Source organism: Pterocles gutturalis, unplaced genomic scaffold (genome assembly GCF_000699245.1).
Source record: "Pterocles gutturalis isolate BGI_N339 unplaced genomic scaffold, ASM69924v1 scaffold26657, whole genome shotgun sequence".
Classification (NCBI taxonomy): domain Eukaryota; kingdom Metazoa; phylum Chordata; class Aves; order Pterocliformes; family Pteroclidae; genus Pterocles; species Pterocles gutturalis.
Genome location: NW_010116270.1, coordinates 1 through 62,145, shown reverse-complemented (window position 1 = coordinate 62,145; position 62,145 = coordinate 1). Strand labels below are relative to the sequence as shown.

The 62,145-nt window shown below is 38.8% G+C and overlaps 2 protein-coding genes across 2 annotated transcripts; one reads left to right on the top strand and one right to left on the bottom strand.

Moving 5' to 3' along the window:
* Positions 1-4,606: 4,606 nt before the first annotated feature.
* PLCG2 (phospholipase C, gamma 2 (phosphatidylinositol-specific)) lies at positions 4,607-52,471 on the top strand. The gene is given in 33 exon segments (XM_010075462.1): positions 4,607-4,802; positions 16,140-16,280; positions 18,191-18,284; positions 19,950-19,997; positions 22,627-22,711; positions 23,468-23,551; positions 25,016-25,059; positions 25,893-25,965; positions 26,979-27,042; positions 27,045-27,073; positions 27,248-27,366; positions 28,117-28,202; positions 29,159-29,279; positions 29,659-29,827; positions 31,689-31,793; positions 32,012-32,101; positions 32,651-32,829; positions 33,630-33,830; positions 35,136-35,255; positions 36,556-36,736; positions 37,135-37,203; positions 38,356-38,465; positions 39,269-39,365; positions 40,244-40,310; positions 40,558-40,715; positions 42,526-42,628; positions 43,601-43,810; positions 44,404-44,549; positions 45,555-45,669; positions 46,985-47,152; positions 47,784-47,872; positions 51,088-51,272; positions 52,047-52,471. Coding segments are annotated over 33 exon segments (3,789 nt in total). The 3' UTR covers positions 52,090-52,471.
* A 6,916-nt stretch (positions 52,472-59,387) lies between these two features.
* On the bottom strand, positions 59,388-61,797 carry SDR42E1 (short chain dehydrogenase/reductase family 42E, member 1). The gene is made up of 2 exons (XM_010075460.1): positions 61,695-61,797; positions 59,388-60,563 (listed from the first exon to the last, which is right to left on the bottom strand). Exons 1-2 carry the CDS (start codon positions 61,760-61,762, stop codon positions 59,462-59,464), a joined length of 1,170 nt encoding a protein of 389 aa, XP_010073762.1. The 5' UTR covers positions 61,763-61,797; the 3' UTR covers positions 59,388-59,461.
* Positions 61,798-62,145: the final 348 nt, after the last annotated feature.

Sequence of the window (62,145 nt, the reverse complement as noted above, 5' to 3'; positions counted from 1 at the left end):
CGGGCGGGAGGGCACCTGGCCTGAAAGGGACGAGGAAGAAGGGTTGAGGGGACCCTGGGGGCTCCCTGAGGGGACCCTGCTCCCCAGCACCTTCCCGCCGCAGGCCAGCCCGCCGAAGAAGGAGGAAGGAAACCTTCAGAGTGTCGCCTGACAGCAGCCCCGCGCTCTGCCAGGGCGTGAGGGCCCCGGCCTGGGGCCAGGGTTGGTCCCTGCCGGGCTCTGGCAGGTGGGCAACCGTCTGGCTGCGGTTCCCCTCCCCTGCTTTTCGCCAGACCGCAGCAGCTGTGTTGCGAAGCTCTGCACAAGTAGCCTGGTGTTGGTTGCTGTTAATTATTAATATTGTGGTAATGAACTGGTGTTGTTGGTGGATATCCGTGCTGGCAGTGTTGTGCTAAGGCAGCAGCACTGGGTGAGGGGATGTCCTAAATGCATCCAAAGGCAGAGCCAGGGGAAGAGGGTGCAACCACCCTTTTGCTTCAGTGGAGGCTTCGGTGCCTGCAGCACATGGGAAAAGTTGGAAATTGACTAGAGTCAAACTTTGGATTGCACTTCTTGGTTGACCTTGTGTGCCTGGAAAGCACCTGCTGTGTCCTATGAGTGAAATTATAACAGAGTATGGATTCAGCAATGCTTGTCTGAGATGTTCTTTGCTAGACTGTACCCTTATAGTTCGCCTTCACTACAGTTTTTCCTCTTTCTTTGTTTTATCACAAAGAGAGTTAAGAGTTATAGGCTGATCTTCAGATAAGAAGGGTTTGTTTTTGAAACTCTGAACTATTGAAATGAAATAACATGAAATACACAGGTTTTTGGATAGACTAAGGTGGTTTTATTTCCATGGCTATGTTCACTTGGTTACTTGCAGTCAGTCTTTCTGACATTGTAGCCTAAATTAGTCAGGCTCTTCAATAAAAACCAATATAGAATCTCCTCTTAAACAAACAGTAACAAATGGTCCCATTTCTGCATGTGGACCACCAAAGTTTTGCTCCTGTAGTACCTACAATTAAGGGGAAAGCATCATGTATTGGTGTCTGTGTCTAAACTAGAGTTTATGATGTGTTTCTGTGACTATTAGCTCACTTGTTGAATGATATAAGTGATGCTGGACCTTTCTACTTTAGGCTTCGATAAGTCTTTGGGCGAGGAGCAGTAATGCTTCTATTGCAGGTAAGGGGGTCCTGTAACTCATACCTGGCTGGTTTAGAGGTATCCAGATAATGGGGTAATGACGGTCATTACAGAGTTCTGCTGTGTGAATGGGTAGAAATGTTGTTGATTCAAATAGTTGTGCAGTGAAGGGTGTTAGAAAATTGGGAGACACCTGTGGGTGGGTGTAAGGAGACTCTTGGTATTAAAAGGCTTAGGTCTACTATCAAGGGCTTCCATTAATTCTTTTGGGAGGTATAATGTGTTTTACTGTTAGGAGCGTCTCTGTGATGTTAAACTGGAGCAGGTAGCCAAAACAGGATAGGAACAGTCAGTTAGACTGATCAAATATTACAATATTCTTTCTGTCCTTTACAAACGAAGTAGATATCCTCAGCTACAGTGTTGTTTCGTAGTAAGTTAAAAACTTGCCTTATGACTTAGGATTTAAGTTAGACTAAAACCAGCGTTCGCTCTGTTTTTGGAAGAAAGATCTACTTTGAAAGGGGAAGTCCAGTATATTATATTCAGCGGAAACTGTTTAAGAAGCCACCTCTGAAAGGCAGTTCCTTTGTACTAAGGGACTAATCTCTCAAAAAAATGCTACATTGTCTTTTATTAAATACCTACATTTAGAAACTCCTTTTCATGTTGTTCTAAGTCATATTTCATTTTACAGCTACACCTTGTACTGTAAAACGCAGTACAGATATGTATTTTGTTATAGTCTCCTGAAAAACTGTACTAATTTAAAAGCTTAATTTTTTATTATTGCAGTGAAGTGTTACTAAAATGGTTAAACCTTGTTCCAAATCATGATGTGTTCGTTTTATTACAATTCTTAATAAAAAGAGCAAAGTGCAGAGACAGGGTTTCTTCTTTTTTTGTCAGAAAACCAGACACTGTACAAAGATTTTAATTTAATTTAATTTTTTATTTTTCTTTCCTTTCATTTCTGTTATTACAAGTCATTGTAGAAAGATAAGATGACAATGGCTATCTTGTTAGAGGCTACCCTGTGATAATTTAAATTATTATCTGATTAGTTCCAGGGAGTCAAAAAGGATCAGTTACATTCTGGCTAAAGTCTGCTGATGCTTACTACCCTTAAAGGTTGTCAGCTGCCTCTCAGTTGTAGGATTGGGGTGTATATATATATATATTTTTTTTTTTTCAGTATTATAAGGAAAAGGTACTGCATTTTCTTACTACAATAACAAGCTTATAGATATTAAATACTATATAATCTGTGTAATGCTCTGCAAAACATGGAGTAAGACATGGTTCCTGCTCCAGAGCACATCGGGTTCACTGTGGGCACTGCAGAGGACACCACCCTGCAGGTAAAAAGGGACTGTTGTTTGCTTCTCTGTCAGATTAAAAAAAAAGTGTTTATTGGAGTGGTAGAATTTAAAAAGGGATTGGAAAGATTACACCAGGCAGCTCTAAAGTCAGACAGATTGCACCGAAAGCAGTTAGTGGCACGATGTTGAAAGACAGTTTTGTGGTATTAATGAGAGAGAGCAGAAAAGAGCGCTGCTCCGTGAAGAGCAGGTCAGGAGATAGTGACATGGGGTGAGGGGGAGGAGGGTTGGAAGAAGTTACGAAGGGGAAGCGAGAAGTGGCATGGTCGAATTAGCTGTCAACACGGAAAGTGAGACTGCTTGTGATGGAGAGTAGTGGACTGAGCAGAGAGGAAGAGAACCAGAGGAGATGCTGTGGCTGGTGGCTGCATGTGCCCAGAGATTGTTTAAACCTGTCCCGCTCAGGGATGTGGTTAGGGGGGATGGTTGGGAACTGCGTGGCAGCAGCTTCTGCTGCTGGTGTGAAAATTATACACTTCCTTCTTTGTGCATGGATGCAAGAGCAGGTTCCAGGGCATCCTGTTTGTAAATAATCTCGCTGAGGAGTAATCAAGCTTGTAATTTGCCGTTTGATGCAATGGTGTGTAGTAGACCAAAGCACAGAAACTTGCTAATATTTATGAGAGCTGCTGCGTATTCGTCTCTTGGTTGGCTGTTTTGTGCCGAGATGTGTCCCGAGTGTATGTGCACAAATACCTGCCGCCTGACCGGTGAGTAAGGAAAAGTACACTGTGTAGGAGAAGCACAGCCACAAAGTTTTAAAAGTGCATAAACTGAGACATTTTAGACATAGCCAGACATTTGTTTCAGTATTTGTATTTACTCATATTTTCCCATCATCCGTTTTAAATTCCCATATAGGTGAGAGTGTAAGAGTTTATGCAAGCCGATGTAATTATTTCTTGTGTTACATTGTCATTGGATTGCTAGGCTTCAATCATCACTTCTTAGCTCCTCCTGATGTAGTATCAAGAAGACAGCAACACTGTCTGCCTTTGAGGCTTCTCAGATTTCAGGGTTCTCTTCAGGCAGCAAATTGATGCTTCTTTAGTAATACAGGTCAAGAAGAAGAACAAACCTGCTGGAGTTCACCATGGGGACAGCATTTTTGGTGTCTGAAGATAGCGTTGGGAATATGACAAAAAAAAAATCCTGGGAGAGAGAAGGATTTTGAGTGTGATTCAGATCTGTTGCAAATACCTCTTTTCTCATGCTGATAGCTAGATTGTCAATACTTAGGACAAAATGGATTTCCAGATGTTTTTTTACAGTTGTGGAAATTATCCTCAAGAATGAAAGGTTTAACTTCCACCTTGCATAGAGCTCATGAGGTTTTTAGGGAACCTAATTCTACAAATACCGTAAAACAATGAAGAAATTCCTGTAGGAATGGTGATTTCTGATAAGAGCTACTTCTGTCTCAGTGTCAGTTTCACCAAAGCCTATGGGGAGTTAGGCCCCTTATTGTGATTTTTATGTATTTGGGCTAAATAGACCTTTGGTCTGGAACACTGCGTGCATCTGTGTTAGAAGTCTGAGGAAGCAGTTAGTGGTATAGTGCAGGCAGAAGAGAGGCATTGGTCTTGCTGAGAAATTTAGATCACAATTGCATTGCATGCAATAGCTCCTCCACTCAGCTCTTCATGTTTAATAGATTTTGCAGCAGCGTGTCACCGAAGTGTCACTGGTACTGCCCTCTGTGAAGAATGTTTGTACTTTCAGGATAAAATAGCAAGGATGCTGTTAATGTTAGCCATGTATCTGCCTTGTATTGAGTGGGTAGGGGTGTCTGTTATAATTAGAATCATAGAATCGTAGAATCATTAAGGTTGGAAAAGACCTCAAGGATAATCAAGTCCAACCCAACACCACCTAACTCACTAAACCATGTCCCTAAACACCATATCTACATGTTTCTTGAACACCTCCAGAGATGGTGACTCTACTCCTATTAGGTAGCTTTAACTTACACAAATGTGATTTTAAAAGAAATAAAAATGTTCTTTTAAATATTGAATTTTCTCCCTTTTCTTTCTTTTTTCCTTTCAGGATACTGAAAACCGTAAAAGTTTGATTAAAAAAAATCAACAAACATGCCCAGAAAAAGTATGGATTATAGAGTGCTGCCGGAGTACGAGAAAAGCCAGATCAAAAGGACCTTGGAGTTGGGAACTGTTATGACAGTGTTCAGTCTTAAGAAGAGTAGTCCAGAAAGGAGGACTGTTCAAGTCATAATGGAAACCAGGCAGGTAGCATGGAGCAAGACAGCTGACAAGATTGAAGGTTTCTGTGAGTATTTGCAAAGTGTACCTGGAGTTACTAATAAATTGATGTAATTGCCAAACATGGATTTAATGAGCATTTGTTAAGATAATGAACCTTTTGGCTGAACAGTTTGGTAATTTGTTAAGAATATTCTAAATTGTTGCAAGTAGGTGAAGAATCTTCCAGTTTGGCAACTGCTCTTTACAGAAGCTGAAAACTGAATATTTGCATCTACTGTGGGGTTTGGGTTTCTAAATTGGATAGTGGGGAGAGTTCTTAAGCTTTGGGACACAAAAATAGGCTGCTAATAGATACAGAGGACAGAGACCAACTTTTATACTTTATGTTAATACTTTTCCTTTGGAAATTAAGAAAAAAAGGGGTTTTTTTCCTCTCTCTAACTGCCCTGTATAGTGTTGGGAGTTTTGGATGTCATAGTGCTGCTCTTCTTGCTGGTGAACTGTAAATGTGTGAAGGACACTCAAAACTCCTCTAAGACAGAGTTGCTCATAGTTATTATGAGGACCATTTTCAAGCTTGGCTAATATTATTTTGGAGTTGATTTATGTTAAGCCTCACAATACTCTTATTGACCTGTGCAAGGGAGATGTAGGATTAGCTGTACTAATATAAATGTTTAGACAACCCCATGGCTCCAAAAGTGTCAGCACTGCATATTTTGAATTGCGTTACTCATTAGTTCTACTAGTACTATTCATTCCTGCCCACCTGCAAGAGAGGGGAAGGAGCAGCCCGTCAGTATCTGCTCACACCCTTCCTGAATTGTCCTAATGGTGTTTGTAACCTGTGCATGAACTATCTGTTTTCCTGTAGAGCTGTGCAGCCAAGAGATGTTCAAGTGAGTTCTTGGATGGTATTTTGATTTTCATGAGGCCACGCTAGCTGTTGAGCTTGTCCAAGCTAATCAGACTTGCTGAAGGTGGCAGCTTTTGCTGTGTGTAACGAAACTGATCCTCTTGTACCATCTGCGTTTCTTGGGCTTACTGTGATTCTGCTGTTGTAAGATGTAATTCTTTGTAGAACCAAACAAAGATTAAGTTAAGGGACTGTGGAGTGTCTTTCCTTTATTTTTAGCATGTAAAGTTAGGAGAGACTGGTAAACTAGCACCTTTCAAGAAAAGTTCAATAAAATTTGTCCATATTTTCCATTTTGTGGGAACTCCAAGTTTCCTTCTAGATGAAAGGGGGAAGATTAGCAATGGAAGGAGAGAGGCTGCCTGTCCTGTATTGTTTTTCACGTTTAGTGGAGGCCAGAAAGGTTTTTAGTGCAGCTACTCTTTTAGTCACCTGCTAAGACTGCAGAGTACCTTATGTATGCCTTTCCTATATCAGCTGGGTCCAACATAACCCATTGCCAAGACTGAAAAGGATAGAAGGGAGCAATGCACTTTTGAGAAATGTTTTTATTGTGGATGTTTGGCATGCAGGGTTTCATTAGTGTATTAAAATGAATACCAGCAACATGTGCTCCCTTATGCAGGCCTGCAGAAAGCTATGCAAATAGCTGAAGGAAGTAGGTCTGAGCTAGATGTGACTGTGTTCACCGTGCTTGGGCTTTTTTTAGCTCTAAAGTCACCTGAGGGAAATACTTGTAGATGCTGGCTACAAAATTTTGGAGCTTTTTCTTCTGCCTCTTACTTATTAACGGCATTTCTTTGTATTCTGTGTTGTCCGCATTTTAAACTGTTAAAGATAACCTAAAGTTTGGTAGGTGGGCTATCGAACTGCTTGTGGGGCTCAGAATCTCAGCGCTGTTGTTCCTAAGTTACCTAGGTCATGAGTGCCAAAAAATCGGTTTAACTTCTGGTGACAAATATTTTTCCCTTGAGGACTTGTTTTTTGCTTGTGAGTTGTTGTTTTTTTACCCCCCCGTTGTGCTTTGTATGTTGGGTGGTGTTAATAATACTTCATCAGATGACCCATGCTTTGAAGCCGTTGTGGTTTCTTTTTTTTTCCCTGTTTGTGTTCCTTGATATGCACACTACCTCTGGTTTCAGTGGAGCCCCTGTAATTTATTTCAGTAGGAGAATTTTGCTGTTTCTTGGATGAGAAGTAAGTTTTGGTGAGCATTGTAGAAGTACTGCCCCATGGATAGACAGACCTGGCGAAAGGTTAGTGACTCTGATGCAGAATGCGTGGGGTCTTGGTGAGTGAGGGTTATAAATAGGAATGGTGTTTCTGACTGTGTGGGAAATAACTTTGAGGTGATATTTTCATAGCCTTATATTAAGCAGATAACTTACAAGGCTAGTCTCACCTGTCTGCCCAAATAGTCATCTGGGAGAATGAAAGGCTCCTCCAGAGCAGAGTTTAGTTCCTGCTGTGAATTGCTGTCTGCTGGAGTCTCTTGCTCTGGCCATTGGATACATAAAAAGCATAATAACACCAGCTTCCTAACTCTGAGGCAGTGTGGGGTTTTTGTGCTTGGTTTCTTTCATCTATACAGTTGGCTTAAGTATGGGAGTTCTGTTGCAAAGCGTTGTAAATGTAAAAATGTAATTTGAATGTTGAGAGGAATTTTGAGTGTAAAAGTACAGAAATAAAGGAGCACTTTTTGCAGGGCCACGGGTCTAAAACCCATGGCACTGGTTCTGCAGCTGGTATCAGAAACCATTGCCAGGGAAAATAATCAAATCTCTTAGAAGGTTAGGGTGGACCACAGTCTTCTCCCTCCACTTTTCCTTGCTGCAGCACAGCCTGACTTAGAAGCTGCCTGGTGCTAGGGAAGGCATTTGGCAACTTTGATTATGTAGCAGGGGAAGGTGTGTGGTGGGGGAATGTGTTATTCATTGAGCCTGTCACTTCCTTAGGGTTCTGCTGTGTATTTTTATTTTGTGTTTACCCTTTATAACTGTGCATGGGTTGGCGTGGTGGCCCTTGGGTCACACACACCCTGTTTTGTTTCTTCCCACTTTAAACTGTCATGGGCTGGCCACACAGTGGACGTGTGTTGTACATCCCCATGGTAGCTGGGGGTCATTTCTGCCTCCACATCAGCTACTCTGCTGCGCTGTTGCTTTGCTAGGATACCAAGTGGCCCACAAACAACTGTACTGTCATAGCTGAGATAGCAGTGGAGGGAACTACCGGCCGGTGGTGAAAGGCAGAGGGGAAAGAAGGGGCGGCCAAGAGTGAGAAATGCTCGTCAGTACTCTGCTAACAGACACGTCTGTGTGAGTTGGCACCTGGGGTTTGCTGACTGAGAGAAAATTTCAATACTACCAAATAAGGCCTCCCAAATTTCCTCATGTTGTGGTACACACATTTATATACACGTGAATGAATTAGGGCCCAAAGAGGTTATGGTATTTAAGCTTGTAGAGAAAGTCGGTGTCAAGGTGTAAATCCCCAGGAGGCTGATCCATAATGGATATTGCATTCTTTATCGGATGTGAAGTGCTTTAAGGACAATTATTAAGGGAAAGTCTGTGGTAAATAGAGTTTGATTAGTCACTGGAAAATACACGACTTTCTGCATGCTCTGCCACGAATCGTTGTGTTAAGTGATGATTCACAGCCAGGAGAATTAATTCTCCGAGAAATCTGTGGTGCCTTCCTTGAATGCGCCGGTGTGTGTAATGCAAGAATGCGTGTTTCAAGGCAGATTGTGTTGAGGATATAGGATGATTTATCTTTTTTGATTACCTAGGGTTTTTTTTTCATGTAAAGAGATGACCTTCTTTTGTAAAATTATTTAAACCATGTTTTAATCCCTTAATCTTTGGAAAAGAAAGGTCACCTGTCTTTTTTGATGTTCTTGATTTATTGTGAATACTCAAGAAGAAAAAATTCAGTGACCATTTAGTTGTGCAAGCAGGCAGCAAGAAGTAGGTTTAAAGCATTGAAGAGCCGTGTTTAGAAAAAGGTCATATAATATGTCAGCTGTTAAAATGCCCATTCTGTATGTAGACATATCTACATGTGCATAGGTAAGGTTAAGGCATAGGTAAGGTTAAAAGAGGAAAGTGAATAGATGTGTTAATTTATTCTGAAAACTTCATGTTTCTCAAAGGTTGAAATACCTGAGTTTGGGAATGGCAGAGATGCAGACCTCTTGTCAATGTAATTGCAGAATTACAAAGCAGAGGAGTAAAGGCTACTTAAATGGAGGCTTTTGATGCTAATTATATGCCTCAGTATAACACACAGTAACCATTTCTTTTTTTCTTCAGTCCAGACCTTTATTAATGCAGTAGGACTGTCTTACACCTATTTTCATTTTTAATAGAAAGCTATGATGGACAATGCATGACATTTTATTTTAGGATTAACACAGGCTGATAATTTCACATTGTCTCTCTTCTCCTGTTTTTTCTGTAATATTTTTCCAGAGTTTGTAGAACAAAATGACTGTGGCCTACTTTTTTAATACATTTGCCATCTCAAATTCACTTAGTGTTACTGATCTTTCATCTAACCTATGAAAAAGAATTATTAAAGATTATTAAGATCACTTGAGATTTTCTTCCTGCTCAAAAATGAGATTTTACAGAATTTGTCTGCTAGAATATGATTTCTAAAAAAACCCCATAAAAACAAGTTGGATTTTCATGTTTCACAAGTATATTAAGAAAGGGAGTGAATGGAAACAAAGAACAAACTTAGTAAATTCATGTTATATGTAGAAGTAGAACCTGTGGGAGCTGCTCTGTTTTTTCTTGTTCTGCAAGATTGCACTGTGTTTGTTTTCAGACTGTATTACATTGCCAGGCAGAAATCACTAGCTTCTGCAAAATGTTGCACCTGGATACTTAATGATCAAAGCTCACCGAAGATGCAGTGCATCTATAGTATAGTCATGTAGGTAACAGGACCAGATCAGACCTCATGCAATTTACAGGGTGATGTGAACCTAGGTGAGGGCTTGTAGCTTGGGTTTTTTTTGTCTGTTTGTTTGGGGTTTTCTTGTTTGTTTGTTTTGGGTTTTTTTTTTTCCCCCCATAGGTTAAACAGCTAAGTCATGTAATTAGTAGAATTGTTAATGCCAATGTGAACTTCCTCTGTGGTGGAAAACTAATTTCTTTCCCTTCCTTTGGAGAAGATGTTGTAAACATTTACAGCATCTGTACCTTTCTGGGAGAAGTGCTGAGTATCTCTACAGATTCTGCTGAGGAGTGTGAAATGAGTGCTTCTTTTGGCTTGAATGTTAGGCTTGACCTTCCTAGTTCCTAGTAGTGATTTTTTTTTTTTTAATTTTTTTTTTTTTTTTTTTACTGCTATCAGAATTTCTTTCTCTCTGGATTTCCTTACTGTTTCAGACATGAAGTAATAAGTACACTTAATGCACATTGAAAACCCCAAGTCCATATTCTGTAATTTTCTTTCTGTTTCATATTCTGAATACTGTTAAAAAACAGTCTGTCACTGCAAAAGTTAATCCACTTCTTGGTCTTTGTGGAGTATCTTTTCAAAGGAACATTAAAATTCACTTTTTTTTTTCTGCTTTGTAATTGCTGTGTTTTGGCTGTTATGCAGGGATCTTTGTGTAAGTCTTCAGCTGAGTATTTAGAGCTTGGTTTCTGTGGTCACATGAAAAAATGAATGTGTGTAGCCTTTAGCTGTTTTCAAATAATTTTTTTCCCTTTAGCAGCTCATTTTTGCAGTGTTTAATGCTAACTTACAACGACCAGACTTCCTGTCGTGGCCAGTTAGTGAAACGGGGTTGGAATGAGGTTCATAGACATGAGCACCCCTAATGTGATTGATAAAAGTGAGTGCGAGATGCAGATACTCCAGTACACTTTCCCTAAAGTCAGTTTTATTTTTGGTTTGTTGCATGGAGTAGAATGTAAACTTTTATGGGCACGTATGTAAATTTTACCCTATTCTTATCTCATTTTGTGAAGGCGCATTTTAATTTTTAGTGTGAGACCAATAGCCATTTGAGATGTACGGCTCCTGAAATTCAGAGCTCAAACTGGGAAGAGCTGTAATATGTTGTTGCTCTGCTGAGCAGTCCAGTGAGAAGTTATTAATTTAATAGTAATTAGTTGTTATTGTACATGACAGCTCTGTGTGACCTGATTACTTAAAAACCTGTGGGTTTAAAAGGTGCACTTCTCTAAACCTTATGTCAGTCACACAGCTGTAACAGTCCCCAGAGGACCCCTTGGAAAGGTAGTCGTGTGCTTTCTCAGATGCACCACACCATTTCTCATATTTCATCCTTGTAACTGTGCTTTCAGATAATTTTGTGGTTTACCTGTAACACCTTCTTTGGGCCACTGAATGTCTCACTAAATTTCACCATTTGTATGAGCTGAATTACTTTCCATGCCACATCTGTACTGCAGGAGATTTCTGCTTTCAACAGATTTTGTCCATCTCTGAGAGAAGCCTCACCATGTTCCCTTTAGGGTTGCACAGATGCGTGTTTCATTGCTTCTCTGAATAAAACCGGCTGTTAAGGCACACCTTGTATAGTTACTCTTTCATTCTGCAGAAGTAAGAACAAAGCCATTGTCCTCACTAGCCACCGTGAAGTACATTTGCGAAAGGATACTTCTGCAAAGGGCTTTCTTCATTCACTGAGTGCTCATTTGCGCGTAGCCTGTGTTGCAGGGGACAGTTTCTGCCTTTCCAAAATGAAACCTTGTTTGGAATATTTTGTAATGCAAATTGCTGAAAAAAAAAGAAAGTGGATTCTGAAAACTGGTTCTTAAGTGCAGAATGTTGCTATCTATATATACACATGAAAATGTGAATATATTCATATAGAGAATACCCCCCCTCTGTCTCGGCCCACAGCCCTCAGGTGGTCAGAGTCCCTTATTTTCCTCTCCGAGACATTGCCAGTAGTTTCCCTTAAACCTTGTTGAGACTTACTGAAAATACCTGAAGTGAATAATGCTCATGGCCTGATTTCTGACTCTGTAAGCCTCCTTTGAATCTTTGTAGGCTGCTTCTTCTCATCCATTAAGTACATAACTCTCAGATTTGATCCAAGCATCATTTGTGGCCACAGACACTGAAAGACTCCTGGGGACTTCAGGTCTGACTCAGGAGCCTTCTCTTACAAGACTCTCTAGTCCATAATGCCAGTCTCAGTTGAATTTTTAAACTGTTTATCAGGACTTTTCTGCCAAGGATACCTTGCTAGGTTGACACCCTGTAAGGTTTTCTGACTTATCCCATTTGTACACAATCTGTCTGACTTTCCAGCCTAAAATTGCCCTATTTGACCGATACTGATCTATGCAAACACGCCTTCCTCCAGTGAACTTACACGGGCACTTCCAGCTAAGGTAAGGTGTTCTGCTGTTGGCATTGGCTGGTTGTAAGCAGGGTCCATTCCCTAACCCAGTTGTCTGTTTGCGTGCTGAACAGTTTCACTCCCAGCCAGAGGTGGGTGTTGTGTGAGCACAGAGGCAAACAGAGGCAGAACTTCTTTGAGTAGCAGTGCTGGTTCTCTTCTTCTGGAATGAGGAGCACAGTATCGTTGTGTACAACAATGTACAGTTTTTTGCAGTTCTCCTGTTCCCATCATTCCCTACCTGTGCTTACCTTATGTCTTGTCCTCTGCTCAGCTTGCACAGCACCTACGGTAGTGGAATCCAAGTTTCGTTTTGCCGTCTGCCTCTAAGTGTAACTGAAGGAAAAGTAACAGCAGTTCATACCTGTATGTGATCGCTACTGCCAGGTTATTTGAATGGAGATCAGTGGAGATGTCAAGGATCAAAAGTTTATTGTGAAGTTTGTGGCAGTAAAGATCTCTAGCAGGCAACTCTGGAAGGCACTAAGCAATTAATCTGTGCAGTCTTTGGAAAGTAGCTATGTGGTAGTGTAATGATCCATGGAATTCACTGGTTTGCTGAACAATACACAACAGCAGGAGCTGATGTTCTGCAGCTTCAGGCTCTGAGCTCCCTTGAATACTGCCTGTCCAGATCAGAGCCTGAAACAGGATGGTAATTGAAGGTGCCTTGGAGTCGGGTCTTGTTAAAGAGCCACTTGAGGGAGTTGTCAGAATCAATAGGTGACTGATGAGGCTGTCGAGGAGATCCTTGTAACCCGTGGAAATAACCACATAAAAGAATGGATGAAATGTAAACTAGTATTGTAGGGTTTTTAGAGTGGCACTAGACTTCTAAACTATTTGTCTGGGAACATGTTGGGAGTGTCCTCCTTCTCTACAGATTTATGTTTCCTTGGGAGATGGATTAATCTTCTTGCAGTATTTTATGGAAATTGCACCAGCCAAGCGTATTGCATTTGATCTGACACTGCAAGCTGCATATGTCCAGGTCTGTGCTTTTTCAGGTGTATCGGGCACCAGGAATATCTGTCTGTGAAGCTGGGTCAGAACAGGACTCTGCAATTTACACTTGGGACTGAAAAGGAGGAAGATTCCAGGATTTCAAGGCAGTAAGAAGATGGAGTTCCTGAGACGCTGTGCTTGTTGTTCTGGCACAGGAATGAAGTTGCATTTTAATTTTTTCAGTAACAGATTGTGCTATAAAAAGTTCACAGTAACTGCATAACAGCTAAGTTGGTACAGTTGATTTACTAATCTGAGTCTGAAACATGTTGCAGCTTTTCCTGGCCTATTCCATTCTTGGTTCAGTTGGGATCAGCCATTCTGAACTTAGTAGGCACCGTGTGGAGGGTGCTGGGTGACTCCAGCCTACCTGGGGATGCAGCAGAGCTTAGCACGAGACCAAAATTTATGCTTGCTGTGCATGTCTCTTTTCCCCCTCTGATTTTCTACCTTGGATTTTCTTCCAATAATACCGGATAATACATTGTAAACCACACTATAAAATGTCATTAAAATATATGCAGGTAGTTTCTATTAATTTTCTGAAACTATAACATGTATTATATCTTTCTGTAAAAGTCTAAAGGATGTTTAATAAAACTTGTGTTTTGTACGTGTTTCATACATTATTTAAACATAATTATATCTTGCCAGAATTTTGTAGGACATATATAATATGTTGCCTAAAAAGTGCAGGAATGTATAATTTTGAATTTGAGGTGGTTTTATATTAATACATACATTTTATTTTCCAAATTTTGTTCTTTTACTGGACCATTCCTCTGTTTACAGAATGTTTAGCAGTTAGGATGTAGTAATCTCTTTTTCAAAGACCAGTTAGAGTAACAATAATGTGGTTATCAGTGTGAAACCTGTGCATGCGAAAATCCTTATACCTGTATGTGTATATATATATACACACACATTCATACGTTCATTCAAGAGAATGGGATGGTAGGGTTGAAAGGTTGTAATGCAAGGAAAAGAAGTGTAGTGAGTATATGTAACTGAGGGGAGACATTGAGTAAGTTTGTGTGTTTGTTTCAGAGGTCAGGATGAAGTAAGAGCCACTTGAAATGACAACAGCAACGCAGGTTGTGAAATCTGTTTTATCGCTGCTTATAGTTTATATTTCAGAGGGTCTTTGTGGTGTGGTGTTTCATAAGTGTGGATTTATGGGGGTCTGAAATGAAAGGTGTGCTTCTCTTTGAAGTTAAAACTGTGTTTTGAACCAGGGATTTATTGGGTGAAGGGAAAGCAGAAGAGGTGACTGGGGTTGCTCTTGCCCATGATTAGAATGAGCCGGCGTGGTGTACAGTCCAGTACCATTTACTGCAGCCATACAACCTCCTTCCCTCTCCATTTGGGTGCTTTCTTTCTCAGCATCCTGATTCTTCTCTGCCAGTATTAATGTGAATTGGTGGGCTTAGATAATCTTTTTTAGATGGTGGCATTTTGGGATGGATGTTTGGACACTTCACTAGGGATCTGAGTGAGACTTGGGATGGTAAGGGGATCAGAGTCATCAGTAGGAGCTTTTAGTTGCTGTCATTTATGGTCATGTTGTGAATTTATTTTAGGAATTTGCATCTAAATTTAGGGGCCTTGGCCAATCAGATATACAGATTTTAGGAGCTGTTTTCAGGGTTTGAGAGGGTGGCTCTATCTTGAAGCTAGTTATGCTTGGAAAAATAAGTTCAAGAAAGATGCTTATGTCATATGATTAGTTCAGGTTAACCTTTGAGATGCCATTTTCCCAAGGTAAGTTGTTTAATGACTGGGAGAAAGGAACGTCTGGTGGGAAGTTTGGCCTTGGATACTTTGCAAGGAACAAGAAATTCCATGCTGAATTAGTGTTTCATCATCAGGATTTTATTGATGAACTTCCTCGCTTGTTTCTCTTTCCTTTCTGTGTTGGCATCACAGAAACCCATCATTATACAGGCTGACACTTTAACCAGTGGTCAGCTCCCGCTCAGGCAGCAGAATTGCTTTTTCATTATATTATTAACTGTCTTCTGTTACTGATTAAAGTGTTCATTTAAAACAGGGGGTTTATATTGTGGTGTTCTTAAATGCAGGGACAGAAACCCTCAGCTATTTTCCTTGGATCTTGCTAGGTCTGATAAATACATTTCAAGAGCAGCTATGAAATGTTTTCCTTCACTCTTCATCCTGTAGCTCGTAAGTCAAGGCTGTCCAGAAGTGGGATGAGCTATTTATTTGTCTTGTCCACAGGCAGAGCAAAACCACTTCCTCAGTTTTCTTATAAGTATTTTATCTTGAGAGTGCACGTATTTCTGTTTCATTGCTGTCTCACTACTGTTATGCAGGACGTATAGCAAGGGGCTGATAAAAAGAGAGCTGAGACTTGAGAAAATGTGTGCTTGTGCAATGTTCCCATTCTGCTATGCTCTAGCACATACCCGTATTGTGTAGAAAGCAGCAAGTTAAAAAGTGATACAACAGGTTATGTTAAATGACAGAGACCTCTTTGGAGCTGAAGAGGAAAAAGCTCACAAACCTTTTAATTATTAGGCTGGATTTTATCTTTATTTTCTTTATACTTTAAATATTTTTCTTACAAGTGCCAGTGACTAGACTAGCTGGCTAGCTGACAAGATTAGTTGACTATTTAAGATCTGATGTATAATTTTTTATGTGAGTAAAGTAAAAGTTATATCTTTTCTTTTTTGTCTCTGAACAGTTGTCATGGCAATTGGAAATTTCTTGGTTAGAGTAAATGCCATTTGTTTAACCACGTCTTCTGTAACCCAGAGGGGCTATATGTATATGCGTTGTCCATGGATAATCAGTGATAGTGAAATAATAAAAACATGACAAGTTATTTTTCTTCTTTTGGTCCTTCTCTGCTTTTGTCTGTTAGTCAGTAATATAGTCAGTTGTGGATTTGTGGATTGCAAGCTGGTGCAATTTCCATTTCTTGCCCAGTAAACATCTGTAACTTTATATATAGAGATATTTTATATATGTATACATGTTTTGAGTTGTTCATCTTACTGTTTCAGGCTCTGCTGGAATGTTAAGTGCAGTTGTACTGACAGAATGTTTTTTCATTTCAGTGGATCTGATGGAAATAAAAGAAATCCGCCCAGGAAAGAATTCAAAGGATTTTGAGCGTTGCAAAGCAAAGCAAAGAGAAGAACACTGCTTTACTATTTTTTATGGTACTCAGTTTGTCCTCAACACCTTAAGCTTAGCAGGTACTTTTAAAATCTTGGTTTCTTCTTTAAACCTACCTATTGAACAAATCAAATACATTGATGGGACAGTAATGCGAAGAATACTCTGGTTTTGACTTCTGCAGTTCAGGAGTGCACCAGATGTGTGAAATCTGGAGTCAGGCTTTTTACTCAGCTCTTCATGTCTGGGAACTGCTGCATTTGTAATATTTTACTTTCAAATAGTGTATTGTGTGAGTGTAGTTTCCAATTTGCTCAATCATTTCTAGGAAGGTAGACTTTTGCTGGTTAAATAACTCTAGTAAGGTTTTCAACACTGAAGAGCAGAGGTGACATTGTCCTCTTCGAAGGTAGCAAAGAATTTGTTGTCGTCTTCAGTGTGACCAAAATGTCACCTTGAGATTTTTAGTCTGGCTAAAATGATTCTGGAAACAATAGCCATAAAGAGTTAGATGACAGCTGTATCACAGAAACTTTCCTATCACCTATGAGCAATTGCAGACTAATTTGGAAAAATGAAGTTCTAGTCTGGGTTCTGTGTGTGTGTGTCACCTGGTAGCACTAAACCTCTAGTTCTAAAGAAGTACTAGGGGACCATAAATAAAACTGGAAGGTGATAAATTGAAAATTAAAGAGATCCATGTGAAACAGAGGGAAGTGGTATTCTGTATCTGTGGAAAGGTTTGGGGCACTTCTTATTTCAGGTGAGATTATCCAGGGTTGCAAAACCAAAGATTTGGAAATGAAAAGGGATGTAAATTCTTACAAAGCAGGCTGAATGCAATTTCTAACTCTCTTCTAAAAGGTTTGTAATGGATCCTTGGTTTAGAATCATACAGGCAATTTATTTTGAGTGGTAGTTCTCTCTGTCCTGTGCAGGAACATACTTGTCCATTTAAATAATTAAATTCATTGAAAAATCTTAATGGCAGAAAAGAGGGGTACTTTGAAAGCATTTTAACACTGACTGTAGGGTTGGTGTTTTTTTTTTTTATTTTTTTTTTAGTTGAGTTAAATGCTTATAGATTGCAGTACTAGAAGACTGGTTTTTTTTTTTTTGCAATCTGATGCACTGGAAATTAAAGACTGCTTATGACTGACCCATTGTTATAGGCTTTTAACTTAAAATAAGTTTTACCATTGTTGGCTGAAGTCTGTGAAAATTTGGAGGTAAGTGGCTGTGCTTAAGTGCAGCTGTGCCAGGTACTTCAGATTGATTTCCTCTAACAGCCCCTCCTTGTCCCTTCTCCATGGCAGTTCTCAAACCAGGCCTCTGCCAATACTTTGAAAACACTCGGTACCGTGAGATATATTGCTGCCATGCTGAACTGCAGAACAACATGATATACCTTTCAATTAAAGGGGAAATCCTTTTCCTTGTTAAAATGCTTTGTTGTGGTTTCTTAAAACAATATGAAGTTATTGTTACTTAAAGGGAATGGTAGCTGTCATAAAGGGCAGAATTGTCTTGGGAAAAGAATTGGTTTGGCAGTGTTCTTTCTGAAATTGTAACTAATTGAAAAATATTTCCATGGGGAGCTGAGGCTGGGCTCTAGCTTCATCCTTGGGGGATAAAGCATTGTTTGAAAGTACGTTTAAATAAAATGTCATCTTCAACTTTTTAGAAAATGTTTTGCTTTCAAGGCAGTTTCATAGTCTTTCTGCTGAGGTATTGAAACTTGCCTACCCCGATAAGCAGACTTCTGAAAGGAGGTATTTTTTGACAGAGCTACCAGAATTAACCCTTCCACCCCCAAATTTATTTTTTATTAGTGCTATTATTAGCAACACAAAGCTATGCAGTGAGATTTATCACAGAGAAAGGTCAATCAGCAGCTTTGTGTACTAGGGTTTATGTAAACATCAGGAGTTATGTCTTGGTTTTACATTGATTTTGTTTTGGTGTTCTCATAGCATATTGTTTTTTCCAGCTGACTCTAATGATGATGCTGATAAATGGTTGTGTGGCTTGAATATCTTGTATCAAGAGGTCATGAGTGCTCCCACACCTGCAATCACAGAGAGGTATGTGGACATATTTTCACTTTGTGAGACTTGATGTTTCTTTGGAATTTAAAGTGGAAAATCTGGAATAAATTTTCAAGGTGCAACAAGTGGTGCCTGCCAGTTACCTTGAGAAAAACTGCTCTCCAGTTAGTGTACGATACAGAAGCTTGTATGGAAATTCTCTGTGTCTGTTTTGCTATATACATGTTCTGGAATCGCACTCTGCTGCGTCCACTAATGTGGACTTGCAGTTTACCTTGTTCTGTGTATCAAAACCAAACCAAACATCTCTTAATGAGATCACAAGAACATCTGGTTTATGTGCTGACTTCTTGGAAAATTCAACTGTCTTGTGCAATCACAGTAGGCTTGTTCTAGTACATCTCCAGGTGTCCTGTGTCTCAGTAATTCCAAGGTGTGCTTTTGCGGTTTCTCCTTTTCATTGGACCCATTGTATGGCAATGTGAGCAGCTGACTCAGAGAGCCAGGCTGAAAACGAATGTTTTGAAGGATTACTTTTTGTCAGCCAGCCATATGATGGTGAAACTGCACCCTTCATGCTTCTGAGGATGTTGCACGTGAAACTGCTCTTGCTCAGAATGCCAGTTTTGTTGACAAGCTTAATGCTGTCTCCGTACCTGATGGCTTTTCATCACTGCTGACGTTTTTGTTTGTGGTCACTGCTGTTACCTGTTGTGAGGATATATGCTGTCCTCGCTTGCTACCTGACCAAACTGTGGCTTTGACATTGATGTTGTCTCCACCTACTTGATGTTCCAGTGGGGGAGAAAGTATTCTTATCTGTTCTTATCTGTCATGTGGTATTGCAGCGAGCTGCTGTACAAAGTGCTACTGGGTTCCAGGCTGTGTTTGTGCAGCAGAGTGATTCCTGTAGAGATGAGGATAAGCTTGATAATGACATGCTGTGTTCATCCTTCAGATCGAAATCTATTTACTATTAATGCTGCTAACAGTATTTTGCTGTGCACCTAAAACTGACATGCACTCTAATGAGGATTTACATTAAAATTCTCTAAACCCCTCTCCCTTCCCCTTGATTTTGAATTTTTATACATCAAACAGATCTTTGAGCAAGCAGCCTCAACTGGCATAAATCATTGACTTGATGGAGTTACTCTAGATTAGCTGAAGTTTTGGCTTGCTTTATTCACTTATATTTTTACAGCTTCTGGTTGCTTGTTCTTTTCTGTTCTGCCTGCTCTCCCCCTTCCTGTGTTGTTTATGTGGCTTTAAAATGCAATATTAAGCAGCAGAAAAGTGTGTTTTTACAAATATGGTTATAAAACTGGCTGAATCCTTAGATGCTGTACTGGAAATGTTTTTGCTTTATTAAAAGAGATATATCTTATCACTTTTAAATATTTCTATTGAATTTCATCTATGGACTTTGATATTTCATTGGCTATGTTTTCTTTATAATTCTGTGGCTTTAAAATGCAATATTAAGCAGCAGAAAAGTGTGTTTTTACAAATATGGTTATAAAACTGGCTGAATCCTTAGATGCTGTACTGGAAATGTTTTTGCTTTATTAAAAGAGATATATCTTATCACTTTTAAATATTTCTATTGAATTTCATCTATGGACTTTGATATTTCATTGGCTATGTTTTCTTTATAATTCTTAGAATAAACCTTTCCCCCCCCCCCCTCTTTTTCACAAGCTGGCTGAGAAAGCAGATCTATTCTGTTGATCAAACTAGAAGAAATAGGTAAGAAGCTCTCTCTTTGTTCAGTTTGGTTTTAGTGAACTTTTGTTGCAGATTCTAACATGGAATGAAAAGAAATAAATAATCCTTCATCCAAGATGTGAAATATGAGACCCCTGAAAACAGCATTTGCTCTTGTTTTAACAGCTTGAGTTTTGCCGAAACACAACATGTTCATAGCACTCGCTCATGTTCATGTGCATGATATAATGAGGAAGTGGATGATGAAAAATAAATAGTTCTGCTTTTAGCCTAGAATTACCCTGCCAGAATGAGGAAAGGGAGTTGTCTTCTTCCACTCTTACTTTAGACATTCAGCTCACCTGGGCAGGTATGTTAGGTTGCTTGTTTTATAGAGGTCTTATAGAGGTCTTTGTCCTTGTATAGCCAAGCTGGATCCCAGCAGCTTGGACTGTGTAAGTTGCTGTGATCTTTCCTGTGCAGCTACCCCACCAGTTCTTCCTTCATTGCTGAAATGTGTTTGCATTGGAGTGACTACACTTTAAAGTAGACAGGCCAGAACCAGCTTTTAAAAGCTTGTTTGGACATTCATAACAATGAAGCTGCATAAGCAGAGTTGCACATGGGCTGCTAAAGATCCAGGGCAAATGTTTAAGTGATTAGCCTTCCCTTGTTTCAGTCCTGATGGGGCCTGAAGGTGGCTAGTATGTGTGGCATCTTGTCTGAAACTAGTCACAGCAGCAGTGTCAGATACATCCAGAGATAGGGTTGTCCCAGCAAGAACGTGAATTCTTTTCTTTTTTTGAGCAGTTGGCCTGGCTGCAGGGGCTTGTCTCTTTGCCACGTATTTGAATAGACCAAACTTAAAGAATGATGTCTGACCTGATGCTTCTCATGTGAAAGAAGTCTCATGGGTTGTAGCTCCCAGTGTTCTGTGTAGCTTCCTGTGTTTGAATTTTAGTAGTTCATTTCAGGTCCATTTGTGATGTCGCTTTGTAGCTTTTGCACAACAAAGGAAACTTCTTTTTTTTTTTTTTTTTTTTTAGTGAATTCAGCTGCATACCTCTCCTTAGAGTTGCCAGAGATCATGCTGCACAGAGAAGAATGTTAACCCCTCCTCTCCCATGTCTATTACTTTACTTACCATGATTTTGTTCCTTATCTGGAACATGCGTTTTATTCTAAGATGTAGTAGAGTGTAGAAAAGTACATGTGTTTCCTCTCATTTAGGCCTTTTCCTAAAAGCAACAAAAAGTGTGGTGTTTCATTGTGTGAATTAGACCATGTTATTGCAGGAAATAACACCATTGTGCAGAGAGCCTGTGGCTCTGTGCAGCTGGCTTCAGCATGAGCCGAGATGCCATTTCAAAATGGTGTTTCCTAAGCTGGCCAGAGTGGTGAAGGGGAAAGAAACGTCATTTACTGGATGTTGGCTTACACCTCCTGATGTATTTTGAAAAACTAGCTCTGCAATGGGGATAAGTTGGCGGGGATCATGAAGCAAAAGCAAATGTTGGGATGGAGAAGCTGTGGCTGACAGTATACGTCTGCTGAAGAGGTTTCATTTGTTGCTTTAGGATGGTTTCATCACTGCGAGGCAGTCTGGTTAGGATCAAGGGGACTTGCACTATGGAGAAGGCAGTTTTTTTGTTCTTTTGATAGATGATTCATGTTTTTAGAAAAATTCAGGAAAGGAGTTTGGACTGAATTTCATTGTGTTTACTGTTGCAGTTTCTAGGGAGGTTAATTGTAAAGGTTAGGCTTCCAGGCAAGTCATGTTTCACTGGTTGAGGTTTTTCCAGTGGCAATGAAGTCCCAGTGCTTTGTTTTGGCTTGCACTTGCCTGGCCAGAGGAAATTGCTTGTGCTTGGTGTTTAGGGTACAAATGGAATGCTTGTTCTTGCTCTTATAAGTAGTGTTTTTTTCCAGAGGTCTGGCGACAAGGCGGAAAGCCAGGAATTTCCTGAGTTCTAATCTGGCTTTGGCATGGACCTTGGATAAGTTCCTTCTTTTTCCCTCTCCACACAATGGAGACAAGAATATCTCACAGGGTAGCTGCTTGCATGGACACTATAGAAGTATTACTTTTGTCTAGGTGCTAGCTGGTTTTCTTGCCTTCAGGTGACTCTGTCCTCACCCTGTGTTTGCAGGGAGTTAATGGTTTATGAATTGCACGGTAGGTCAAGACAGAGTACCTTAGCCTTGTTTTCTTGGATACTGTTGGTATTGCATTAGTGTTTTGTGGGCATTGGCAGTAGGACCTATGGATGTTGTGCCTGTGTTCTCTTTACTCTTACCCGCTTGCTTTTGCTGTCATGGATTCCCCTCGTCTTCCACTCTAGGACTTGTTCCTGTGCCCTCACATGTCCCACTGTAAGGCTGTGTCTTCTTCATTGAGACCTCATATCAGTGCCTACCCAGAGTACCCAGAGTTTGAGATTCTGTCCTAGAACATGTGACCTAATTTCTGTTCTTCGCTATGCAAAGACAAGTTGAACAGCAGGTGACTGAAATGGGGCTACAGGAGACAACTGAGTTGGGCTCTACCCAAAATGTTTCAAGAGTCACATTTTTGTGTTGGTTGGTAGAAAATACATTCTATCTGATTAGATACAGCAGAACTGTGGACTTTTTGCTATCTTTTTTTTTTTATTTCTTCTTTTTTCCCCAGTATCAGTCTTAGAGAGTTGAAAACTGTCCTTCCCCAAGTAAACTTCAAAGTGAACAGCATGAAGTTCTTGAAGGACAAATTTGCGGTAATTACCTGATAACATATCTGTCTGGTATTATCTGATAGGTGTTGTTATTTCTTTTCAGTATATTGCCTATATTTTTGCTTCTTACCATGTACAGTTAAATAAATTATATTGGTTAATTTATCAGCTTGGCTTTGCCTATATCTAAGGCTATAAGAAAATGTAGACATAAACATTCCTTCTTTTCATTGTGTGGTTGACCAAAGCCAACGTTGGGTTTTGAGCTCCGGTGCTGATACTGTGCAAGTGCATAGGAAACTGGTTTACGTTTAAGACAAAATTCAAGTATGAGAAAAATAATTTATTTGCGATATAGTCAAGTAATAACCTCTTCACTCCAACTTGTGCCAATATTAACAACTTCTGAAGGTCGTTTCCATTCCGACAGGAATTTTAAATATCCCCACCTTTTCCTGGTTTCCAGCCCTCCACCCTCGAAGCATACATTCTTGCTTCTGTTACTCCAGCTAACAATGACTAAATGAGGCACTACTTCACCCTCATTAACATAGTGAAAATGGAGTCAGGGTACAAAATGCAAGGCCAAAGATGTGTGCTAGTAGCACTATGTGACAAACCAGGAATCTGTTTACTGGTTTGTAGTCTTAAAAAAATCAATAAATTAGAAAAATCACAAACAAATGAAGTTGGGAGTAGAACAGAATGTGTCAGAGGGTGTCAGTTGGAGTAAGTTGTTTGCTGTGCAAATGCAGTTCAGGGAATTCCAAATTCACTGTGTGCTACTTTCTGTTGTAGGAAATAGGTGCTCACAAGGAAGAGCTTAGTTTTGAACAATTTCATTTATTCTACAAGAAAATCATGTTTGAACAACAGAAATCGGTAAGCTTTCTCATAAGTAGTCTTCACACTGTTAAACTGCTTGTTCAGAATATAGAGTAAATGCTGATTTTTTTTGTTTGTTTCTGTTTGTTACTAAATTTCTTTTTTTCCCCCCATTCTTGTAACAAAAAAAGGGTATAGTACTGTACTTGATGTGTAGATAACATCATCAGCAATTGCCTTAAGAAAATGAATAAGTCATTCAGGTTGCTTCTCGTGTGTTGGTAGCAGAGATACGCACAGAATCGGGTTTTAGGAAGAACTTTTCTTGTGAGTTTGCTTAGGATGTAGAATGTCTTTTCATTAAGCTTGGCTGATCTCTTTACTGTTAAGGGCAAAGTTTTTCCATACTTGTATTAATCTTTTATGGCTAAGAACATTCTGTAAATCGCAGGGATGTATCCTCAGCATCAAATAACTGCTATTGTTCTTGCCATCTCTCATGCTTGGAAATTACTGGTGGTGAGTCCGTTACAAGACATGCATCAGATAGTCCCTGGGAGTCACGAGTGCAGTGGAATTACATTTTAACTCATTTACATGGGCAACTGCCTGACTACTGCTTCTGTGTATTCATTGCATAAATTCATGAACTTGGTGGAAACTCTATACATTTAGTGACTCTGAAAATTAGGAACCCCTTAAAACTGTGTGAAAACACATAATTTGAAATTATTTGCATAAATGTCTTTATTGACAATGTGTTTATTGTTGATTCCACTTGCAGTTGCTAAAATAAAAGCTTCAGTAGTGAAAGTAGTGCTGTTTCTTTTGGCAATAGAGCTTTCTTGTGCTGTTTAAAAGTGATGTGGAAATTACTGTGAAGTAATAAAGAATCTCCATTTACTGACAGGGTTTTAGTTTTGCCCCTGAAAGTCTAGTTAATTCACTTGAGCAGAAAATTGAAGAGTAAAACACAGAATAAGCTCATCTGACTTTCTTAAACTCTTGTTATCGCCCCTTGTGGATCATTTCAAAGAAATTCCTCAGTTTACTCAACAACTGCTTTGGGTCAGTTGATAAGTTTCCTGTGATCTGTAACTATGGTCTCCAAGCTGGAAGCAATTTAGGTTTTATATTCGCATGGATAAATGTAATGGATGATATGTAATTCCAGTTTTTTGGGGATATCAAACAAAAAAGCTCCCCAGAAACTTGACTGATTGTGTGTATAAGGTGCCTTATCAAGAGCAAGATTTTTGCCTGAGAATTGCATGCGTTCACACTGAAATGCCTGAGGTGCAGTTGCCAGCCTTGGCAGTATGTTTTTTCTTTTGCGTTTAATTCAAAATGTGTCTTACTGACTTGTATGCAGCTTCTCTAGAGCAGAAATGCATATATTTCCCCTTCCCAAATCAAGGACATTATTAGGTGGAATTAGATAGAAAATTGCATATTCTTTTATTATTTATCTTTTCCCACTTTTTGTGTTTTTTATTTTTTTTTTTGTTTGTTTGTTTTAAGATTCTTGATGAATTCAAAAAGGATTCCTCTGTATTCATTCTTGGGTGAGACTATTTATTTGTATTATTCTTCCACATTTCCATATTGTTGTAGTGCTGCAGGATTGTTTTTTTAATTACACCACTGTTTTTTGTTCTGATGCTTTAGTAAGTGAAAAGAAACGATACATCTTTTTTGCACTCAGAAAGGTGAATTTATAATGGAAATAAGACCTGAATACAATTTGATAAATGTTTTTTACCTTCTGACTACAAAAATGGTATGGACTTTAACAAGCAAATTTGTTTATCCTCTGATTTTACTAGGAGTTGAACAGAACTATTGAAGGACAATTTGATGGAGAAATTTTAACCTCTCTGGAGAGCGGTGTGGGACACAGGCTTTGCCTAGACTTGAACAGAATGCTGATAGCAATAGTTCCTACACCTTTCACTTGGTGGACTTGAAAATTTAAGTATGATGTGTACAGCATGAAAGGGAGGTGGAAAGGAAAGTGGAAGTGTGGCTCTATGATAATTTAAAAGAACAGTGTCTCCACATGCCTCAACTAAAGTTAACAACAACCCTGTCAAGTGAATGCTGCTCACTTGCTACAAAGCAATGAGCAGAGATTTGGTACTTTTCCCAATGAATCACTGTCAAAAGTACATCAGGAATCCAGGAGGTTTTATTTAAAGGCTCAAAATACAGTAATTAGATAATACAATATTACAAGCCTAATCTAAATGCCATTGAAGATATAAAAAGTTTCTTGGTGGTGAAGATACAAATCCATGTCATTTTCTGCTATAAAAATCTGATGACACTTGCTCTGTTGCTCTGTTATTTCTTTAGCTTTACTTTCCCTTTTTTTTTTTTTTTTTTTTTTTTTTTAAAGAAATACTGACCGTCCGGATGCTTCAGCAGTTCATCTCCATGACTTTCAGAGATTCCTGCTACATGAGCAGCAGGTGGGAAGGTTGCAGAAGCTTTGAGTTTCTTGAGGTTGTCTCACAGAATTCTCTGCTCATTAAAAAGAAATGGGATGTGTCGTAGAATGTGATTGATGTCAGCTGTAATACTAGGCCTTGGAAAGTTTTCTCCTTGTTTGTTTGTCACCATTGAAGTTCACGAGAACTATTATTTTTCATATATATAAAGACTCTGAAGGTGCACCAGAGGAAGAGAGGGACGACAAAGTAAATAAGGTTTTAACAGGTCTCCATTTAGTCACGTACATGAACAGACAAGGTTAGAAATAAACACCGGATGTGTGTCAAAGATGATAGCCTGGCCTAATTACAGCTGTCATCACAGGTACATGTGGGGTAATGCCTTGGCCATGGCCCCATTTTAGCAGGTCTTACATAAAAAGCTGAGCTGACTGCCTTCATTCAAGTCAAAGGTGATTTTCTGTTGAATGGAGCCAGTTCAATGTCCCATACCAGTAAGCAGATAAATATAGAGTCAGAGATTGGAACCATGTCTTCATGGTTTTCTATAATGTTATTTAGCACAGACACCATGGGAAAAAATGTGTGACATTTGCTAGGTGCTGCTAAGCTCCAGGTTTGCAAGTATGATTAAAAAGTGAGACCCCACTTCCTGTAGAAGCTTGCTAGTTTCTTTTTCTCCTTATTTCACTGTGTTAAAAGGACGTTCAGATTGTGTTTAGAAATGAAAGAGTTTATAGTTAAGGCATATCCTTCAAGGAGGCCAGCTTTTTTCTGTGTGCGCGCATGCATGTGTATGTGTACATATATAGTATCTATCTCGTGGGCCTACGGAGATCTTATTTTTTCACCTTGGGCGTCATGGAGGAAACTCTTAAAATATGTGGGTACAATAAAATATCTTGGCAGCAAACTAGCCAGATGAGAGAGAAGTAAATCACATCTGTAGGTTTCTCTGTTCCTTATTTGATTTTATATAGTGTGACACCTTTTCTAAATTTTTTGTTCTACTGTGTTGTTACTATCTGAAGGAATCTTGGGCACAAGATCTCAGTAAAGTCCGAGAACGAATGACAAAGTTTATTGATGACACTTTTTTGCTGAACCCTTCCTCTTTGTTGATGAGGTAGGATAATGATACTTTCTAATAGTTCCTTATGGACTTTTTTTCCTTCACTGCTAGTTCCTAGTTTGTTAATTGGATGGCAGATCCTCTGGGCTTCTTTTGCTACATTATTGGGTTTCTTTTACTCTTGTGTGGTAAAAACATTTAAATTGAGTCTCTTTCTTTGTATTATAGTTCCTTACCTACCTTTTTGCAAAAGAAAACAGTATTTGGGATGAGAAATATGATTCAATAGATGCACAAGACATGAATAATCCTTTGTCCCACTACTGGATTTCTTCTTCTCATAACACGTAAGTTACCAAAAGTTCCATTGTCATTGTCTATCCCTGTTCAAACAGACCTGGCAGGTGTTAGGAGAAAATAATACTCCTAAATTATGCCAGAAATATACTACATGGATGTGTGAAGCTTTCCTAAAGCGTGATGTAATGTGGCAAACACACTTTGTGGCACTCGGAGATCGCTATCTCTGAGATTTTAAGAGAAGGGGAAAACCCTGAGTCCTGTTACAAAAATAAAAAGAAATCTTGTGTTGAAACAGTTCCAGCCTGTGTCTCCTTGTCCTGTGAGAGAATCCCATACTGTTAGTGTATGTGTGCTATTGATAGATACTCTGACAGTTTACAATGTCATAAAGTGGAAAAGATTTGGTCCTGAGCAGGATATGGATATAGCTTATAGGTATATTTTGAAGTATAGGGTGTGGTATCGCTCTAAATACCCTCTGCATCCCTCTGACATGATTATGCTTCAGCATCATGAGGTTTAGGTATGTTTCGAAGCTTATTATTTGCTCTCCAGAAAGGTGTTGGTTCGAGTTCGTTGACGTTTATATTGAGCCTTTAACCACCTATCACTTGGTCCATTAAAAAATCTGATAGCATCAGGTTCATCAGCCCAGTTCTTCCATCACAAGTGAAAAAAAACCAAAACAAACCACAACATACAGTTTCCATGACAGGAGAAAAAACTGTTGCCCAGTGAGTGTGAAATGGTTGAAATTGACTGCCTGTCTTTTACAATTTCCTTTTACTCCTTAGATATCTGACAGGAGACCAGCTTCGAAGTGAATCCTCCACAGAAGCTTACATCAGGTGCCTTAGAATGGGATGTCGATGTATTGAGTGTGAGTAAGGAGTCTGTGGAGTGGTTTGCGACATGCTCTCCATATAAATAGAGTTACCCCTGTTTACCGAGAAAGAAAAAAGAACTGAAATCAAGAACCAGTTTGTTTTCTGAAGTTGAAGTTAGTCATATAAAAAGCACTGATTCTCTCAATTCTTTTTCTTATGCCTCACTATTGCCCTGTTCACTTGCTCTGATTCTTGTTCACTTGGAATTTGAAGAAGGTCTTTCTCAATCTCATCTCACTGTACACCAAAAATTCAGTCTTGGATCTACTATATGAAAGCATAGGATTTAAAATGGAATTACGTACATAGTGTAGATAGATAGATAGTTTATTTGCCTTCCTTATAATACAGACAAGCCTAAGGCACAGAGATTTTTGTAATTTGTTGCTATTTGTCATCCTGTTTAATTTGCTTGTAAATCAGTTGATGTCTTTGTGCATTTGTTTTCCACTAACTGTATATGCATCTTCATCCCTGTTCTTGTGTACCTTGTTGAAAAGTTGGATTTTAATTTCATGTTATTTCACCAGTTACTTCATAAAACTAGTTGCTACTCCCTGTTCAATTTGGCTAATGCAAAATGTATCTCAAATCAGAGTTTCAGGGTTAAAATCAACAAAACAGATAGGCTGTCAACTTGCCACTTGGAGTGCATTTATCCCTGGAAAATTATTGTAAACTAGTAGTCTGACAATATAGCTGCCTGAATTCCTTATTTGCAGATTCCCACATGATAATGCTTTGGGAAAATTTTATCTTGTGTTTTATTTGTGTTGCTCTTACTTAAGGGAACTTAATTTCCTCTGTGAGAGATATAAATTAATCTAATAGAATATTTTATTAAAACATTAAAATCTGACTCAGTATGTTCAACACTAAAGATCTGGATGTATTTGGAGTTTAAGTAACTGCTTGGTCTCTTCCTTTTTTGCCTGCTTGTCTTTCCTAGTGGATTGCTGGGATGGTCCTGATGGGAAACCCATCATTTACCATGGATGGACACGGACAACAAAGATCAAATTTGACGACGTAGTACAGGCAATCAAAGATCATGCCTTTGTTGCATCTGAGTAAGCTTTGATTTATTTTCCTTAAGCCTGTCTTTGTATGCTTAGAACTTCCTGAACTTATTTTCTCTGTAATCTAGAGTGAAAAGTAATCTTTAGATCTTGGCTGGACAAAGCTCTGAGCCACCTGATCCAGCCTAGGAATTGGGCCTTCCCAAAGAGGGGGTTTGGACTATATGGCCTCCAGAGGTCCCCTCTGACCTTAATGATTCTATGATTGCACATCTGTTCTTAGCTGTTGTGTGTCTGTCTCTATTCCTTTTGTCTTCTTGTTTGCTTTAAATATGTTCTTTGATCTGGTGGGTGAGGGAGGGTGCTGTTTTCCTTGCCAATAGTAGCAAAAATAAATTGTCTTTATTCACCTTTGTTTTCTTCATTGAAGATACCCTGTCATTCTGTCAATTGAAGAGCACTGTAGTGTGGAGCAGCAACGCCACATGGCCAAAGTGTTCAAGGAGGTATTTGGGGATCAGCTTTTAATGAAGCCTGTTGAAGCCAGTGCAGATCAGCTACCCTCACCAACCCAGCTGAAAGAAAAAATCATCATCAAGGTAGGCTTGCTTTGTGTGTTGGTAGATAAAATAGGAAAACAAGAGCAGGTGCCAGAAATACTGCTTCTGAATTCACAACTTAGCTGTTGCTTTCTGTTGAGAGACAAGAAACCCCATGTCTGAAGTGCATGCTAGTAACATTTTGCATTATTGTACAGAGTTCTGTAACACTACATATTGAAGTGCTTCCTTATGGGTTTTCTTTGGAGTAAGTGTTGCTAGTTCAAGTGCCAGGTCGAATATCAGCTCTTTTCCCCAGGTCTTCCAGCTCATGAAATGTCACTGCTAAATTTCAGCAAGGGTTCACTGCTGCAGATGCTTGTCATAGACTTCTTACACAATGTAGCCTGCTTAAAAATGATGAAAGCCTGTTCTTGAATAGAAAGTTACATTAGTGTTGGTAACTTTTTTTTCCAAAGTGAAACCCAAAGCACTTGAAAGCTGTGCACTTATGTTGTCAGGATTGATTGCAAACTGCAAAAATGTATGGGTATTTACCAACTCCGTGTGATTTACATATGCAATTTAGTGGCCATTTGTGAAACATGGAGCTGCTTCTATTAGAAGGCAGTCACTGTTTGGGTGTCTTACCTTCTGTTTTACTTGGTACTGTTGTGCAACAACATGAGGCAGATAACTGAAGGAAGACTTCTCAGATTGAAACGGCAGTAGAACCTTTCGAAAGGCAGAATTAGGTGAGGGCTGTTGGTGATTTCTTTAGTAAAATAATAATTTGGTCATGCTTCAGTTTTCCAGCTGTTGTGACAGTACTGCATCCTATGTATAAAACTTCTGAACAGAAGAAACAAGGGTAGATAGATTGAAGCATACAGTTCTTGAATGTAAGACTGGAAGTAATAGCACCCCACTATAAGGTGCAAAAGTTCTGTGCTTAGGTTTCTGGTTTTTTTTACCTCCAAGCTGTCTGTTGTTACCTTGCAGAGCATAGAGGGAAGTTGCATAGGTACGTGAATAATAGCATGACAGATCTGATTTAAAGGGCATTATAAACTACCGTGAGTCTGCACAAGAGAATATCCATGTCACTCTGTCCTGTCTAAAAGAGCATTAAAGAGTCTTTAAATAGATCAGCACCTGCCAGTGAGCTAGTTGTGTTATTTGTTCTTTTGTTTGGAAAATGTTGTCAGTAAACAGTCAGAGGCAACTCCTACTTCAGGGGCAACTCCTACTTCAGGGGCCTGTGGGATTTCTCAGACAGGCCTGTGAAGTTGAAATCTACCTACAGTAAGCTATGGAGAACTGAATGTTGTTGAGAACTACTAGATATGAGACAATTAATCCCATCATTATCTGCAGCTGAGTTTTGGTGTTACCCTCAGCCACTTGAGCCAGATGTTTTTTGTGAGCACTCTCAAGAAAATAGGACTTAGCCCCTCTTTTCATAAAATATTTCGCTTCTGCTCATTTTTGTTGTAGAAGAGTGAATTCCTCTTCATTTTAATTCCTTATCTTTTTGTTTTCATTTGGTTTCTGTTCCTTATGTCCTGCTCTCTGCAGAGAGATTCATGTTTTTCCCTCATTTCTTGGTATGTGTCACTTCATGTTTTCTGTCCTCTAATGAGTGGTGAGTTCTTATCCAACTAGTTGTTTCTTCGTTGCTTGAATGATACCTCTACTAAATTTTTGACCTCTATTATGAGATTTAAATTTTAAAGGAAGAAATTCCAGCCCTGTTGCATAAAGCCTTGTGGAACAGCTGTTGTTATGGTAATGACAGAAGGTGGCTGGGCAATGGAGGGAAACTCTTCCAGTAATAATGACTATGCTGAAATATTATGAGCAATTTTATATATGATTCTGTATGAGTGTATGAATGTGGTGGGGTTTTTTTGTTTTTAAGCACAAAAAACTGGGGCCAAAGGGAGACATTGATGTGAACTTGGAAGACAAGAAAGAAGAAAAAAAGCAACAAGGAGAACTTTACATGTGGGACACAATAGAACAGGTATCATTATGTGATATTTGCTACAGTTTGTTACTAGCTTCTGTAAAAATGGAAATTTACATGATTTTTTTCAGTATTTTTATTAGTAATATTGTTGGTTGAACAGATGTGAATGAAGGGAAGAAGGTATTTTGTTTATTGTTACACCTTGTTTGGAAATTGTGGTTAGTGAGTTTCCCTCTGTCTTGTTGATGGTTTTAATATCTCTCAACTTCTAGAAATGGACTCGGCACTACTGTGCTATTGCTGATGAAAAGCTCTCATTCAGCGATGATATAGAACAGAATGCTGATGAAGATTCATCAAAGGTGATGGCTATGTTTTGTTGTTAAAGCCTGTTCTTTTTATTCTCTCAGGTTATTTCAGTGTCTGCAGATCTGTATTTTTTATGCTGATGTTGAAATTGTAGAGGATCCGTGTCAGATAAAAAATGTATCTGGATATAGAAAATTCTAGGGGCCTTTGCCAAGGTACTCCAGTTAATGCTCTTTTTAATAAAACAACTTTTTCCCTTGGCTAAATGAGGACTTGCAAAGAGGAGTACAAAGACAATGAAATATAATTTTGTTACTTAAATGCTAATGCTGATGCATGCGCTGACAATCAAAGTCTTTATATGCCTTTGGCTAAGTAATATTGCTTTTCTCACACTAGACAGTATGATGAACTAAGGTTTGCTGTGTTAGTAATACAGAACACACAGTGCATGTGGGTCATTTCATATTTGCAAAGTGTTTGTCACAGGGGAACACATATTACTTGGCTGAAATAGTAGATTGTTATATCGACAACAAGTACTTTGTTTCAAAATAATAAAATTAGAAATTCACTATAAAAATTCTTGTTTTCTGGTCTAGGAGGTGAAACGTACTGAACTGCACTTAAAAGAGAAATGGTTCCATGGGAAAATGAAGGAGGGGAGAACAACTGCTGAGAAACTGCTCCAAGAGTATTGTGCTGAAATGGGTGGCAAGGATGGGACATTCTTAGTTAGGGAAAGTGAGGCTTTCCCTAATGATTGCACTTTGTCATTCTGGTATGGTGATTGTCATAAAAATTTTATGTGGATTTTGTTTGTTTTATGGCATTGCACAAAAATGCATGGATTTTTCAAGTATGCGTTTATAGCTGAGAGGAAATGGGAATAAGGAGTTGCTATAATCACTAGACAGTTATTGATGGGACTGTGGAAGACGACTTTCTAAATTAAACTTCAGTGTAACATGGTGCATTTTGGCAGAGTGGGCTTTATTTGAAGTGTTACAGTTGTCAAGGGAGGACTGACTGGTTTGATTCCCTGCCTGCCACCCCGCCTGAACTTTTCTAGTGCTCTGTCAGGATATAGAATTTGTTATTTCCTCAATGGGTAGGCTAAAATTTGTTCTTTTAATTTTGGGATAAATTACTGGTTTCCACTGACATGAACTAGTCTCATGAGTTTACCTTTATTAGCAGAGATTGTTCTTTTCAATGAAAGGATCCTCTAGAGGGAAAACAATAAAGAATTTTCATGGTGTGGTTTTTCTTTTTGTAGTCTGGATTTTTTTTTAAATTTTATTTCTGGTTGGGACATTATGAGGCATAGTGTATGTATCAGATGCATTTCTGACCCAGGGAGCGGTCAGAGCAGATTTTGTAGGAAGTGCATGCCAGATTCCAAACAATTGTGGGTTGAAAATCATTATTTTTGGTCCTGTAATCTTACTTGTCAGGATTTTTGTTGCTGTTCTTACTTTGGTTGTTTTAAGGGATGATACAGATTTCTTGCCTCTCTGCAAGCTCACCAAGTAGTTAATAAAACCCTTCTTTTCCTTATGCCCCTCTTCATTTCTTCAGGAGGTCAGGTAGAGTCCAGCACTGCCGCATCCGTTCTTCAAGTGACGGGGACACCGTGAAATACTACCTGACAGACAACCTCACTTTTGATAGCATCTATGATCTCATTCAACACTACAAGGAGGCCCACTTGCGATGTGCGGAATTTGAGCTGCGTCTGACTGATGCCGTGCCTAATCCCAGCCCTCATGAGACTAAAGAGTATGTACAGCAGAAGGCAAGCACCAGGGTTGTTATGCCAGTGTCCTTTGCATTGTTTTAGGTTGTCTTGATTTTTTTGCATAGAAAATTCCCTGGATTCAGGAGCATGCGCAGGTGTTGCTTGTCCATGAATGTCATAGGAATAGGCTTCACCGAAAGATGTTGATTAAGATCACTGACTTTGTGAGAACCTGGTACAACAGAGAATGGTCACTGGAAAAGCAATTTACTCGCAGCAACTAGGAAAGTCAGGGAGAACTGTAACGCTGTGGAAGTGTGCCAATTCCTTCTTTCCCTGCGCAGTGTTTTACAACACCCAGTGGGTTGGATTAGATATTTAGTAGTTGGCTGTGGTCTGGCAACTAAGTGGTCATGGTCTGTGCCATCTGGAAGCTCTATTACTGGGGCAGTGAGCCCAAACACTTATGTTTTCCTAATCCTGTCCTCCACCTCACCCCTGTCAGAGTTGCTTAGGCTGACTTCGCCCCATGCTGACACGAAGTAGTATAGCTAGGCGAATACCATTTACAGTTGGTATTCGCCTGATGTCGATCCTGGGCAGAGCTTGCTGTTGTTTGCTGGCAGAACACTGTAACCACTGCCCTTTGTTCTGTTTTCTTTGCAGTGAGACAAAGTAAATCTCCTTTGCATGTGAAATATTGATCTGTGACTTTAAGCTTTTTTTTTCGCTCCCCCAGGGCTCTGGGAGACACTGACCACTCCGAGATAAGTTTGGAAGCCAGTGAGAAGGGAGGGTAGAGTTTAAGGGTTAGGCTTTCCTGCCTTTCTGTGTAAGGTGGAGATGTACTGGCAGTACAAGTGGCCACAGCTTCACTCGAAGGCACATTAGATCCAAGATAGGTCCATCCCTACAGTGAAAGATAATATCAAACTCTGAATAAAAGAGTTCAAATGTCTGGTGTTTTCTTTTGTCTGTGTTTAGGCTTTTCCTTAAATCTACTATGTCAAAACTCTTGAGTAAATTACTGAAAACTGAATGGCAGACTAAGAGCAGGATCCAGTGCCTTTGTTTCAGGAAGACATGCAGGTTTATGTTTTATCATTTCAGACAGACAAGGTGTTCTGATATATTCTTGATGGTTTCATCTTATTTTGATAAGCTGCTGTGTTACAATGTTTTGTGATAAGCTGGTGTCATAGGTGGGAAAATGGGGAAAATCTAATGCATAATGTTTCTTGTAATGTTTGAAACTCTATTGTTAATAATGCTGCCTGTTATTCTTACTGAATGACATTTGACAAGCTTTGTAATCCTGTGTCCATTTTGATTTGTAACTGTTGTAGTTGGTACTATAGCAACTTGAGTCGGGGAGAGGCAGAAGACATGCTGATGCGAATTCCTCGAGATGGAGCCTTTCTGATTAGAAAGAGAGATGAGCCTGACTCATTTGCCATGACTTTCAGGTAAGAAAAGACAGATCTGACTATATTACCTAGCAGCCCAACAGTGTTCTTTTTTATTCTTATTTAAAGACACAGTGGTCTTTTTAGAGTCATAAAATTCTTGCTTTCAAACTTTGAGCAATTAGCATGGTTGATTTGTGCAGTTCCATGTATGAGAATGTGTTCAAGAGTTAATTTGTGACTGGAATAAACCTTTATGCTTTTATAAAGAATATTTGGGCACCGACTGTCCCTTTTTTTTTCCCCCCATACAGAACTGTGCATGGCCCTTCTTCACTTTCTTGACACTCTACAGGGTGTAATTTTGAAATTTTCTTTTCAGTGATTCTAGGTCCTTGTCCCCTGGAAATTCTGCCCAATCACATGAATGACCAAAATGAAATGTTAAAATGAAACTGTCAGCTTTTTTTTTGCCAGAGAAAATATTTTTGAAACTGTGGTTCTTGCAGCAACATTAATAAAATGTATAGCATTGTGGTGTTTTCCATTGTGCCTTCAAATCAAATTGCATTTGTCTGAAAATACGTATTTCTGCAACATATAAAATTGCTTTGGAAAAACAGCTGCTTGTTTTCCTCTTACTTACACGCCTTACTGTGTATTGAAGATGTCCGGAATTCCTCAGTCTCCTACGTATGTTAGTTTTAAGCTTTCTGCTGCTACCAAGGTGGATATTGAAGTAACTTGAGCTGCAGCATCTCAATAAAACCATTTCACAGTGGGGAAAACAAGAAGCACCAAATCTTCAGCAGCTTGAAAAGGATGCAGGGGTCTTCTGTGGGTGGGATGGTTGTCAGTGGATGGTTTTACTGTTATCAATGCAAGCACAAACCTTGTGTTCAAGCATGAGGGATTTTTTTTTCTTTATGAATTTATTTCTGTAGTTACCAAAATGATTATAGGGAAGAGACAGCTACTCGTTTTGAGGGGAGTTTGTCTATCGCTTAGGGACAGCGGCAGATCAGCAGCAGCACATTCCAGAGGGACTCTCAGTCTGATCAGACGTTTGTGTTAGTATGAAGATGACAGAATACGTACCTGTAGGGGCAAAAAAGGGCAATTTAATCTAAGCAAAAACATGGATTTGTCCCAAGGCCCTGTGCATTGTAGAAAAGTGAGAATGTCTTTTTGTGAATTCAATCAGGCAACTGGAATTCAACTTGAATAAAGGAGGCTTTGGAAGAGGGAGAAATTATTTCATGTGATGAAGACGCACAAAGCAGTTTTGGTCCAGTTTACAGCACTGGTGCTCTCACTGCAAGTCCCAATACCTTTTACAGCCCCTGCACTTGTTTCACAGGGCGGAGGGGAAGGTGAAGCACTTCCGAATTCAGCAAGAAGGTCGTCATTTTGTGCTTGGAACCTCAGCCTATTTTGAGAGTTTAGTGGAGCTGGTAACATACTATGAGAAGCATCCGCTGTATAGGAAAATGAAATTGCGTTACCCGGTGACTGAGGAGCTGCTGGAGCGCTACAGCATGGTAAGTGATGGTCTTTGTACGAGTGCCAGTTCCTGTAGTAGATGGAGTCCCAGATCTAGACCTGAGGGTACTAAGTGTAGGTATTATCTTTCCTGGTTGCACAGAGAAGGGTACTCACAATGTCAGAGCTATTTGACTGATTAAGAGATACCTTTGTGAGGTATTGCTGTTTCATTGTGTTTTACTGTTCATTAAACTGAGGCATAACCTGGTTAAATAACAAACTTCTGTTCAGCTATGTTCAACCATAGAAATGAGCGGTGTCTGGCTTCCCTGCTCTTCTGTTTGCCTAGGTATTGTCAGAAAGGTGGTTTCAGCAATGGATGTTCTATTAACATTAAGTAATTTTATAATTTTTGGTTCCTGTAACTTATTTTTTTCCTTCTTCCTATTTTTAGGAAAAAGATATTAACTCCCTCTATGATGTCAAGATGTATGTGGAACCCAGTGAAATCACCCCTACAGTGGTATGCTTCAAGAGAGATAGTCACACTTACTATAGAGTTCAGAAAATTGAGACTTGTTTATTGATTTCCTCTTAGCAGTAATGAAAAGGATAATTGAAAGCATTAGGCTGCTTGATTTATGGGGAACTGGACAGAAGGAATTTTAAGGGTGTGACTTTTTTTGTCCATACTGGGAATTTAGGCACTTTTTGCTATTGAGTCTGTGGAAGCAATTTGATTTGGCATGCATGGTCATGCAGGTATGCCCCCAAATGAAATAGCCTATGAGAAGATGCAATTTGAGAAGGTGTGTTTGCAACATGTAACCCCAAGTGTGTGTGTCTGTGCATGCATGTTTATGAACAGTGATACTTGTGCACAAAATTATCGCAGTTCCATTAGGAAACATGGCCTGCATGCACAAATTGGTGCAGCGTTTAATTATGTGCTTTCTATATGAAAACGGTGTTTTTTGTTTATTAATGAGTTACTAAAGTCTGTCTTCTTTTAAGATGTATATATTTTAAAAACAAGTGGCACAGCAAACACCTACTTATATTTCTGATTCTTGTTAGAGCCTGCCTCCTTGTAAATTCTCATAAAAGTTCTCCTGCTTGTAAATTTTGTGGCTGTAATTCTTTTTAGTCTTCTTGGCCAATGAATTTGCATTGCTGATGAAGAATTTGGGTAGTAGTAAATTCAAGATAAAGAAATTGCTTTTCCTGCTAAAACTGTATGTCTTCCTAAAGGAAATGTGACCAGCAGGATAGCTGCTGTGGTTTTGAAATGGAGGCTTTGTAGGCATCTAAGCCTACAAACTGCAACTGCGTATGAATACATGTAATGAAGATAGAGGATTGATATTTCACTTTGTGATTTTCTTCTTCTTAATTATAAAATTGTCTAAGTAATTATATTGCAGCACCCATAAAAGAAAGGTTCTTTTTTTTATTTTTCTTTTTTCCAAGCCAATACTTGAATAGCAGTTAACTAGCACCACATGCTTCCACCAATAGATGTCACTCTGGAACTTCAGTATGCTTCATAACAAAAAAAAAAAAAAAGGGGGGGGGGGGGATCCAATCCCCCTTATTTTTTTTTTTTAATATTGCATTATTGATTATTTTATGACCTGTCCCCCTAGATGACCCCTTTGCTCTGTTTCTCTTAAAGCCTCAGAGAACAGTGAAAGCCTTGTATGACTACAGAGCCAAAAGAAGTGATGAATTGAGCTTCTCTCGAGGAGCTTTAATTCATAATGTCACAAAGGAAACTGGAGGCTGGTAAGGACAAAGACTGCTCATAGGACAACTTGTTGTGATTTACTAGACGGAGTTAAAAATTGTGCTTTGGGTAGTAGTTTTTAAAAACTTTGTCTATGGTCTGATTCCCGCTTATTAACTGTGGCCTTATAAATCTTAATGCCAGTATATAAAAAAAAAAAAAACAACAAACCCCCTCATCCTCAAGTCTCCTTTCATGTCTTTTCCTTTTTTCTATCCTACAACAATAAATAACCGCAGCCTGTAGAACTTCCATAGCCCAATATCCAGTATTTTTCCTTTACTACATTCATCCTTCCCAAACATTTGTGTGTTCTGGGAAGTCACATATCTATTACCATTGTTGTCATTGCACTGTTTCTTTCCTTGCTCCGCTAAGTACTACTCAGGAATCAAACCCACCTTTTTTAGTCATCTGCACAGTCTCCTTTCTTTCTTTTTTCTTTCTTAGCTGGCTTGTAAATTGCTTGGAAAGCTTGGGAATCTAATGTTTCCCTGTAGTTCCTGCAGGGTAATCAACCACATAATAGTATTTTTAGTACTGGAGGGGGAAAAAGCCTCTTAAGTCTTTAATTGCAGTTTACAGTAACTGTAATCCCTCTGAAATCATCTGTTACTACAGCTAATGATCACTTTGTTGGAGCTTTTAGCTACTTCATCAGTTGTATTTTAGTGATAGCCAGCTAGACAAGTTAGTATGGGATATTAATGACCAATTTGTTGAGGATTATTGTATCATTAATGGTCTCTTGAAGCTCTTTGACTATTTTTTCCTTCATATGTACTTTTATTTTTAACTTCAGGTGGAAGGGGGATTACGGAGAAAAAGTCCAACATTATTTTCCATCTAATTATGTTGAAGACATGTCATCTCCTAACTCCGCTGAGCTTGAAAGCCAGGTGAGGGTTAAGGCTTGTCTGCTATATGTCCCTAGAAGATGCTGCCTACTGGAAGTGGAAATCTGGTTTATAGAGTTACAACTCTGCATTCTGTGTTTGAGAGAACACAGAATGGAGAAATTAATGTATTCTTCACTGTTCTCTGCTGCTGAATATTTTTGGCTGGACATCCCTCATAGAAAACTACTTAAGGAGATGATTTGGTGGGTTATCAAGTGTTTATAATGACTTCCTGCTAAGTTTAGATTTTTCAGATAATTTGGCTAAATAGTGATTTGCCTGAAACTTTTAACTAGTTTGCCTGCGTAATTACTGCCTTAATATTTGCAAATAAGAAAACTATGTGTCCAAACACATCTTGCTAGCATTTCACACTCCGTTATTAAGTTTTTATGCATAACTAACCCTATACTGTTTGTCAAAAGTGTTTAGAAATCTAGTCCATAGTCTTGGACAAAGTTCTCTTCAAGAAAAGAAAACAAAACTCCATAGTAAGCAGTTTTGACATTTTGGAGTTTTAAAAATGAAACATTGAATTCTTTTGTTGTTCTGAAGTGTGATTTGACAGGAGTCTTTGGAGGAAAAGACATGTATTAGATTTCACCCCTTGGCCATTGCAGCTTTAAGCGTACTTGAAAAATGAAGAGTTGTGTCAGGACAGAAGCTACAACCCTCATTTTGACTATTCTCACTATAGAGATTCTCACATGTTTCTCGAAGTGAGAAATTATTGATATGGAAACAGGCTTTTAAATATTATAGTGGGCATGCTTTCAGTGAAACTGAGGTTAGATTTAATGGTGCAGGTTTATTATTTGTTAACGTCCTGTGCATACTCAAGAGATGATTTAGGGTCAGATTTAACTTGTGTTTTTCAGATTATCGAGGACAATCCATTAGGCAATCTGTGTCGTGGCATACTGGTACTCAATACGTACAACGTTGGTATGTATTTTCTGATGCTTACATGTGGACTCTTGAGCTTTCTGTGTTGAATAGACTCTTTTATGTTAGCAGGAAAGATTAAAAAAAACAAAAACAAAACCCCCAAGCCCCCCTATTTGTTTTAATATTTTGTTTTAATATGATAAAACTTTATGATACTAGCAGTTGCAATAAATCAACAATGACAGCTTAGAAGAAGAACTGCTGGACTGCAGTATAAATTTCTTGCTCCTGTGTTGCCTAACAGTGAAAATGCCACAAGGGAAACACAAAAAGCCTTTTGTCTTCATTCTGGAACCTAAGAATCCAGAAGATCCATGTGTTGAGTTTGCAACTGATAAAGTAGAAGAACTCTTTGAATGGTACCAAAGTATCCGTGAAATCACTTGGAAAACTACAGAAGAGGTACTGATAAAAATCTGTCTGTTGTTGTTATTTTTATAATGTACTGCTATAAATTTACAATAGGGTTTGTCTTCAGCTGCCATACACTGCTTAATCTTGCTAACCGCCTGGTCCTTCATCTCTTGCATATTGCTGCTTGTCTGTTCATTTTATTGATGGTGTGACTCTTTTTCCCTAAACTCTTTTGGGAATGCTATGTAAATTAGCATTTTACGTAAATTTATCAGGAGTTTTTCAGCAGAGTTGTCTTTGTTGCACCTTGCACCTCAGTGGAGAATTGTGCTTAGTAGTACAAAGTAGATACCATTACAATTTTACAGTCTGGTTACACTGGCTCAATCCTAGCATTAAGCAGAAGAAACTCAGATACCAGACTGTTCTGTTGTGAATCCAGTAGTGAGTGTAGTGAGTATATGTGAAATCTGAGCTGTCTTTGCCTAAACTCTTCGTAATCCTGTTTACTAACTCTGCTTTCCAGTGAATGCAGTGGCACTGATAGGGAATTGTTTGGCTAATACTTTATTTCTTTGTAACTAAGAGGCCCATTGTGGATTTACCAGGTCTTCAATAGTAGTCTTTCCAAATCCTTGCCTAAAGATTAAAGGATTCTGCCTAAGACATTCTTCAGGACTTGGTTTTCCTGCTCTGATGTATTAATTTACCTCCCTGTCATCTTTTCTAGTATTTAAGAAGTCTTTGACATGACCAAAAAGCCCTTTCAATGACTCTTCTTAAGTATATTACTTCCTTTGCTGCTTTTAATGACTTTTTATTGTTAAGTGGGTGATAGGAGTGATGGAAAATGTGTTGCAGCATCATGTTGACTCATGCTGTTTATCTGTCATCTGGAGTGGTAGTGCTCTGAGGGTCATCATAATCCTGTTTATAGCAGGCAGGTTGGTGTCTGAAGCAGAGAACTGCAAATTCAGCAAGGCAAGAAGCAACAGGAACTGTTGACCTATTGTTGGGGGAGGAGAGATATGATTCTTAGGCCAGACTTTGATTTAGAAATAAAAATAGAAAAAGAGAAACATGACCTAGAAGAAGCGTCTCTAAATTGAATTATATTTACAGTACATCAATGGCTCTTCAGGAGCTTGGCAGCTTTTTCTCCCTCTGTACAGTTAGAGAAGCATTAACCAGTCTGTGTGTGTTCAGAGATGCTTTAAAACTCATCTCTGTCAGTCAGGAGGCTTTTCTCACACTGTGGCCTCTAGAAAGTTCACATGACAGACTGCTGCATGGGGAGGGGAAAAAGATGAGGAGAGGCCTTTTTTGCCAGTGCAGTTAACAGGCTGAATTCTGGGGAGGGAAACAGCTTAGTGAGTCAACACTATGCTACAACACGGTACAGGTGTTTCATGAGTTTATTTTTGGGCTGTGTCCATTTTACACAAAAAGTTTGTGTCTTGTCATCTCTGTTTAATACTGACACTTGCTGTGCTTCTAGTCATTGCTAGCCTTTGCGGTTTTTTTTGCGTACATTTGCGTTTTTATGAAGTACAGAGTTGAGAACGTAACTAAAATTGAGTAGAACCACATTAAAAGAAAAAAAAATATTGCCAGGTTTCTGACTAGGATTGATCAGGGAAGCACTGAAACACTTGCTTAAAAAAATCCCAACACAACAGCCTGTTCTCTGGATTGGGTCTTAAAGTACATTACATCTAGGCAAGTGTCTAAAGTTTCAGACGGGAGTCTGGGCAACAAAGAATGCATCGACTTTGTCATTTCATTAGAGTATACCCTGGAGTTACTGTACCATAATACTCAGTGTATTTGTAATCTAAAACTTTGTTATGTTTTACAGGAGAACAGGAGGAAATACTGGGAAAAGAATCAATTGATTGCTATTGAATTATCTGATTTGGTAATCTACTGCAAGCCAACAAGCAAAACCAAAGACAATTTAGGTATTTCCTTGAATATTACACTTGAATTTTACCCTTTCTACTATATTTACAGATGTTAGTTGAAATTTTATAACTGAAGATAAAATCTATCTTTCCTCTACTGGAAAACAAAGTTCTGCCTCACCTGTGCAGCTTTCAGTGGCACTTTGAAATTGTACACTAGGGAACTTGACGCTATTCAACTGTCACCAAAAAACTGTCACAAATTTCTAACTAGTTAACTAGAGACACCCTCTCTAGGTGTCTTTCATGGGAAAACTCACTAGTTATGTGTCAATTGACTTTTGAGATTAGAAACTCTGGGTGAACGCTTGTGATTTGTTTGTAAAAACCTTCAAAATGGATTTTTTGTGCATTGTATAATTTTATTGTAAGAACCTGTCCGCCATGTATGTAAGCTGTTGGAACGGTACGTGGTTTCATAATACAAGTGAGAACTGGGGTCTGTGTAAGTGCAGGTATGGAATCTGACACTGAAATATGTACTTCTTATTCTAAGTTTTGTCATTGCTGCTGGAGAAGCCAGCAAATATGCCCTTCTTCCTTTAGTTTCTTTGCAAACGTTTTTAATAAGCTGTCAGTGTGGCTAAGACATGATAATTATAGTCATTGTTTGAGGTGTTGGCTAACCCTGGCTTACCCTTTCTTCTCCCCGTTTAAACCCAGGAAAAGCTGTCTCATTTAAATACATGTTATAGTGGTCAGAAGTGTGTTATTAGCAATGATGAGATGAGAACATGACTACAGACTCTTATCTGCCCTACTGCAAAACGTGTGGCAGAGAAGCAATTTTAACTTTCAGACATGATGCTCAACCAATTTGCTGTGCCTGCATGAAAACTGTGCCAATTATTGCATTAAAGGACAAAGCAAAACAAAATAAAACAAAGTGTTAGTAGAAATGCAGTATGAATGTCGACTTTCTTCTTCCTTTAGTAACCACCCACTCTTTTTCCTTCCTACCCTGTGTAGAAAATCCTGATTTCAGAGAAGTCCGTTCTTTTGTGGAGACCAAGGCAGAGAGCATTGTTAAGCAAAAGCCAGTTGAGCTGTTGAAATACAACCTAAAGGGACTGACACGTGTCTATCCTAAAGGACAAAGGGTTGACTCATCCAACTATGACCCATTTCGCCTCTGGCTTTGTGGCTCCCAGATGGTGGCTCTTAACTTCCAAACTCCAGGTAACATTCTCTTTAAAAAAGGATCTAATCCACCATAAACAAGTCCCTTTCTGGCTGCTCTGCCATTCTAGTCACTGTGGCTGTCCTATTTATTTGTACTTCCCAGCGAGAAAGGATGTGCAAGAACTAGTTTGGTTTTGAATGTGTGGATTGCCCAATAGAGCTGGTCCCCAAAAATCAGTCTCCGAAAGCCCTGCATCTGAGTTTAACTAGCCTCAATCTCTAAGAGGTTTATTTCACCTTGATCTCTTTGTGATAAGCAAGCTGAGGTATTTACAGTAAGTTTCAGGTGGATGAATAATTGCTCAGCCATAGCGAAGGTTGTACTCAACTTTCTTGTAAGGGCCAGCTAGCTTATGACACACTGATAGGAAACTGATTGTGAATGGAGATGGGTTTATCGGGATTCAAATTGGTGAGAAATGGCCTGTCAAGTTCCGTTACTGAAGGGAACAGTGTCTTCCAACTCCTTTGCAGCTCTTCCTGATAAAGTGGTGGCCAGAAAGAATTGCAGAGAGGAGCCATTAGTCTGGTACTTCCTTAGCTTTATTCACATGGGATTTTCTGTTATGACTGTTTAACTCTCTCCCTAGATAAATACATGCAATTGAACCATGCATTGTTTTCACTAAATGGACGCACTGGCTATGTTCTGCAGCCAGAAAGCATGCGAAATGAAGAATATGACCCAATGCCAAATGACTCGAAGAGGAAATTGCAGATGATTATGACAGTGAGGGTAAATCTCTTTTTGTAAATTATGTTTTTTACAAGTCATAAATATCTATAAAACTAAAAATAAAGCTATTATGTTTCAGAGCAAGATCTGACAGATTGTCAAAATACTGTTTTTCAGTGTCAGAGTGTTTAAGAATAAAACTAATTCCACTGGTTCCTGAAAAGAAATATATATCTTTATCATGCTAATGAAGCACATGCTATAGGACTGAAAACACAATCCTGGGATAATTTTATATAATTGCTAATAGAAATACCATATCAACTAACTTGCGTTTCCAATCTAATGACCTCTCAATAGAAGGGTCCTATTGGAGATTAGTTAGCAGCAGACTAACTTGTTCAGAAATTTCCAGTGGGGAAGAAAGATATTTGTAATGAAATATAGAAACTAAGCAGAAAAAAAAAAAAGCCAATTCCTCTCCCCCCCCATCATATTTAGTACACTGTGACTTAATCAGGATGTCATTTTCATTTTTCATGGAGAGATGGGTTTATCATTTGAAAATTATACCATGTTGTCTTCTGGTGCCAAATAAGAATTGACCTTGTTTCTGTTTTTGGTTGCTATACACTAAGACATGTCCTTTAAAAATATATTTTCTGAGAAAGAAGAAACACATTAACTCCTTTTCACTACAGTTTAGAGAAGAAGTAAGCAGGGGCTGTGAAAGCAAAGCAGGAATGTCTTAAAATAGATATGTAATAAAGACTGAGTAGAGATAGCAGAAGTTATGTTACAAGTCTGGTCTGGAACTGCATGCTGTGTGTAATGAATGTCAGCAACAGTATCTTGCAATGAAAATCATTGGGTTACCCAAACAATGGGAGGGTGGCTTAGATAGTATGTGTAATGCAGGCAAACATATTCAAGAGAGGGAGTGTGTATTTTTGCATATTCTTCTGGATTCTTTTCCCCCTCTAGTTCTGTAGGCTACCTTCTGTACAGAAATAATGGTGCCAAGTTTCCTTTGGAGGTGGTTATAATTTACAGTTGCTTTTGCAGGTTTTAGGTGCTCGCCATCTCCCCAAACCTGGTAGAAGCATCGCTTGTCCCTTTGTAGAAGTAGAAATTTGTGGGGCTGAATATGATAACAACAAATTCAAGACAACAGTTGTGAGTGAGTATCTGCAGTTTTCAGTGTTGTGGGAATATGATTATACTTCAGTATGCTTCAATAAAATGAGGAGGGGATGACCATGAATTTATGTTATCTGTAATTAGCCAGCAACCTAATAATAAGTTAACTGTTGCTCTGGACTGATGAATCATACAATATTATTCTCTAGCTTGCCTCGGGGCCAGTTAATTTGAGAAACTTCAGTGTATATCAAATTTAGAAGAAAAAGTACTGTTGAGGATTATAAAAAAAAAAAAGTTGAAATTCTGTTATGTTTTTGCATATGCATAAGTTTGTGTATTTGCATATTTAAAAAAAATTCCTGTCTTGGAAGTGTCTCCAACAGTGCTAGTCAGTTCCCAAAAGTCTGGCCCAAATGGGGAGTTACTACTGTGAGATCCAGACTGTGTTTGTTTAAACGTGGGTTCTAAGACTGGCATCCCTTGGGAACAGCCTGGGTACGTAGGACTGTAAAGTAGCATAACTTGCAATGTAACAGAAGTTTGACCAAAGCTGGCTCCTGGGGAGTTTTGGATAAGGTAGGTGTGTTTGTGTGTATGTGTGTTTGTGTGTACATGCACTTGATTTCAGTGCACTGAAACAGGTCAATATGTCAGCCACAGCCCAACAGCAACCAGGATTTTGAATGTAAGAAGATAACACAGAACAGCCTTTAATAAACTGTCTATGTCTTCACCATTTAATATTTCTGGATGCAGCAGTGTTCCTCCAGTAGACAAGAGGAACTTATCCAAATTATCCAAACCATTGATACCAGTGGAAGATAAACACAGAATCAGGAGCAGAAGGTGCACTGTGGCTCTTCAGAACTTCAGAGAAGAGGATTATGATTTTTTTTAACTTTTTGTGAGAAGTGACCAAGACTTCAGAGAGCTGTCTGTGTCACACATACCAAATTACTCAGCGTTTCATAAATTACTGTGAGAATCTGGACCATTGTGCATTAGTCTTCCCAGTGCTTTCATGCTTTTACTCTGATGTGGACCATGAGGCTTATGAATATGAGCAATGAATTTGATTTTTTTTTTACAAATATATGTCCAAGGAGGTTTTATACGTTTAAATACAAATAATAGCTTCTCTTCATGGATTTTCATCCCTGCCAAGTTTCCTCCTATCTCCCTCCCACAAATAAACAAATACAAAGCTTCTGAAGCAAGGTTACAACAGGAGACAGATGGTAAATAGAATTTTTGGGCCTTTAAATCTCCAGAAGATGTCCTGGGATGCATACCTATATGTGAATGAATTGAAATTATCGCTTCATATTGCAAATGTTTCCTTTTCATTACAGATGACAATGGCCTTAATCCAGTTTGGGCACCCTGTCCAGAGCAAGTGAAATTTGAAATTTATGATCCAAATCTAGCATTTCTGCGCTTTGTTGTTTATGAAGAGGATATGTTCAGTGATCCCAATTTCTTAGCACACGCCACTTTTCCCATCAAAGGAATCAAATCAGGTAAGATCAGTGGGTATAATACGGGGCTAAGTCAGAAAGACGCTGTTCAGCGTTGTTGTGCTGTGACTTTGCTCTTGGTAGCAGCTACAATGTGTCAGAGGACAAGTGTTCTTTTGATCGGAGTTCCTTTAATCCATTGTTTGTTATGATAGCGGGTGTGTAACATATAAGTATTTAAAATAATCCTCTCACCCTCTTGAAATTCCCTTTTTTTAAATTGAGATAGGAAAGCATTTTGTAGAGTAATTTGCACTGTCTTTACCACATCTCTATTTCAGCAACAGGGTTATGTGCTTTCAGTAAACTCTGGGAAGATTCTTTTTCTGTTTTGGTGTCAGTGCATTTGTTTTGTTAATTATCTCTAGATGTGGATGTATGTAGAGTAAGTTTTCTGCTTTTCTCTGCTTCTGGCTTTAGTTTTCAAGAGCATGTGAAATCCTGTGTTTCTTGATTTTGCCATTCTTGCCTTTTGCTTCTCTGTAATTGTCATAGCAAAGCCTGCTCTCAGCAGTGGAGCATTTGAGCAATGAAGAATCTGCTGGCCCTCAGGACTGTGTGCACCTTTTTTGTGAATGCAGATAACCCTTTGCCTTGACTCTAATTGTCCTTTGTATATGTTCCCCCCCAACAGGTTTTAGATCAGTTCCTCTCAAGAACGGCTATAGTGAAGATATAGAGCTGGCCTCACTTCTGGTTCACTGTGAAATGCAACAAGTTCTGGTGAGAACCACTGTGGTTTTTGGGCACTTACAAGTGTATGTGATCAGTTCTTTGTGGAAACAGGGAAATGAGGATTTAGATTTCTGTTCTGTGTCTGATGTATTGTTGTCAGGAATTTCTTCTATAGGTACTGGGGAAGACCAATAACGCAAATGGAGTTAACTCTCCCTCTGGGGGAACAGATTATGCCATTTTTAAAAGAAATAACGCCCTGACCAAAGCTTCATTACTTCCAATAGTTTTTGCTGTAACAGCATGGGCATTATCTTCCCCTGTTAACTGACTGATGCCATGCAAAGATAGATAAATTTGGCTTTGACTTTGTAGAATATTTTTTTTTTACATAAAAAGAAATCACTTTAGGAAGAGAAGATAGTAATTTCTCCCAGTATTTCATGAAAATAAACAACCCATCAGGTGGAAGACACATTCTGCTTCCTACAGAAGTGCCAATCTGCTTCTTTTAAGCCTCTCTAAAACATTTAATTAAAGTACTAGTATTTTTAAACATAGAGGGGAAAAAATAATGATGCATCCTTGCTCAAGAAGCCAGGCATTAAAGTGGTTGATCCATGAACAGCATTTGTTGGTGTTCCAATGGTGCTGCTGTATATGTTGATTTGAAGCAGGATTATCCTCAGACTCTCTCTACCTCAATAATATTTTATGTAATTTAAATACACTGGTGTGGTAGCCATGTGATGTAAGTCTAAAGATGCTTCTGGGAAGTTGGTATTTCAGGGTGCTTTCCAGTACCCTTCAGATTCAGAGGAAAAAAAAAAGTCCAATTTATTTGTAGTCTTTTACAACCATTCAGGCTTACACTGCATGTCACACCAGTGTACATCATTTTTCCTGATTAAAATACTAACTTCTGATAACTGTAAGTCATTACGTCTCTGGAGGGATTTGCACCTGCAGTGGCATACACTGAAATGGAAATTACTGAATTCAGTCACATTCTTCTTTACAAAGGAGTGGCAGCCTTTTTCAAACATCCTTTGTCAAGGTTTTTACAAAGCTACCTTATAACCCATGATGTAAAATGACTGTGTGTAATGACAGTGTTTGGCAGCCATGGTAGGTTCCTTCTGTTGGCTAGCAGAGAGTCATGAGAGCAGGAGAAGGCTAGAAGCTGAAACCAAGACTACATGTGTGTGTGAACAAGAGAGACCTATGTCCTTTGAAGATAACACTTTAAAGGTTCATATTCCATGGACACAAGTCTGATAGGGGAGGCCAGATAAACTGCTATTTTTTGGCTTGCTGCCTTTGAGAAAACTGGCAGCAGCTCACCGTTGCCTAATACGTTGAGCATGGACATCACTTGTAGATATACTGCGAATTCCTCCTGCTGTGGTTTCTCTTCAGAAATTCAGATCATTATTTGCCTGGGGCAGGAGTATCTCTTAAAGTGTTGTTCAGAGCAGCAGTATGTCTCCCAATCTGTCAGCACTAAGTCCTTTGACAGTAGCACATTTCGCACTCGTGAAGCTCCTTCTGCTTGTTAAGCCAAATGAAGATGCAGCACAGCTCTGTGTTTTTACAATGTCTGATGCCTCTGGGTGGTAATGCAGTGGCAGGAGAACTTTCAAAAATTTTCTCTTTTGTTTGGAAGTCTGCAGCAAACCGAGACTTGTCATAGTTAATCAACTTGTAGAACTTTTGCCAGATCATTCAAGAAGCATCAGAAAAGATCAAGGCTGTCTCCATCTGTTGTTCTGCCTTTTTATTTTTAACTGATGACCCTCCATTATATTAGATAATTTAATAAGAGGCCTGTTTATATACAGAGCCCATCTGCATACTATTGGAGATTAAATACAAAAATTATAAAGGAGAATTACAGATGGCTGTGGAATTTCTCGAATAGAGAAGCAATAATATTGTAGATGTAAGCATGCACAGTTGTGAATTATTCTGTGGGGTCTTACGCAGTTTCTGCTGAAGTTAACTAGTTTTCTTGATGTTGTAGAAATTGTACTATAGTGGGGTGGTTGTTACATTTAGAAGCATGTTTTATTGCTTAAAAATTGATTTATTTGCTTCAGAAAGTGTGTGTATCTCTCCAGCATTTTCTGATTACAATCAGCCTTGATGGTGTATATGTTTTTAACTTAAAGATTGAAGTGGATATTCTTAAATAGGGTTTTAAAGTCTAGCTTTGTGGATGCATTTGTTTACAGTAACAAATTGTAGTACATATGCATCTTGATGATTACACCTGCAAATTGGTAATTGGCAATCTGCTTTTCCCTTTGTGATTTGGGAATTCAAAGTTTCCTTCCCCTTTAAAAATAAAAAAAAAAATTAAAAATTTATTTTTAAATCTTAATCAGTAGCATAGCACTGAGGCTGTTTCAGATGCTTCAACCCATGCCTGGGAGCTGTAGGAATATGATTCAGGAGGAAAAAGGAGGTTTAGGAAAAGATCTTGTTGCTCCAACTGAAACCCCTTGGGTATGTTGCTAACCTGTCAATTTTCCTAGATCTGGGCTGTGAGCAGAAAGAGGCATTCTTATTAGTATGCTGCCTCTGAAAAGGTTTAGATTTATTACATTTATTGATTGCATGTCATTTCTTGTAGGATGAGTATCTTGTTTTGCTGCTAATGTGAAACTTACGACTTCAGTCTTGCCAATACTATTCCCCACTAGTAGCTCTATAAAGAAGACAGCTTTTGCATCCAAAGTTTTGAAGTATTAAAATAATTTGAAGCAATAAAGGGAATCATGATGCTTTTATGCTTGTGGAGTACTTTGAGAATTTCTGCTGTGGGCTGCATACAACAACAGAAACTCAAACTGCTGCAAATTATTCTTCAAATATTTAGTCAGTTCCTCTGCAAGTATTGAATTGCCATAGCTCCATAGAAACACAGGATCTCTCCTCCTGTCTTGATCATCTGACATGCTTTATTAGGGAAAAACATTCCAATAGAAGTGTTTAGATATACACACTTCATGACTTGTGCTGGAATGTTCCCGATGCCTCCGTTAGAGGGTATGGTTATTTATACTGTGGGGCTGAGGGTTTTTTTTAGTGCTTTGTTTCTGTAAACATTCCAGAAACATAAAACTAATTTTATAAAACATTCTATATAAAGCTAATGGAACGTGCTTAGGAAAACAAAATAATCCCCCAAACTATGTTGATTCAATGTCATTTTGGGTAGTGTCTTACAAATTACATTGATTTCCAATATTCTTTTGAAGGAAAGTGAAGAAGAGCTTTATTCCTCATGTCGGCAACTTCGGAAGCGCCAGGAGGAGCTTAATAACCAGCTGTTCCTTTATGACACCCATATGAATTTAAGGAATCCTAACAGAGATGCTATATTAAAAGAATTCAGTGTGAATGAGCACAAATTACAGATATATCAAGAGACATGCAGCCGCAGGTGGGTTGATATTCATTCTCCTTTCCAAGGCAGCTCTGCCTAGATATGATTTATGGTAAGGAAATCTCAGATTTATGAAAATGAGCATCTAAAGAGTGAGTGTATCTGAAGCAAGGAAGGGCTGCAGTGAAGCAAGGCTGGGCTGCAAGCCACTAGAGGCCAGCAGATGCTGCGAAATGTCTGCTCAGTGAAATCTCAGTTTCAATGAAACGTGTAATCCCGTGAATTTATATTCCTCTCTCCTGCTTTCCAGGAGGAAAGCCTGGAAGTATATGCAGCCAAATAAATAAACCACCTCACTCCTTCTACAGTATGACAGTTGTGCACCTGGAAGTGTCATTAGCATGTTAGATATGTGAGAACAGAACATGCTTCCAGATACACAAACACAAAAGATAAAAACGGTATTGAGTTGTAACAGGACAGAATTGTCAGTTAAGTGTTAGTACCTTATCCAAAGCTTAGGGGAAGAATCTTTCTCCTTTGCTGCCACCTTTGGGCTGGGTGTGAGTTAGACAGATGGAGGCTTCATGTACCAGAAGGAAGTCTTGCATAGATCTCAAGATGGGATTGGAGGAAGACTTTTCTTTAAATATTTTTACCCTTTTTTATGAATCACTGGTTTACTCCCATTTATTGAGGAGAAAAATTGCAATGCTTGTTGTTGATACATTACTCGCTGGTTGTATCTAAGTAAATTGAACTCGGTAGACTGTTTTCCTCTGAGAAATTCCTAGGAGAATTGACTTTTTTTTTTTTTTCTTTTCCCTTAAGATTAAAGGAGAAGAGAGTCAGTAACAGCAAATTCTACTCTTAAGGCAATCATTCTTTGATGCATGCTTTATGGTGCAATTCAGGAGAGGTATTAATTTATCCTGGTCATCTTACTCAATGATGGTCTCATCAGACTGAATGACTGGAAGAAGAGGAGGAGGAGGAAAGATGGGCTTCCTTAATAATATCTTGTTATAAGAAAAACTGGTTTAATTCCTAATAATTTATATTCTGTACAAAGCATACCCTCTGTGCATGCCAGACCTTCTGTGTATTCAAGATTTTTAAAATTTGAGGGCAGGTAGTTGGATAGACCTCACTTCTCATTATCAACACCTGAAGTACAAGTATAAATCATCCACTATATTTGTGTACGCCGGCTATAGGTAAGACATTCATAACAATTTACATACATGGCATCACACCACTTTAACAATCTGGCTCCTTAAGATGAACTGTCAGTGAGTTTTTAATTTATTAAATGCTGTAAAAGCACCACTGTCACGTCATGTATGTTACAGTGCTCAAGGCAGCAGATTGTATTTCTGATACTGTATAAAATATTTTGGGCAGCTGATAGCTCATGCTGTATTGTCTCTTGTTAAAAGTTTCTGTTACATTTTTGAGAACTAGATAATGTGTTAATTTTGTTGAAACCAAATATCCTCTGCAACGGTAGTTGTGTTTTTCCTGTTGAACTCTCTGTAAAGGTTTAAGAAAGGAACGATGTGTGAACCTGTATCCATAGCCCCTGTGAACCTACGTTCACAACCTCGAGGCACTGGAAGGAAAAGTCTTAAAATATGCAGTAGGAAATATCTCTTTGTTTGCGGAAAGGAAAGGTGTTTCAAATTCTGAAAAGCATCTACTTTGGTATAGTATCATTTTGGAAATCCTTTCAGCTGCTAATGTGCTTAGAAATGAATTTTTTAATGAACCGTCTGTTTTTAATTTTGCAGTCCTACTTAGACGATAGCATCAAATGATAGTGTTCTGTAAATGCAGACCATTTTCCCAAAATGTATCTAATCCAAGAATGACAGTATGCACAAATACAGAGCTACATTGTTCTTCCGGCTTTAATGAAGAACATGGAGATACAGATGAGAAAACTTGTTAGATTAGCAAGTGTGCGTTCCTGCCAGAGCAGAACCAAAGTCCTTCGATGGCATATTTACCCCAGTTGTCATAATTTGTGCACGTGTTAGTTCTTTGTGCTAGCACTCGGTTATTGCTGTCAAATTCCCAGCTGCTTTATCTCTACATGGGTGGAGCTTTGCTATCTGTATGCTTGACTTCAGCTTTCAAATGCGTGCAGGGGGGTTAAGTTTTTCTGTCTAAGCGACTGCCTGAGGCATAAAATGCTGCATACATAGTGCTGTATTTCTGATCACAGAAAACTTGTATGGATCTGGGATTCGTGGCTTGATGAAGCTGCCTCAGCAGTTTTCAGTTTCTCTTGCTCCCTGCACTATGATTTCTGTTGTTTCAAGAGGCACTTGATTGATGCCATTGTGCATTCACAGATGATGGCTTGAGGAACCCCCTTGAAGTTTTAGTTATTCTGTAAAGACAGTCTTGTCACAAAGATGAAAGTGCTATAATAGTGTGTCCCGCAGTGGGCTGGCTTCTATAAATTTTTTTATTATAAATAAATTAATTACTAATCACCCAACTGAAAAAGAGAAGAGAGCAAGGTTAAAGGCAATTCTCTGCTTTTCTTCCTCCTGCCTGAAATCTCCTTAGTATCCAGTTGTGATTGACCTGTTCAAGGATTAGATAGGTGCAAACCCCCCTCAAACAAATTAAAAATCACATCAGCTGTGGATTTGGGAGGTGGAGCTGTAACCTGGACTGCTGAATAAAGCTGGGCTTATCTGCAGTAGCCAGGCGAAATGCAGTGATCCAGTTGCTGCTCCTTGAGGGGGAGGACCTTTGATGCGCGTACATTTTGTAGCATGTTCTGGGATGTGGTTAGTTTGCCATATGATCAGTCCCTATGCTATATATTTCATTCAACAGCCTCCATGATTTTCATCTGATATGAGAACATGCTGAGGCTGTTGCTATAGGTGGGATAGGATTTATAGGCAGTTGAATACCAGCTGGGTTTGGACAGATCAGAAAAAATAGGAGACTACAAGATGCTAGGGCTTAGTAAACCCTGGAGCTCAAGGCTGTTGCTGTGGTGGGTTTTTTGGTTTTTGTTTTATGGGTATTTTTTTTTAAGCTCAGTTCCAGAGCAGATTGTCCCTTTGTCCTGGCCTCTTTTGTCGGTATGTATATTCCTAACACAGAACAGCCATTGTGTGATGAACACAGCAGCTCCTTGTGCTGCTGCTTGGCAAATCTTTAAGAATTAGCACATTTTATAATTCGTTGAAAAGTCCTCTGTACAGTCTCCACGCCTATATGATACCGAAAGTTCCAAGAGGCACTCCTCACTATTTGTGAAAATGCATTTCATTTTACAGTAAGATTTTTTTTTTCCCCCCTAGAGTATAAAGTTACACTGTATTCAGAAGGAAAATGCTGCATTGGCTGTTTTGTTGACTCGCAAGTGATGGGCAAGGCTATGTACTAACACTTCTCTTGCTTCTGGCATTCTGTCTTTTAACTCTACACTCCCCCCACCAATTCTTTGTCAGGGCAGACTGTGTAGCAACTTTTTCACGGTTGCAACTGTTTTAATATGAACGTAGGTTTGAATATATGTGCTAATTTTATAATCTAAAACATTTATACATTTTTTTTGAAATTAACAATATCTGTCAAATTGTTATATTCTTATAGAAACTGTTTTAAATTCTTAAAATAACTTATTTTTAATAAATAATTTTTGATATCTCGGCAGTGATGTGAATGATGCCAAATGCTTCTTTGTTTAAGCATTGATCGTTGAATGTCATGAATTCTGCCAGTCATTTGAGGCAGTCCGAGTGAGTTCTTATGGAAAAGTGGTCTGCTGGTGGGTTACGGTGTGTTCTGCTAGAGGTTGGAGGAAAGGGCATTTTTGTGTTTCCAAGTTGAACTGACTTATTGATTGTTTCCATGGTCATGGTTGTTGTTGCACTTTATCTGTCTGTAAACAAGCAGGGCAGAAGGAAAAGGTCGAAGATCATGTTTAACTTGCAGCTCCTAACTGACCTTTTTCAGTGATAGGTAGATACAAGCTTCAGCCCTTGTGTGCATCAGATTTGGATCAACCCAACCAGTAAAATATGAACAAGGCAAAGATGAGTTTGCAGTACTTTGGAAGCACGGTAATCTTGATGTTCACCATAAAATTGTATCAGCAGACTTTCTGCCCAGAAGGTTGCATGGGCAGAAGTGCTGCTGGGTGAATATACACTGTCTTTATATTGTGATTTTTTTCATTGTTCGGAGTCTTGGGAACAAACTTTTTGTGTCTTTTGATAAAAAATATATGCATATTGAGCAAGACTCGATATGAGGTATCTGCAGCCTGGGTCTTCTAGGGGTGATTAGATGAGACAAATGGTCTTTATCACCTTTTAATTTGTGAATATTGGTATTCATGAGTTCTGAAGTCCAAAAAATTGCTTCATTCAGGAATTTTGTTGCCTGTGTTCTCACTTTTTTCTGACCTCAATGCATCTAAAAGTTCCTTTGTTGTACACTTTTTTTTTTTTTTTTTTTTGGTTTTGCAGTTCCCAAACTAGTTGTAGAAAAACCGAATACAGCGTGGAAGCTGAAGTACAATTGTTGAATTCTGCTATAGTTGTGTGTCAGCATTTCCAAGCACAGTCCAACTAGTTGACTTTGTTCCAGACTGAAATTTGATTTATGTCATTAGAAATAGAAGTTAAATATAATACAAATTATCCTTCAGAATCAGTCTGGAGCCAAACTTATCTTCTGATCCATAACAGTATTTATAAACATGTACAGCTATTACTTTTAAAAGAATTTAAAGTTGTTCCAGACTGAAATTTGATTTATGTCATTAGAAATAGAAGTTAAATATAATACAAATTATCCTTCTGAATCAGTCTGGAGCCATAACAGTATTTATAAACATGCACAGCTATTACTTTTAAAATAATTTAAAGTGCAATTTCACTCACTGCTAGTCTACATTCTTAGGTACTACTCCAGCAAAACAGGGAATCATGAGCTTGACTAAAATAAAGCAGAAGTAGTTCTTCTAATACTTCTATACTCCTGAATTGCAATTTAATCCCCAGACCTTTTACAGTATGTATAAATTATCGGTGTTCAGAACATTTTTCTCTGAAGATCACATAATAAATTATTAAATATGCCACTATATTGTTGAAAGTATGTGGAAAGGAGTAATAGATAGAAATGAAGGAAAATTTTGGTTGGAGAAGGCACTATAAAAATCTTATCTACTTTAAGGATAATTGACTTTTAAATTTCTAAAATAAATATATTTAAATATACACTAGAAGTATAAGTTGTTCATGTGTATCTCGGAGTTTTACCTTGACATGCTGTGTATGTGAAGTTAAGCAGCTGACCAAAGATTCTTAAACTATTCACTTAAAACTTCAGCATCATTCTTTATCGTGAGGCACCTATCAATTGTTAAATAATTTTGAGGATTAGTAAAAATGGAAGCTGTGCTATATTTTTGCTTCTGCTTTTTTATTTTTTAGATGCATTTCTGATTGTTCACTTTTAGGAAAACAGGCAATAGATTAAAATTTGGAAACAGACACAACACTTCAATTAATTACCTTAATTTCCTCAGCTACTCATGCAAAAGTAGTAATACTTAGAGCAGCTGTGACTGGCTTTTACATATGTAAATTTCAAGCAATTTTAAAGTATCTCCTTAAGCCACAGATCTCCTGTTTTCCTTTTGGAAAGAGGAAGACTATCCTTCACCTCTTCTGTAGGCAGGACTTTGCTTTTTTTCCTAGATGGAGCTGACTGACAGGGAATTAGTGAATATACCGACACAGTGTTGAAGTGCTCTGGGGTAGCCATTGCCAAACCGCTGCCTGTTTCTCCTAAAAATACCTGATTTAATACCCTGTGCTCAAGCAGAAGCCATGGGCTGTTAGGACAAAATAATGCCTCCTATTCTAAGTGAAAAGTTCTGTCCTTGACTCCAGACAGATGAAAAGGTTCATGTGTTGAGCTCAGCTTCTGCAGGAGTTTTTGTATTTGTGGGGGCTTTTTTCATCTTCTCGGGAGCTTCCTTTTCTGTTGTTACCCTAAAAGCTATCCAGGGCTTTACCCTCAGCCAGCATTAACAGCATGGGTTTGGGCTGCAGGAGTTTAGGACCCTTTGATAGATTTTTCCACCAACTCCACCACTGAGATAATTATGAATGGCAGTAGCTGAGTTTTGCTAATAAAAAGATCACAAATATCAGAAGAAATTCCTCTGTGGCCCAAGAGTTATGTTCCATATCTTACAAAGATCTTTTTACAAGACTTGGCATGAAATACCGATGCTATGGTTCTGTGCAGCAGGCTTGTGCACTTTCTTGTACATTTTACTTTTGTCTATTGCTTCTGCTGGCATTAACATTTCTTAATCTATTTCTGATAACATTGTGTCAAAACCAGAGAACTTAAAGCGGAAAATAACCAAGTGGTTTTCACTTGAAAAAGCAGAGCCTGTTGGAAAGAGAACAGCAGTCCAATGCTTTCATGAGGTCACAACTGTCTTTTTTTCTGTTTTATTAAAAGGAAAGTTTCTTCTTTCTGCAGACTGTGATGATGTATATTAATGACTTCTGAAAAGTGGCCTTTCTGCCATCAGCACTCTGTTGGAGGCACATAAGCTCCTTACAGGAGTGCAACACTCCTGCTACACAAACACTGCTGCCCCAGGCACCCTCAATTTATTTGCTATTACAGGGAAAAAAAAAGTTGTCTCTTGAGCTGTCCCTCAAGCTAAAAAATAGATTTAGTTTATTTCACGGTGTACACCCTGGCAGGGGAATGAAGGAGGAGAAGAGTCAGATTTCAAGCAAAACAAAACATCTAGTTATCAAAAGTAATTTTTTTTTTTAAAGGTAAACTTTTCAGAAAAGGAACTCAGCATTCCAAAAATAATGCTGTCTTCAGTCACCATTAGCTACAAAAAACTCCATCTTCTAAACATGGGTGGCAGTGGACTTTTAGTTTGGTTTCTCTATTTAGGCATTTTTGTTTTCTGAGAATCCTTTAACAATGCAGGAGCACTACTGTCTGTCCTTTCACTTCCCCATTTAAATCACAGTGGAGTTTAGCAGAACTGAAGTAACTAGAACTTAAACAAAATTGATTTAAGATCAGTGTAGTTTCAGCTATTAAAATGGAAAGACTAAAGTTTAAAGAGAAGTGTGAACTTCTTGAAGGACTGTCCTGTTATAAGTAGTACTGAAACTGTAACGCTGATGGGTTAAGGGAAAACAACTTTGTGATTTAACGTTTTGATGGGAGATTTCTCAGCATCTCTTCCTGTATTAAACTGCCAGAGCAGAGGGAGTTGCTAGAGACAGAGTGACCTGTACTTAACAAGGTCTTACTTTCTATTCTTAAATCTCCACAAAATTATGAGTTCCATTGTTTCGAGTATTAATCATCCTATTACAAAGGTGAAGCTATTCAAATGGTGTCAGGTGTTAAAGAAATATTATTAAAGGCTAAAAATGTTTTATAAACAGTGGTACATGAATGTAATCACTTACCAAAGTCTTTGATGGATTATTTGTTTAACCATTCAAGAATGCTGGGAAAAATCATAGGTCTTATTCATGAATGCACTTTAGCTAGCTCATTCATTTTAAACAGGCATATTTTACTGTTAGAAAAAATCTACAAATCTGTGGTGCTTCAAGCACTTTGTTATAACTTAGATTACCCATTGTGCATTTTCCAGAAATGTCATTAGAAATCATGGAGTTAACTCAGAAAAGCATACCAGAACATATTAATTTAAAAAACCCTATTTATTTATTGTCTAGCAGTTTATCAGTTAATCTTGGTTATGCATATATACATCCAAGCTGGAAAGCAGAATGTGGTTTTGGAATGTGATCAAAGAATAAGTTTATTCTCCTCTGGATCATGAAGCACAAATGTTTTAGGAAAAAAGGGCAGGGATCAAGAGTATAATCCCATCAAGGAGGAAGAAGGGTCACTCTAAGGACATTTGTTCCATTCACCATAGTGTGCTGTTGTACCTGAAAATAAAATATTGTTTGCGGTAATCCTAAGCTTCATCTTGTTAGTGATCTGATCAGTTTTACTCTGAAGAGGAAATATGCCACACCTTTTTATTCAGCATTTCCATTCCTCGGGGATAAAACTGTTGTTACTGTTCCTGTGTATTTTCTTGGTGGGTTTTTTTTTTATTACCTCTCTGTCAAAACCAAGAGTACTTAGAGAACATAACTAAATTCTGTGTTCCATACTCAGTGTTTCATCTTTCAGAGTGAAAATGCAGATGGAAACCATGAGACCATCACAGCAATCAGCAGCAAGAGCAGTCCTCCATCCCTCGCAAGATGCATAATGGTGTACTTTCTTGGCTTTGGTCCGCATCCCCGAGATCTAAACCACTCAACCACTTCATTCAGGTTATGTTGCTGAGGCTCATATCCCAGCTCTTTTCTGGCCTTCTCCATACTAAAATAATGTGTGACACCAGTTTTGTAAACCTCTGTGCGAGTGAGGAGAGGCTGAAAATTATAAACATGACCTACAAGGAAATGAACTATTTCAGTAAGGAATGCAAAAAAATAGACAAGGGAGAGAGGAAGACGCCAGGTTGGGAACTTGTAACCCAAACCTTCCACTAATGGTCGGAAAAATTCAAAGTTATTTACAGGCCTGCCATCTGAAATAAAATAGGCTTGGCCTGCAGCTATGTGGTTTTTGTTGGCTTTGAGGGCCTCAGAGGCAAGGATATGAGCCTGAACTAGGTTGTCTACATGTACAAATTCTACTAAACTAAGAGGATCTCCATATACAAATTTAAACAGTCCCCTTTCAATGTAACTAACTATTCTTGGAAGGTGTCTTTGTTCTCCAGGCCCATAGATGCCTGCTGGCCGGAGAGCACAAGTCCTCAGTACACCTTTTCCATTTCCAAGCTCAGCTCCATTTGCTTCCAGCACCTTCATTTCAGCTAAAGATTTGGTCCGGGAGTAGTGATCTGGATGAAGGTGAAGAGGTAGATAAGGCAGAGATTCATCACCATTTTCTATAATTTGGCCTCCAAATATCACATTATATGTACTTGTATAAACTAGACTTGACACTCCTGTGGTCTTGCAGGCTTGGATGACATTTTCTGTTCCTTTCACATTAACATCTTCTATAAGTTTTCGGTTCAGCTGCTCCCTGCCAGACATTCCATAGGAAGCAATATGGAATACGCAGATTACATCTCTAAGAGCCTTTTCCACTTCAGACAGGCAACAGACATCCCCCTGCATGAACTTTATTCCTTCTGGCACGGCTTGAAGTGGCTTCACAACATCAAAGAGAATCACATCAACTCCCTTTTGGTATATGGCACAACCTAAACTAAAATATGATAGAAACCGTATGTTAGCATATGTAGCATAATGCATGAAACATTTCACCTGGAGGTAAAAGAAGACTATTAACTATTTTAATACTGATTTTTTAAAAATCTTTTTTTTTTTTTTCTGCTATTATTCTGCTTCTGTCCCCTACAGATCAGCAATAGCAAACTTTTCAGATGGAAACCTGTAGCCAAATATTTAAAAAAAAAATCATACTGGTTTTATCTTACTGTTTTTGTGCTATTCCAGTTCTGTCAGAACAATAGGTTGGTCTTTGCTGTTATGTTTGAAATCTATTGAGAAGAGGAATGAGCAAGATGCTTCTAAGCGGGTATGAATACTTTGCCACATCTACATTTTACTCCAAGTCACAGGTATAAATGCAGGTGTTGACACAAAGTATAAATCCCCCTTTCTTGCAACTGTATTATTTCTACAGTGCTTGAAGGTCCAGACACGGAGGAAAAAGCCATGCAGAAGTCAGATATCTTCTGAGGGTTTTTTTTTTTTTAACTGCTTGAAATTTACTTGGTCATGACTATAATCCCTCTCACCTATGTAAGCATTTATAACTCTGACGGTACTCTGGAAGATAGTCTAGGGCTTGAAATCGGATTTTTTTCTTTACAGGGCCTGCAGAGCCAGCTACAGCCAGGGGAAATGGAGTTCTCTGAAATAGGTACATTATTAACAACTCTAATCCTAAAACAGCACTGTCCATAAAAAGAAATATACTCCTGAGCGCAGAGAGCAGCTCCAGTATTTTATCTATATCGCTAGGCCTGTGCGTGACTATTTGCCGGCCACGGCCTCGTCACAAAGCAGATCTGCATGCAAGTGCAGGCTTGCTCGGGAGGAGGCTGAGAGATGATGATCTCAATCCCCATCACAAAGGTGACCAGACAGGTAAGTCTGCAAGTCAGTCGATGCTTGACGTTTGGAAAGAGAATAATATATTTGCTTAAAGCATTTCGAAACAGAATGTTTGTTTAAAACTGAGACACAAGATGAATCTACGGGATCAGGCATCTCAGGCCCAATTTTCCCTTTTACAGAGAGATTTTGTTGCCTCCCCAGCAGCAGTCTATGATGTTTATTCTTGTATGTGATAACTATTCAATGCACTAACCGGAAGCCAAAATAACCACCTCCTCCAGTAATGAGGACTGTTTCCTTGGCAGTGTTTGCTGGTTCCATCTTCTTTCCTTTGGCACTATTTCAGGAAACTGACCTATCAAAACCATTGTAAAGATACACATTAACATCAGCCAGAGTTTTAATGTTACTACACACGCGGTTATTCACATTGAAGCCCTTCATTTCACCATCTGCTAGGCGAGGCAGAACTACATTCCTCAAAAGAGAGGGTACAGTTGAAGAAAAGATGACTAGTGTGAAAAAAGCAAATAGATAGATGCTCTCATGAAGAATTAGTTCAGTCTTCAGCTTCCCTCCCCGGCCCCTGTTCCGGGGCTATTCCGTGTACACGGACTGCGAACGGGACCGGGCCCCCTCAGCACGGCAGGCCCGCCGGGGCCCTCAGAACAACCCCGCAGGGAGCGCAGGAGCCCCCGCGAGCG

What these genes read in the sequence shown, in the direction of transcription:
- SDR42E1 (XM_010075460.1), bottom strand. Translation starts at nt 61,762, where the DNA reads ATGGAACCAGCAAACACTGCCAAGGAAACAGTCCTCATTACTGGAGGA. An exon ending in GGTGGTTATTTTGGCTTCCG is followed by an intron (nt 60,564 to 61,694) that starts GTTAGTGCATTG and finishes ATCATATTTTAG; the next exon opens with TTTAGGTTGTGCCATATACC.